The 72,089-nt window shown below is 37.1% G+C and overlaps 1 pseudogene; it reads right to left on the bottom strand.

The window, feature by feature from the left end:
• Positions 1-47,501: 47,501 nt before the first annotated feature.
• On the bottom strand, positions 47,502-57,165 carry LOC149226955 (DEAD-box ATP-dependent RNA helicase 41-like; annotated as a pseudogene).
• Positions 57,166-72,089: the final 14,924 nt, after the last annotated feature.

Genomic DNA, 72,089 nt, shown 5'->3' with positions numbered 1-72,089 from the left:
AAACATTTTGTAGATGTACTTTTGTTTTACATAGTGTGCACCACACTATCTCTCTTGCAATTTACTTTCCCTTCACTAATTATTGGATCTACTTAAAAAGATTTGTTAATGGATACTGAAATTGTGCTAATGTTAGAAATGAAGCTTCAATTGGTCCACTAAGTGACTCTACCTACATTGTGACTTAAATCTTCCCATCACATGGACAACTATTATTGCAATAACTATGTTTGTAGATGAAATAATGTTGTAGCATGTACACCAACCCTATATTATTTTTATATGAGCTCTTCATAAAGTAATGTAGACCCTTCTAAATTCTATTTGTTTTTTAATTTTAATGATTTTACTCAATTAGTTATGATTTTAACTTGTTTATATTTCATTTTGATTCTTTTAATTTTGTATGATTAGTTTTTAAGGTTTTATAAGTTTTTCATGGTAATGGTTTTTGCCTTATTAATTTAATCCAAATTGATCTCTAGTTCATAATTTTTGAATAGTTAAACCCATAAGGTAAAATCCTTTATTTTGAATTCAGACATGATTGACGACTTGTTGGATTAATTATTCTGGATGGCAAATAAATCGGATGAGGGTAATCCAAATCCAAATCAAACTTCAACAGTTACAATAGTTCAGATACTGAATATCGATACCATGTATCTGGATCTAGAGGGAAACCTATTGCATTATCATTTGAGTTTATTATTTTTTGGGGACTTCTTTCCTTATTTATTTATAATTCCTATTAACACATGATAATCAACGATTTGAACTTTTCAAGACATGATGTAAGTCATTGTTAAAGTGGAATATGACTTGTCATATGCCACATCATCCCACACGACATATATTTGGTTAGTCATAATGATGTGGTTGTTGATATGGATCAATGACTTGTTTTTTCATTTTGAGATTTTGTATATGTATCCAGAACCAACAGAACTAATATTTGTTCTCTCCAGATGTTGTATACCAGATAACTTAATCTCAAGCGATGTGTATTCAGATCTAGGATGCAACTTATTGTAACTTAGTTGATCATGTATTATCAATTGTATTCAAATTTGGAAGGATTACTCATGGGTTCTATTGCTACACCTCAAATGCTCCTAATTCTAGATATATTTTTCACAATTGATTTGTATTTAGATATCCAGGGCCATACAATACATTATTTTATTCAAATCATCCAGATATTTGGATACTTGAATATGTAAACAATTGTAATTTATCTAGATGCTTGTCTACTCTAGTTGCCAAACGTTCACCGTGTTATCTCTATATCAATCATGCCATGGTCAGATCTATGTGGCGTTATTGCTATCCTATGTGTTAATGTTGAGGTGTACATATAGACGTGGAGGGCAAAGTCATGGGTTTTTCATATGCAAAATATATATATGGTCAAGGTCAAAATAATAATAATTATACTATTAATTATCTCTTATGTTATGTTGCACATTAAATTCAATTATTTAAAACCTCTTGTTTTCATTTTACCCAACTAATGTGGTATAAACCTCCACAATGGTGCAAGCAAAAAATGATAAGTCACATATCAAACTAACAACACACTTTTCCTATAAACTATTAAGTTCAAGTCCTATTCATCTTAAGACTAATTAGGCCAAGTACAATTTTGAAAGGATAAATCATGGAAACAAATTGATTAATAATCATTTTAATTTTTATTGTTGTAAATAAAATTACTTGGATTGTGTATTTTGAAATAATTTTGGACAGTTTGTTCATTTTTTGCAGATTTATAGATAGGAGAAATAATCTTGAAGACCAGGAGTACAAGTAAAGTGAGAGAATAAACGAAAAATTGGACAAAATAAGGATGAAGGCATTTGTGTGTGGAGAAATAAAGGACAATATATGTACAACATCCTGAATCACACACAATCATGTGTGTAACAAATTTCAATTTGTTATATAATGAAAAATTCATTTATTAGAAAAAAGGAAAAGACTTGCAAAAGGAACAACTATGTGATTTTATAGACGATTCTCATTAAATTATTGTGGAATATGAGTTGGAAAATCAAGATTATTTCACGATTTTTTTTTATGAATTTGAATGATTGTAATGAGTAACAAATTAGTTTAAAATGAAACTCTTTCAACGGAGAAGGGGTTGGAAACTTTGTACTGTAAGCTATGTTTTATTATTAGCTATAACAATAAATTTGAAGACTATATTTATATTGTAGAAGTTGATTGTTGGAACTTGCAATTGCTCAATTTACATTCCTTTAAGTTGTTCAATTTCTATTTTTCATTTTGATGCATGGTATTCTTTTCATATTTTAACAATTTATTTAATAGATATTTATCATATATGAGAGTATGCATAATATTGTTTTTTAAATAACTATTTATTCAAAAAATAGTAGAAAATATACTTGTGTTTTGATATTTGTTGGATTCTGTGAATTATCTCCTAAGATTTAGTTATTAATATTTTGCTTCTGTTTAAAATATATAAACTTGTTCCTAGCTATCTAGGATACATACACACACACACACACACACTCACACACACACACACACACACACACACACATATATATATAGAGAGAGAGAGAGGCTAATAAGACTTAGATTTGATATATTTATGCTGATATTTGGGCCCACATACCAGTGGAGATCACTACATCAAACAAGAAAACAAGAGTGGGTCTAATTGGGACTTGCCAACGGATGATCCTAACTCATTGTTATTGGTTGAATATTTATAACCATCAATAAGTAACAATTTTCTGATAAACAATTCCTTGTGTTTGACCTCTTGGATGGTGTAACTCAACTAACTCATCAAATCTTAGAAACTTTGGTCATATTCCCACACTATTTCTTCCACCTTCCACTTAATCTCCTTTACTTTTGTAATGTTTTGATGCTCCAACTTTGACTTTTGGAATTCCCTCACAAAGTTTGCACATTAATGAACCAAAGTCACTCCATGCAAAGTGGGAGCACTTTGCTTTCACTTCACATGCTCTTTCGTATGGCATAATTTGGAACTCAAGTAAATAGATTGAATCTATGGTTCTTTATGCATTCCATATAACATTATAGGGTAATCAATGGCACTCCACATCTTCATTGTCGTTGTTGTGAAATGAAGGAATTTGCACAAATGATCATTTGACTTTGTTGTCTCCATTATTGCATGCTGGCTTTAAACCAATGCTACTCTTATGGTGGCACTCATAGAACTAGACAATACTAAAGACAAATTATGACTCCCTTTAGTGGTCAAAATTACATTGTGCAAAGCCATTGTAATGGTTATACTCACGTTTCTAATCAAACACACACTTGTGCTCTGTGAAACAATAGTCACAAGTTCACGACATTGAACCAATTGTGTGGTGGGTGGGATGTCATGGGAATTGCCTTCATAGTTAGTTTAGTCTACTTCCTAGGTAGGGTGGTTTGTTACATGATTAGAGTACCAGAATGTCACAAAATTGAAAGCATATTCAAACACTTCTTAATTATACTCTTCCATGACTTCTGTTAGCACCTGGATTGAACCTCAGGCTGAAGGAAGGCAATGCCAGGGTAACCACAAACCACGCTTAGCCAAATAGCTAGCCCTATTAGGCCAGGAGAGGGCTCTCTTTGTGAGGATCTCAACCAAGATGACTGGATCAGGAAAATGATATTAGGCTAGGTATACTAGCACAAGGTTTGATTTGATTTGAAGGGGTTCTGCTGGATCAGGAGGAGCCGGACAGTTTGGGCAAGGAAACTAGGTCAAAATTGCAGGGTGTTCAATGGGAAAAGGTAGGTATGAAGCTTAGCACTCTAGGGTTTGATTGGGTGAGGTGATTTAAGACCGGTGAGAAGCTAAGAAGAGCATGTGATCATCATGGATCCTTCCTAAACTGCATAAACTGGTGAATATTTTCCCAAAGCAGAGCATTAATGTTATGGATTTTGCCTATCAACTTGAAAACATCCACTTAGAAGCAATGAAATGATTAATGAAGTACACAAAACATTTAAACATATGATCACAAGAGAGGAAACCGAACTAAACACAATACCACATGGATCCCAAAGAAATAGCTGCAATTTCTATTTAATCTCCTGCTAAACTGATACAAAATGATGTCCTTTCAAAACCTAAGCATCCAGCTGAATCCAACCCTCTACAATGAGAAAGAAGAAGAATATATAGACATGAATTCAACCTCCTCCCATCCTCAGGGGTCAAATCCCTAAGATGAGGAGCTAATCTAACCAACACTTAACAAGAAACTAGAATCTAGGCATCCTAACAACTTGCCTCTAAAACTGAGGAAACCGATTTATTTGTGCTCAAAATGACTTTTAATCTAATGAATCTACCCTCTACTACTAATTATCCATCATATTTACAAGCCAATTTATCATTTACATTAGTAAAACATCCTCCATGAGAGAAAATCCATGATCACAGTCAAAACACAGTGAAATGGCAATCCTGTGGCAAATTTGTCATACGCGCAGCGCCAATTTCAGGTCCCTTTTGGAGGTTTTCCCGACATCCAAATTGAGCTCATAATAGCTCATTGGAAATCTCTTCAAGTCTACTTTCCAAAAATCTAGAATTTCTTCATTTGAAGCTCATTTGACCCCTAAAAAGTTGATTCTCCCAAGATTGCTTCTATGTGTTCAAAAAGTGGCAGAAAGGTCATTTTTGGGGTGTTTTTTGACCTTTTGGTAGAACAGTTCTGCTCCAAAAACTTAGCAAATGCATAAGGTGCATGTACTCATTGCTCTGAATCCAAAAATGCAAGCCATTTTTCCATTGAGTGTCCCTAGGAAAAGCTCAACACCACCAAGTTTTATGTGTTAAAATTTCCAAAATTTGCCAAAGGCAAAAATTCCTCCAAATTTGATCAAAATTGGTGAGCAGCACCTTCATCAAGCATCCTGATGAGCCAAGGAAGCTTTAGCAAGCAACCTAAGCCTATCCTCCTCTTTTTGCCTTTTAGAGCCCGTCTTAGCCTTGCTTTCATCTATTTGACCCTTATATTGCAAATTTTGTTTTGGGTCCTGTAGTGGTAGGCCATGTGCCTGATGATCTGGTTGTCCCTATTGGCCCTTTGCAACAACTTTTCTAAGTGCAAATTGACTCTTTCAAGCCAAATTTCTCTATCACCCTCAATTTCCTTCTCAATTGGAGTCAAAGTGACTGGTGCTTCTTCCTCTTGCATTGCTGATTTACCCTTGTCACCTTGTCTTTTTATCCTGAGAAGTTCCAGCTCCATGAGGACCTGCTTATCACTCAGTTGCTTGTTCTCTTGTTCCAGATATGTGATGACATACTTGGCTCTCTCCAAGTTGTCCATCAATGCTTGGATTTGAGCCTTTTTCTCCTGTATGATGATGTTTTATTTTGTTGCTTCATCCAAAGCCTCGAAATCAATTGTCTCTATGCCATGATGAATATGATGTTGTTCTGTCTCATCATGCTCCATCAAATCAAAATTTCTCTCCTCCTCATCATCTTTGTCTCCTCTGTCCATGTTTTCCAAGCTTTGAGGTTATGTACTCCTAGAAAAGGGATGGAGGGGGTGAGCAAGGGTGATTAGGAATAAGGGAAGGGGAAGTGATCTTGTGGGGTATTTGGTGGACTAGGTAAACATGAAAATGAGTGGGAGGGTATGAACAATGAAAATGAGGGAGATGAGCTAGGATTTTAGGGTATTGCTTTGGGGATGAAGGAAAAAGGGATATGGAGTGTTATGTAGGAGGGGTTTAGGGTTTTAGGGATAAGTGATGGGAGGAATAGTAAGGGTTAGGGTTTTAAGGCATAAATAGAGGAGATTATAGGGTTTCACATTTAGCATATCAAATTATCCTCAAATAAATTAATTGAAAGCCAAGGATGAAATTTCAGAGGCAACACTTACTTGTTTGAGGGGTAAAGAAGACAAATTTTGTGTTTTTGGGTGACAGGAGGTCGTTTCGGCCCTTGTTGGCCCCACGCGCAGTGCCACCTACAAGTGCACAATGCCTTTCTCTACACGCGGTGCTGTTGATTTGTGCATTGAGCAAACTGGCCTACGCACAACGCTCTGTCCCTACGTGTAGCACTCCGGCCTCTACGCACAGTGCCACTTCAAGACGAATTTTGACTACCTTCCCGGTGTCCAAATTAGGCATGGGATAGCTCGTTGGAAATCTTGTCGAGTCTACTTTCCATATCTGCCTTTAGGTTTCAATTTGGAGCTCATTTCACCTGTCAAAAACTCAACCTCCCAAAACTGGTCAAAAAATGCAGAATGAGGGTGAAAAAATGCAGAGTGTTGTTGTAGGAAACTTTTGGAGGTCTTCATCAACTCCAAATTGAGTGCATGATAGCTCATTGGAAAGATATGTTTGTCTAGTTATCATTTGACTCATCAAGCAAGTCATTTGGACACTCCAGCTAGGAGAAATCTTGATTTTCCCAAGGTCACTCCAGAAGTGCAGCAACTCTCCTGTGGCAAATGATTGTTTGGAATTCTCCCAAACCATGAGACCTATGTAAAAACTAAAGGAGGTTTTTCTTCTTGGGTCTATGACGGACAAAAATGTCTCTCACTTTTGTCAAATTCATATTTTCTTTCTCAAAAACATCATTTGAATAAAACCTATCTCGATGTGTGGAACAAGGGATTTGTATAAATGAAGGGAAATTAAGGGGATGAGGGGCTTCTAAATTCTTAAGAAAAATTTGGGACGTAGGGAGGGATGTTAGGTAGTAGGGGAAAGTGGAATTTCAAGGATTGAGTGAGGGGAAGGGGTCCAAAAGGGAAAAACACAGGCCTAACCTAGAAAAGTGTCAAATTGTAGCAATAGGCTAGGGTTTGTGGGAAAATGATGAATTTGAGGGATATAAGTGATGGTAAGTGTTTAAGAAGGTATATTAAAGATAGGGGAAGGTGTATGAACATCATGATACAAGTTATGTTGATGATTTGACCATACAAGAAAAATTACCTTCAAAACCCTAGGAGAGGGAAATGAGCCTTACCTAAGCACAACTGAAGCACAAACAAGGTGTAAAATGACCCATTGGAACCTGAAATAATGATGACAATTATTTGAATGATGGTACACTCAGTCGAATGGTGACATGGACCAATACTTGGAAAACTTTGGAAGGAGTGAAAACAATCCTAGAGCTAATACCTAGTGACCAAATTTTACTTGAAGACTCACTGAAATGATAAAAATTTGACTTTGACACCCCAAGGCCACTTTATAAGAGCATATTTGATCATTGGTGGAAGGCTGCAAAGATTGATACTAACAAATTCCACAATGATGTTCAAGTTAGTAGGATTAGGTAGCATCTCTGCCTACAATTTGATTACCTGTGTCCCTCGTAATTCCATGCATTTTCATTTTCCACCCTTTAAAAGTTCTTTCCCCTTCTACAAACTCTTAACTTCTTTACATCACCAAACGTGCTTGCTCTTCTCTTTTATGGCCAACTAAAGGTTTTTCTTGCGCTTCTATCATTCTTTGCATCATCCCATACTCTTAATGCATCTTCTCCTTAAAGACTCTTACATGGCATAGACCTTTTAGATTTATTTTTGCATCAACTCTCTATTATCTTTGTGTACCTTTATTGTTTAATCTATCATTCTCTTTCAAAAACCATTGCCTTTACCATCATTGAACCTTCAAGAAGTTCATGACACTAACTCTGCCATCAGGTCCTCCTACTATTATGACATCCCTGGCATGTAGGCCTTAAGCTTCCATCTCAATGGGGCCCAACAACATCCCCCATTCCACCATTAACACTTTTATCCACAACACTATTTCCTCAATTAGTCTACCATGTACTCCCTTGTTAAAGGATTATGGCAATTGTTTAACAACTGATGACATTATACTACAAAGTACAAAGAATAACCTTCCACTACACCTTTATCAGGAAAACCAATTGCTCGAGTCAACTTATGGTCACCTCATTGGATCTTTGGCAAGTTCTTGTGATACACTCAATGCTTTGGTTGTGGAAACCAATGTCAACACTTCTTTACAAGTCTTTCCATTGATCAGTGCAATTATTCCCTGCAATGGAAGTTGCATCGTCCTAGTCCTAGTCCTAGCTAGGGATCACCTTTTCTATTCAAATGTATAGTTTACAAGAAGGATATTAAGCAATAGGTACAATTTAACTATTTACTTACATATATAGATGCAACTCGAGATGGAGAACCCATTGTTCACCCATAGGTGGGTAGTTCTTTCTTCCCATGTGGTGGTTGTTCTCCTAGGTGGGTTTCCATCCATTCTAAGGTTAGCAAGTAATGTTTCTTCTCGTGATTAGCTCTTGGTTTAGTAAGCTAATGTTTTGCCCTTAGTTATTGTTTTAGTGAGACCGCGTATTGGAAATTCCACGCATTAGTTCTCATGTAGACAATCAAACATGTACTTATCTTTAAATCTTGGAACATCCTCGTCTACATATGCACTTTCTTAACAAGTTAACTAATGAATTATTTCTTCTAGACAACCTTGAAGTTCAACGCTTCTCAATTTACATGACATCTATGGTACTCTATGTTGGTTGATGTCTTGACAATGGAACAATGTTGTTGACTCTATGACAGATGCTTAGTCCAAAGAAGGTGTCCAATGTAGGTCTAATGTAGTTGACTATATTAATATATTCAACATTTTGAAGGAATGAGGTCTTCCCTAAGGTGTGTATGATATTTAATTAGTGTGTAAAGTATTGAAGATTTTAACGAGGATTCATTAGCTATCCTTTAATCATATTCATTCAACCTAATACTCTAAATCAATCATATTGAAGATAACAATTCACACATCATTTAGACAAACCATAAGCACATACAGACGAGTAAAACAATCTTCCGTTATATTCATACATCAATCATTATACAATAAGTCACGAATAGAACTCATTACATGACATCAAGCAACCAACTCTCAAGAGTCTTATACAACTAGAATCTCCCCCATTATATTAAAAAACTCTTATATAGGACATAAAAACGGTTATAGAAGATTCTCAAATATACCAGAGAATCAACAAACGATTCTACACTTATACATAATGCATGTGCTTTTAGGAAAGTGCTTAGTGGGTTAGAGAGATTAGAAGTAAAGGATTCACAAGATGACTCCTTGCACTCCATGTACTTAGGATTTCACAATTTTGCAGATTGAAGCTTAATATGTGATGTTGTGTCTTTTGCGAATCATCTTTTGTTAAACATTACTCTACACGAATACTTAGACACCACTATGCTACAATAATAACGTATAGCAATGTTTTAAGAAATTAATATCACCATTACTCTTTAAAAAAAGACAAAATACATTATGCATTATGAATAGTTTACAAATAGTCTCGATTTAAATACACTCTCTCTCTCTCTCTCTCTCTCTCTCTCTCTCTCTCTCTCTCTCTCTCTCTATATATATATATATATATATATATATATTATATGTTTAAGAAATTAATATCATGATTTTTTCTTTTGTCAAGTTGTCTAAATTCTCCAAATATTACATTAGACTCGACCTGTAGCTTGAGTAACCATGACCCAGGGGCATCGAGGCCATCAAAATCACTCAAGGATCTCACCCGACTTGGGCCACACCAACCCTTAACATACCCACAGAGTTTCAAATTGGTGACATTCACCTCACAAAGTGACTTAATAATACACCCCATCGTTGTCTATTCTATGCCTCGTGGGCAATATCACGATAATCTTGAAAAAATATGGCAACATGCATTATTCATTATGAGTAGTTTTTAAATAGTCTCCATCTAAATAAATAATAATACTATATATATATATATATATATATATATGTATGTATTTCTTTTTTTTGAAAGGTGGTTCAAGGACAATGAGTGATTGCCACATCTACAAGAAAATCCAGGTAGATCAACCCGAAGGGATCTACTCGTCAGCCAAACTAGCAAGGCCTAACCCCAAGGGAATTGAGGAGATTTGACCTTGTGACCTCCCAATAAGCGAGGTACTTAGCAACATGAACTCCACCAATTGAGTTATCCCTTATAAGGGAGGTCACAGGTTCAATTCTCCTCAATGCCCTTGGGGTTAGGCAATGATTAGTTTGGTTAGGGGGTGTGCTCCCTTTAGGTGGAAAAAAAATATTAATCAGATAAAATTATATATAATAAATCAAAATTTTATATAATATTATAATATAAACTATTCACATTATCATTTATTTTAAATAATTATTGTGATATTAATTTTTTTAAACATTACACACACATATATATATTTAATTGAATTATATTAATTTTATATACATATATGTATATATCATTTAATTTTCTAACTCATAGGTAAGGGTAATATATTTTTCAAGGTTCAAGGTTGTTATCACTCAGCTGGAACAGGTTGGGTTGTATCAACCTTCAACCAAATGTAACTATTTCAAACCAACTTTAGACTGGAAGTTAGTCCTTCCAATTTGAGAGGGCTCTCTCAAAATGTTTATAAAATGACTTGTGATAAACTCAAAATTCAGATGACTAACTCTGATCTATTTTTGTGATTTTTGTAGGTGAAGAAAAATGTGATAACTGCCACCATTGGGTGTGGATTCAAATTAAAAAAAAAAAAAAAATGATCAATAATAGTGTTTAATGGAAGCTGAGGCATCTATGGCTTTAAAATTGATACAACTGAACACCCACAATGATACACAGTAAATGAAGGAAATTGGAGTTGTATGACAGATTTCCAAGTAATCAAGATACTATGTAAAACTAATAACGACAAAATAAAAACTCATAAAATCCATAATAAGAATGTGAGGTACAAAAATAAAGTGCCGCAGATTTTCTATTACAAGAAAAAAATATTACAAAAGGCTAGTTTCTCACATTCCCAATCAACCCCTTCTCAAAGTCAGAAATCTACTTATTTATAGAGAAAGATCTCTTTACATAATCTTGCCACATGGGTCTGATTCAATCGACAACTATGAGATCTAATGCTATTTGATTAATGAAACTTCGAGCCTTCATAGGAATTTCTGTTACAACAGAGTTTGAATACAAATGGGAGTTGTATGGGTTGTTACAATAATTTAAAGCGTGGTACTATATTGGTGGAAACTCGAACATCTGGCTCTTTGAATCTATTGTGTTGTTTGCTGTTAAAACATGTTGAAAATGCCATTACTATTCCACTATTTCTCTACCCTGTTTTCTTGTTGCCTCTTTAATGACCATGTCGTTGGATATTTTTTGAAAAACACATATGATGTTTCACGGAGCGGAAGTGTTCGTTGATCTAGGCCATTGATCAATCTAGAAATCCCATGGTGGTCTGCATTTATGAAGGAAAGCAGGAAAGCCACTTCTCTCAGAACTGTTTATGCAGGATGGGCCACATGGCAGTCGAGGATTGGAGGAAATGAGCACACTATCATGACAATAGAGGCAAGAGGTGACATGGAGGTGAGTGATAATGTGGAGACATATGGTTGGAGGAAAATATTAGGGGAGGAGGATGCATGGAAAAATAACAGTGGAGGAGGAGGAGTAGGGACGTGGCAGGTGAACGTTGGTGCGGGAGTAGGTGGTCAACAGGGACTACTCGACAGTAGGGGAGTGGAGGTGGAGTGGGAGTATGGGTGATGTAAGCGGGAGTGGAGAAAACAACTTTCGGTGGGGTGGGGCGAAGCAATATGTGGTATTCGGGGGGGTTGAAATCACAAGGGAAGGACACGTAGCGGCAGAGAAAACCGTTTTTTGGACCCCCTACCTCGTCGTTAAAGAGAAACACAGCGGGGGGGTTCAAAAAGGCCTTAGAGCCACTGGATGAAAACAAGATCGTGATTGGGAGTGGGAACTTGTGCAAGGTTTAGCCATGGTGGACCCGACATCTTATAAGATGCTTTTTATGTCATTTCACATCCGGGAGTGGGTTCTGGTTTATTTCATCGGGGGTAGTGTAGGTTTTATGTTTGGGATTTTTAAATAAACAGTTGGAAAATGGATTTAAAGCTAGAGTTATAAAAACAAAGGGTTATCATAGTCCAATGGGGATGTTGCACCCATGTGGTGCAGCAAAGAACTAGTAGACTAGTTGCCTTATTGAAACTGAAAATGACGACATAATATCCAAGTTTTTATGGCCTTCACTTTAGGCTCAAACTTGTCAAATATATCATCCACACCTGCAAATGAGGAAAACAGAGAAAAAACAAATGGAATATATAAAATGGTATTTCTTTCAACTAGATCAAGAGATATAATGTTTGAGAAACCTGCCATTAACAGGTCCTCCTGTATATAGTTGACCATCCATCTGTTGCAATATAAATTCATTATTTCCATGATAATATGGAATTTTATACGGCCCCTTCTAGAGATTCTCGAACTTGCCATGTTTTCCTTTATCTTCAATCTTAGCTTCCCACTTCAAAACTACATCTTGAGGACTGAAATTTTCTTCTTTGGTCTTTTTGTCAAAAGTCTTTTTAATTATGTTGTGAGATTGTTGTAGAATTCTTCTCTTTTTCATGAAGAGCAATTAGTTGGTTGATCCTCCTTTGGATAACATTCGGTTCTTCTTTTAGTCCCTGCAATAGTTTCATGACCGGAACTCCAAGAGAACTAGCAAAAGCAACTTTAGTTCCATAGACTGACTCATAAGGAGAAACTCCTATAGATATTTTAGTACAAAATTTGTTAGCCCATAGAGAAAATTTGAGCTTTAAATGCCATGATCTTTTATTTTCCTGCAAAATCTTATTAATGATTCTTACTAGACTTTTGTTTGATGATTCAACTAAGCCATTACCTTGGGGGTAATAAGCTGTAGAATGGCCCAGAGTAATATTATACTAGTTACAAAATCTTACCAGCCTCTTTGATTTGAAATCTTGAGCATTATCAGTGATGATATTCATTGGGCAACCAAATCTTGACATGATGTTATTTTCTAGAAATTGAATAATGACTGCATCTGTAGGTTGCCTTGTGGGAATAGCTTCAATCCACTTTTTGAAGTAATCAATGGTTGTTAGGATCCAACGATGTTGGATTAAAGATGTAGGATGTATTTCGCCAATAAAATCTAACCCCCATTACTGGAAAGGGACTTCAACAAAAAGGGCTTCAAAGGCAATGCGAGTAACTTCCTTTTTCCTTCAAATATTTGACATTCATGATAAGCAACAACTTTTCTGTATAAATCTATGAACATTGAAGACCAATAAAATCATTCTTTGAGTATCTTATTCACAGTTGCTCTCCAGTAAGGATGTCCCCCACAATCACCTTTATGAAAGTCTTCGATCATTTTTTCAACTTCATCTTCCAATAAACAATTAAGAAGTATTCCACATGAATCTTTCCAATACAAATATTTATTCAAAATACAATATCTTACTAATTTCAACTTGACAAATTTGGATTTTGACTTTGTTAGTTCAAGAGGAGATCTATGATTTTGTAGTACAAAGATAACATCTTTATACCAATCTGACATTGTAAACTTTTCTTCAACAGGGATCAACTCTTCATCTTCAATTGTATCTGAATTTTCTGCTACAAAATTAATATCTAGACAGTCAAAATTTGATTGAGTCATCAACTTTGCCAACCCTTGTCCTTTTACCAATTTTGTAGGCCTGATTTCCAAATCATACTCTAGCAGAGTAGCAATCCATTTACTCCTTTTACCATATGGATTAGCTTGAGTTAATATGTCCTTTATTACAACATTAGGTACATAGGCAATAATGTGTGAATGAATGACATACACTCTAAAATCTTTAAGAGCTTTCACTAAAGCATAAGCTTGCTTCTCCATGATGTTATATTTCAATTTAGAATTTCCAAGTGTTCTACTGAAAAATGAAATAGGTTGTTCATAACCTTGTTGTCCTTTCTGCAACAATACTCTAAAAATGGTGTGTTCCGAAGCAAAAGTAAAAACTAGAAATTGCTTTGAAAAATCAGGATTTATAAGGAGTGGAGCCTCAGTAAGAGGCTTTTTGATTTCTTCAAATGAATGTTTAGCCTTTGCTATCCATTTAACATCACAATCTTTCATAAGCATCTTTGTGACATGTTTCACAATTTCTGCAAAGTTAGGAACAAATCTTCTCACAAAATTCACTTTGCCTAAAAATATTGAATTTCTTCTATTTTTGGGCTGACCAATTTTATAGATAGCAGAAGCCCTGCTTAGATCAATCTTAATTCCTTCCGTTGATATAATATGACCCAACAACTTTCCCTTTGTCAAAGCAAAAATACTCTTAGTAGGATTTAGAGAAATACCGAATTTTCTGCATTTTTGAAAGACTCTCTCCAAGTGTTTGAGATGTTCTTCTTCTTTTTTAGAAAACACAGTGATATAATCGAATTATACCACTACAAACCTGTTTATCTCATGCACATGCAATATCCATACCTCTCCGAAAATTTGTTTTTGCATTCATAAGTCCAAAAGGCATCTTTGCATACATAAATGTTCCCTAGGGTGTGGTAAAAGTTGTCTTCTCTTGATCATCATGATGTACCAATATTTGATTATAGCCTGAGAAACCATCTAGCATTGACATCCTTTGTGATCCTACAATGCTTTGCAAAATATGATCCATTTTGGGAAGTGGATAATTATCTTTTAATAAGTTCCTGAAATCAATGCATATCATAATTTCCCCATTCTTCTTTCTCACAGGCACGAGGTTATCCAGCCACTTGGAAAATATCAATGGTACTATGATATTTTCTTCAAACAACTTTTTAATCTCCTTTTCAATCAATGGCAAGAGCAATGGATTGATCCTTCTCAAAATTTTATATAATATTATAATATAAACTATTCACATTATCATTTATTTTAAATAATTATTGTGATATTAATTTTTTTAAACATTACACACACGCACACATATATTTATTTGAATTATATTAATTTTATATACATATATGTATATATCATTTAATTTTTCTAACTCCTAGGTAAGGGTAATATATTTTTCAAGGTTCAAGGTTGTTATCACTCAGCTGGAACAGGTTGGGTTGTATCAACCTTCAACCAAATGTAACTATTTCAAACCAACTTTAGACCGGAAGTTAGTCCTTCCAATCCGAGAGGGCTCTCTCAAAATGTTTATAAAATGACTTGTGATAAACTCAAAATTCAGATGACTAACTCTGATCTATTTTTGTGATTTTTGTAGGTGAAGAAAAATGTGATAACTACCACCATTGGGTATGGAGTCAAATTAAAACAAAAAATGATCAACAATAGTGTTTAATGGAAGCTGAGGCATCTATGGCTTTAAAATTGATACAACTGAACACCCACAATGATACATAGTAAATGAAGGAAATTGGAGTTGTATGACAGATTTCCAAGTAATCAAGATACTATGTAAAACTAATAACAACAAAATAAAAACTCATAAAATCCATAATAAGAATCTCAGGTACAAAAACAAAGTGCTGCAGATTTTCTATTACAAGAAAAAAATATTACAGAAGGCTAGTTTCTCACATTCCCAATCAACCCCTTCTCAAAGTCAGAAATCTACTTATTTATAGAGAAAGATCTCTTTACATAATCTTGCCACATGGGCCTGATTCAATCGACAACTATGAGATCTAATGCTATTTGATTAATGAAACTTCGAGCCTTCATAGGAATTTTTGTTACAACAGAGTTTGAAGTGTTCGTTGATCTGGGCCATTGATCAATCTAGAAATCCCATGGTGGTCTGCATTTATGAAGGAAAGCAGGAAAGCCACTTCTCTCAGAGCTGTTTATGCAGGATGGGCCACATGGCATCAGAGGATTGGAGGAAATGAGCAAACTATCGTGACAGTAGAGGCAAGAGGTGAAATGGAGGTGAGTGATAATGTGGAGACACATGGTTGGAGGAAAATATTAGGGGACAAGGATGCATGGAAAAATAGCAGTGGAGGAGGAGGAGCAGGGACATGGCGGGTGAACGTTGGTGCGGGAGTAGGTGGTCAACAGGGACTATGTGGCAGTAGGGGAGTGGAGGTGGAGTGGGAGTATGGGTGACATAAGCGCAAATGCAGGTTGTAGCGGGAGTGGAGAAAACAACTTTCGGAGAGAATGGGGGAAGAAATATGTAGTATTGGGGGGGGGGGGGGGGGGGTGTGGTGTCCAAAATCACAAGGGAAGGACATGTAGCGGTAGAGAAAACTGCTTTTTGGAACCCCCCCCCCCCTCCCCCCACCTCGTTGTTAAAGAGAAACACAACGGGGGGTCCGAAAAGGCCTTAGAGCCGCTGGATGAAAACAAGATCATGATTGGGAGTGGGAACTTGTGCAAGGTTTAGCCATGGTGGACCCGACATCTTATAGGATGCTTTTTATGTCATTTCACGTCCGGGAGTGGGTTCCGATTTATTTCATCAGGGGTAGTGTAGGTTTTATGTTTGGGATTTTTAAACAAACAATTGGAAAATGGATTTAAAGCTAGAGTTATAAAAACAAAGGGTTATCAAAGATAACAATGGATCCAATGGGGATGCTGCACCCATGTGGTGCAGCAAAGAACTAGTAGACCAGTTGCCTTATTGAAAACTGAAAATGACGACATAATATCCAAGTTTTTATGGCCTTCACTTTAGGCTCAAACTTGTCAAATATATCATCCACACCTGCAAATGAGAAAAACAAAGAAAAACAAATGGAATATATACAATGGTATTTCTTTCAACTGGATCAAGAGATATAATGTTTGAGAAACCTGCCATTAACAGGTCCTCCTGCATATAGTTGACCATCCATCTCTTGCAATATAAATGCATTATTCCCATGGTAAGATGAAATTTTATACGACCCCTTCCAGAGATTCTCGAACTTGCCATGTTTTCCTTTATCTTCAATCTTAGCTTCCCACTTCAAAACTACGTCTTGAGGACTGAAATTTTCTTCTTTGGTCTTTTTGTCAAAAATCTTTTTAATTATGTTCTGAGAATGTTATAGACTTCTTCTCTTTTTTCATGCAAAGGAATTAGTTGGTTGATCTTGCTTTGGATAACATTCGGTTCTTCTTTTAGTCCTTGCAACAGTTTCATGATCGGAACTCCAAGAGAACTAGGAAAAACAGCTTCAGTTCCATAAACTAACTCATAAGGAGAAACTCCTATAGATATTTTAGTACAAATTTTGTTAGCCCATAGAGAAAATTTGAGCTTTAAATGCCATGATCTTTTATTTTCTTGCAAAATCTTCTTAATGACTCTTACTAGATTTTTGTTTGATGATTCAACTAAGCCATCACCTTGGGGGTAATAAGCTGTAGAATGGCCAAGAGTAATATTATACTGGTTACAAAAGCTTACCAACCTCTTTGATTTGAAACCTTGGGCATTATCAGTGATGATCTTCATTGGGAAGCCAAATCTTGACATGATGTTATTTTCTAGAAATTGAATAATGACTGCATCTGTAGCTTGCCTTGTGGGAATAGCTTCAATCCACTTTGTGAAGTAATCAGTGGCTATTAGGATCCACTGATGTTGGCCTAAATATGTAGGATGTATTTCGCCAATAAAATCTAGCCCCCACTGCTGGAAAGGGGCTTCAACAAAAATGGGCTTCAAAGGCAATGAGAGTAACTTCCTTTTTCCTTCAAATATTTGACATTCATGACAAGCAACAACCTTTCTGTATACATCTCTGAACATTGAAGGCCAATAAAATCCTTCTCTGAGTATCTTATTCACTGTTGCTCTCCAGTAATGATTTCCTCCACAATCACCTTTATGAAACTCTTCGATCATCTTTTCAGCTTCATCTTCCAATAGGCAATTAAGAAGTATTCCACATGAATCTTTCCAATACAAATATTTATTCAAAATACAATAACTTACTAATTTCAACTTGACAACTTTGGATTTTGACTTTGTTAGTTCAGGAAAATATCTATGATTTTGTAGTACAAAGATAACATATTTATACCAATCTAACATTGTAAACTTTTCTTCAACAGGGATCAACTCTTCATCTTCAATTATATCTGAATTTTCTGCTACAAAATTAATATCTAGACAATCAAAATTTGATTGAGTCATAAACTTTGCCAACCCTTGTCCTTTTACCAATTTTGTAGGCCTGATTTCCAAATCATACTCTAGCAGAGTAGCAATCCATTTACTCCTTTTACCATCTGGATCAACTTGAGTTAATATGTCCTTTATTACAACATTAGGTACATAGGCAATAATGTGTGAATGAATGACATACACTCTGAAATATTTAAGAGCTTTCACTAAAGCATAAGCTTGTTTCTCCATGATATTATATTTCAATTCAGAATTTCCAAGTGTTCTACTGAAAAATGAAATAGGTTGTTCATAACCTTGTTGTCCTTTCTACAACAATACTCTAACAATTGTGTGTTCTGAAGCAAAAGTAAAAACTAGAAATTGCTTTGAAAAATTAGGATTTATAAGGACTGGAGCTTGAGTAAGAGCCTTTTTTATTTCTTCAAATGAATGTTTAGCCTTTGTTGTCCATTTAATATCACAATCTTTCATAAGCATCTTTGTGACATGTTTCACAATTTCTGCAAAGTTAGGAACAAATCTTCTCACAAAATTCACTTTGCCTAAAAATATTGAATTTCTTCTATTTTTGGGCTGACCAATTTTATAGATAGCAGAAGCCCTACTTAGATCAATCTTAATTCCTTTCGTTGATATAATATGACCCAACAACTTTCCCTTTGTCAAAGCAAAAATACTCTTAGTAGGATTTAGAGAAACACCGAATTTTCTGCATTTTTGAAAGACTCTCTCCAAGTGTTTGAGATGTTCTTCTTCTTTTTTAGAAAACACAGTGATATAATCGAATTATACCACTACAAACCTGTTTATCTCATGCACATGCAATATCCATACCTCTCCGAAAATTTGTTTTTGCATTCATAAGTCCAAAAGGCATCTTTGCATACATAAATGTTCCCTAGGGTGTGGTAAAAGTTGTCTTCTCTTGATCATCATGATGTACCAATATTTGATTATAGCCTGAAAAACCATCTAGCATTGACATCTTTTGTGATCCTACAACGCTTTGCAAAATATGATCCATTTTGGGAAGTGGATAATTATCTTTTAATAAGTTCCTGAAATCAATGCATATCATAATTTCCCCATTCTTCTTTCTCACAGGCACGAGGTTATCCAGCCACTTGGAAAATATCAATGGTACTATGATATTTTCTTCAAACAACTTTTTAATCTCCTTTTCAATCAATGGCAAGAGCAATGGATTTATCCTTCTCAATTTTTGCTTGAAAGGTTTTTCATTTTCTTTTATTCGTATGGTATGTTGAATAACATTTGGATCATAGCTTTTCAAATCAGTATAACTACATGCAAAAATATCTACATATTTCTTCATCAAAACTAGATATTTTTGTTTTTCCTCAAGAGAAATAAATTTGGACAACTTGACATTCTTTGGATTTTTTGCAGTACCAAGATTATAAGTCTCAACCTCCTCATCATCAGATTTCATCTTTGGATTTTGGGCCACATCATTTTGGTCAAATAACTTCTCAAGAGGAATCAATCCCTTTGGAATACAATTGTTTTTGAGTTGAACAACTTCGGTATTGAATTTTGTTTCAACAAATGTGTTTTGCTGGTCAACTTGAATAGATTCAAATTCTTCTTTCAATTCCAAGAAATTTCTGACTTGTTGATCATTATCAAACACTTTCCAATTTATTATGTTATCAAGTATAGCAGGTCTATGCCTAATTTCAACTTCATATTTATTGCTGGAATGAATTGGAATTGAAAATAAACTTGCTGAAACAACCAAAGAATCTGCAACATTGTTATGTTCTCTAGGCTTGATGGTGAAATTATACTCTTCAAAATTTTCCAGTAATTCAAGAATCAGATTTCTGTATGCTCTCATCCTAACATCCTTGGTTTGATAGGTGTTGTTAACTTGTTTGATGATCAATTCAGAATCACCAAAAACAAAGATTTTCTTTGCACCTAAATTCTTCAAGACTTCTAAACCCAAAACCAATGCTTCATATTCTGCCATATTATTTGTGCAATCAAAATTGAGTTTATAAGAGAAAAACTTACTTTCATCTCCCGGGCTAATTATCCATATGCCTGCACCAGCTCCATCTCTTCCTACAACACCATCAAATCTCATGTGCCACCACCCTTTCCTATCAATTTCTTCAACTTGCTGCTCCTTTTCTGCATGCTGATTTTCTATGTTGTTGGTGATTTCATTGAAGAGTATAGATGAGCCCAATTCAGTCTCCATTGCATATAATGGAAATTTTTGAGGTTTGTCTTTGCTTCTAACCATATATGCCATCCTAGAATCTTTGTATAATCTCCTTTGTTCACCAAAAATTGGGATAGTAGCATAGGACATATCCATCTAAATGGTTCCTTTGACTTTGACAAACCATGATCTTGATAGCAACATGCCAAACTTTGGTGGAATATCAGCCACAATAATATCCATCAATATAGTCTTAGCAGGAATTTGACTTAAAGCAACAACCACATCTTTAATTAGACCTATACATTTCACCCTTTTTGAATCAAATGAAAATAAGTCTTTGTATGGCCTGGTTATGTCTAAACCCAATCTTTCCATGATGACCTTAGGCATTAAATTGTGTGATGCCCCTGAATCTAACATAGCATTATGTACTGTCATGTCATGGATGTTTAAACTCACATAGAAAGGTGGTACCTCTTCATTATGCTCATCTTCTACTCTAGGCCTTGGGAACATAGTAGGATTATCTTCAAGCAAATTCAAAATATTAGATGATCCAGCTTCAACATCAATCATTCTAACAATTTGCTTTCTATAATTTGTAACTTTTATTATTTATCCAAAGGGGACAACAATATTTATCTTTGAGATTTCATTCTCCAAGTTGAAAATTGGTTGTCTTCTCAACTTCCTTTGCAGGGGTTTCTTTCTTTTGTTCTGTAACCTTTGGAGCATCTTTCTTAGGCTGATTTTTATTTTCAACTACAGGAACATTTCTATTTCTCAAATTATACTGATTTTGCATCTCTAGAATAACATGTTGATAGCCTTCTAAGTATTTTGATTGTGGCTCAGTTTCATCACCATGAAAGTCATTATAAGACTCATCATGTTCTTCTTTTGTTAAAAACATTCCTTTCTCATCTTCATCCAAATAATTAATGGTATCTTCTCGAACTTCTGGTGGCATTTCCTCATCATCTACTAGGTTTTGATCGAAAGGAGGCCTAACTTGTTGGCCAGGTTGATTTATTTGTTCTCTTTGCCTTTGTTGGATTTGAACCCTTCTAAAATTTGGATTTCTAACTTGTGTCTTAGGTTGTGCAGCAGGAGGATTATTTCCGAGGGCTAATCTATCCATGAGTCTTTCCATTGTTCTCATCATGGTATGAAACTTAACATCAAAAGAGGTGGATTATTGTTCTTCCTCCCTTAACTTTCCTTTAGCCACTTTAGATCTTTTTGCTTGAGCCATATTAACTTCCAATTTCACAACATCATTCTGCATGTCAGCTAAGGCAATAGATTCTCTCTCTCTTAGTAGGATGGAAAACTCATAATCAAATGCTTCAACATAGTGTAACTAAGCAACTTCTGGGGGACACTTAATGTGAACAAGAACGTAATTGTAGACTTTATTGAATGTTTTGGAAAAATCTTGCACTAATTCATGGACGGCCTTCTTCAAATTATTATATCCAGTTAAGGCTTGTACAATATTAACTTTACTTCCCCATTTCCTTAAGAAGACATCTTCTAATTCATTCCAATCATGTAAACTCCCAAGGGTTAAATCTTTGAACCATTTTTTCACCTCACCAATGAAACTCTATACAAACAATCTCATTTTAACATCTTCATAATCTACCTCTTCTAGGTCTATAAAGTCATTGAACTGGTCAACATGTTGTTCTGCAGTTATCCCCTCTTCACTTCCAAAAGTTTTTATTCTAGTGGAGTACCCTTGAGGTAAGTCATGAAGTACGGCTGGTAAAACAAGAGGAGCATATCTAGCAAGGGCTTCCATAGCATAAATTCCAACAGGAGGGGTAAAAATGAAACTAGTAGGGGTAGTGATGAAAGCAGATGTACTCGAAGGGGCTTGAGTGACAGAGACTTTTGTTTTCGAAGTAAAGGTACTTCTTTCAGGTAAAGGGAAACCAATTTCTTTTCTTGACAAAAGTTCAAAAGGATCAAATTCTTTTAGTTTCTCTAAAGACTCTTGTTCAAGTGACAATTTTGATGTAGCAATTTCCCAAAACCTATCTTTAACTTCTTTTGGAACCTCAAAAGTAGAATCTAAACCTAGTTTTGGTAAATCATTCTCTGATTTAGATCTAAGCAATATAGGCTTATACTCTTCATCAAATCTAATACCTTCAATATCTTGAATATCTCTAGAGGGTAATGAGGTAGATCTTAAGAGAAATGAAGTACCTGATTTTGATGAGCTAGCATCTTTTCTGAGAATTTTTTCTGGATCATCAACTATTTCTGGTGGATTAGGGTCTAGATTTCTCCTCTTAAGAATCTTCTTAGAAGCCACATTTAAGTTGAAACCAGCTCAAGAAAAGATAGAAAAGATAGATCAACACCTTAGAATTTAGCCTCTTCGAGGGGGCAACCTCCTTTACATTACATAAATGAACAATTCTTGGATGATTCAAATGACAAAACCTCCTTTCTATATATAGGAGTCTAAGGAGTCACAATATAATCCAGCCGACCTAACAATAATAATATAAAGCCACAAAAATAACAATAGAGGGATTCTATGGGGTACAATAGTAACAATATGGGGGCAATAGGGGCACAAAAATATTAATAAGGGGTATAACTACAATAGTAATGGGGTAATCACTGGTATTATAGGGACCCAACATGCCCCTCTCTTCAAAAAAGTGTTGTCCTCAACGCTTGAGTAGTTCTGGATACTTCTACATAAAATTCTCATCCTCCCATGTGGAATCTTCAGCGGATAGGTTCTTCCACTTGATAAGATACTCTGAAATTGAACGATTCCGTAGTTGTCGAGTTCTTGTTTCTGTGACTGCTTCCGGTTCCAATATAATCTTTCCTTCCTCGTCAAGTTCTGGCAATATTGTTTGAACTAGGAGCTTGTCGCCTATAACCTTCTTTAAACATGAAACATGGAAAACTGGGTGCAATCGAGAAGCTGCAAGAAGCTCCAATTTGTATGCCATAGTACCAATCTTTTGCAACACCTTGTATGGACCATAATACTTTGGTGATAATTTATTATCCTTCTTAGCTTGCTTGAGGGACATTTGCTTATATGGTTGTAGCCGTAGGAATACCCAATCACCTACATCAAAACTTCTTTCACTGCGATGTTGATCTGCCTGTTGTTTCATTCTATTCTGTGCCAACACGAGGTTATCCTTTAAGAGTTGGAGGACTTGTTGTTGATGTTCGATGTGATGTTCCACTGCCTGAACCTTAGAATTTTCTCTTAAATATGATGTGATGGATGGTGGTTGATACCCATAAAGTGCCATAAATGGGGTCATTTTTGTTGCTGTATGGAAGGAAGTGTTATACGACCATTCAGCCAGAGGCAACCATTTGACCCATTGTGTCTGTTTATTAGATACAAAGCAACGAAGATATCCTTCCAAACATTTGTTTACTATCTCAGTTTGCCCATCAGATTGAGGATGATAAGATGAGCTATGAGCTAACTGAGTACCAAGACAAGAAAATAATTCTGTCCAAAAATTTCCAGTGAAAATGGGATCTCAGTCACTTACAATAATCTTTGGGTTTCCATGTAGCTTTTGAATTGTTTCCATAAATGCAGTGGAATCTGTACTGGCTTTAAATGGATGTGATAATGCACAAAAGTGTGCACACTTGGTAAGTCTGTCAACTACCACCATGATGACACTTTTTCCCTCAGACTTGGGTAAACCTGTGATAAAATCCATTGAAACCTCCTCCCAATGTTGGATTGGAATGGATAAAGGTTGTAATAGACCCGGTGTCTTAATTGTTTCCACTTTATTTTGTTGGCAAACCAAACATTCCGCCACAAACTTTTGAATATCTGATTTAAGGCCATCCCAAAAAAATTCCTTCTTAACCCTGTGGTAAGTTTTTAGAAATCCTGAGTGCCCTCCTAAGGGAGAAGTGTGCAATTCCATAAGAATCTTTTGTTTTAGCTGGGAATTCTTACAGAGGTATAAGTGATCTTTGTACCATAACGAATCATTTTGCCAGATAAATGTATCAGACGTACTGGAACCTTATTGTAGCTTTCGAATAAGTGCCCACACTTCTTCGTCATTCTTCCATTCCTCCCTTGCTTCGTTTATCCAATCTGGTTGGATAATAGAAATGGCCCACAACAATGCTTCCACATCCTCATCCTTTCTTGAGAGTGCATCTGCCACCACATTTTGCTTTCCTTTTTTGTAGATGATTTCAAAGTCATAACCCAACATCTTTGTGACCCATTTTTGTTGCTCTTCAGAGGATAATCTTTGTTCTAAAAAGTATTTAAGGCTATCATGATCCGTTTTTACCTTGAAGTGTCTTCCCATTAGGTAGGGTCGCCATTTCTTAAGTGCATGGAGTATTGCCAACATTTCCTTCTCATAAATAGCTTTGCTTAAAAACTTTCCCTTGATTGGACGACTTTCAAAAGCAATGGGTCTTTCATCTTGCATTAGAACAACACCAATTCCATTTCCTGAAGCATCACATTCCACAATAAAGGTTTTTGTGAAGTCTGGTGTAGCTAAGACCGGTGCTTGGCACATTGCCTCTTTAAGATGTTCAAAGGCCTTTGTTGCTTCCGGAGTCCATGAAAATGCATCTTTCTTCAATAATGTTGTTAGAGGTGCTGCTATTCTCCCATAATTCTTAACAAACTTGCGATAATACCCTGTCAACCCAGAAATCCTCGCAGATGCTTTATGGGGATTGGGGATCTTCCATTCCTTAATGGCTTTAATTTTGCTAGGGTCTACCTTAACTCCTTCATGAGATACAATATGACCCAAATATTCCACCTCCTGGACTCCAAAGAAACATTTGGATCTTTTTGCATATAATTGTTTCTCCTCCAATAGTTGTAGCACCCTGTCAACATGTTCAACATGATCCTTCCAAGACTTGTTGTAGATTAGTATATCATCAAAAAATACTAACACAAATTTTCTAAGGAATGGTTCAAAAATTGAATTCATCAAACCTTGAAATGTTGAAGGTGACCCTCATGAGTTCTAAATGCTGTTTTTGGAATGTCTTCAATCTTCATTCTGATTTGATGATATCCTGAACGAAGATCCAACTTGGTGAAGTAAATTGATCCATGCAATTCATCCAGTAATTCATCAATGACAGGAATGGGGAACTTGTCTTTAATAGTGAGCTTGTTGAGCTCCCTATAATCCAGACATATGCGCCATGATCCATCCTTCTTGTGCACCAATACTACTAGAGCAGAGAAAGAACTTTGACTCGGTTGAATTATACCAGCCTCTAGCATTTTTGCAACCATACGTTCAATTTCACTCTTTTGGACATAGGGATATCTGTACGGCCTGATGTTTGGAGGAACACTTCCTGGAATCATATGAATAGCATGATCATGATCACGCATAGGTGGGAGACCTTTGGGGGTCTCAAATACCTTGGAATGATTATCCAGGACTTTTTGGAGATCTGGAGAAATAGATGATTCCGATGTGGAAACATCTAGCGAACATAATTGTGCAATTACACCTCTTTGCTACTTTTTTAGAAGCTTTGTCATACCATTAGAGCTGATTATCTTTCCTGGTTTCCCTGCAATACCCCTCAATTCAACTTCCTTTCCTTCCGCGGAAAATTTGATGAAAAGTTCTTGAAAATTAAAAGCTATTGTACCCAAGGATTGTAGCCATTGGACTCCTAGTACAACATCAGCACCTCCCATTGGAATGGAAAGCATTGGGCTAGTCAATACATATTCTCCCATGGATAGCTTGATATTATGGCACTTTCCAGAGCAATTTATTGTTCCTCCATTTGCAATCATCACTTGGCACTCTGGTGCTGGATATAGGAAGCAATTCAATTCTTTTGCTACCCTACAATGAATAAAATTGTGGGTGCTTCCTGAATAAATCAACACTATTACCTTTTTCTTCTTGATTTGTCCTTCTATCTTGATGGTTTGAGGAGTGGTAATTCCCGCCAATGCATTACAAGATATGGTTGGATTTATTTGTTTTTCATCTAGGCTTTGTTCTTGGAGTATATCCTCTTCCTTTGACCTTTCTTGCTACTTTTCTTCTTCCTCTTCACAATCTATGTAGAATAATTTCTTCTCAGCACACTTATGACCTTTAGTGTATTTGCTATCACAACTGTAACAAAGCCCTTTTTCTCTTTTTTCTTCCAATTGTTGTGGTGTCAACCTTATAGGTTGTGGAAGACTAGGGGCAACAACACTTCCGTCTTTATAGTTGTGAGTGGTATGCTTCCTGGTTGCCATAATTTTGCTTTCCATTTTTCTTGCTAACCTGAATGCCTTCTCTAATGAATCAGGTTCCCAAAGGCGAACATCATATTGGATATTATCCTTTAAAGACCCTATGAACACATCAATCCTATGCTCTTCTGGAATATCTTTTACCCTTATGTTCAATTTTTTGAACTCCTCAATGTGCTCCATTATTGAACCCTTTTGTTTGAGACTTATCAATTGGCTAAAAAAAGTGTTGCTTTTTGTATCCTCATAATGTGCTATCAATTCTTTCGTAAAAATTGCCCAAGTGATAAATGGTTTACGAGAGCAAAGCCATTGATACCATACAAACTGATTTGGTTCCAAATATAAAGTTGCCATACGTACCTTTTGTGTGTTTTGCACATTATTGAGATCGAAGAATTGCTCCATCTGTAATATCCATGTGGCAGGATCCTTGCCATCAAACTTCCTCATATCGATTTTTGGAATATGGTGAGTCTTCGATCCAACATTAGCATCTATGGAGTCATGATTAACATTTCTTTTGTTCTCATCATGAGTTTCCTTTAGTACCCTTTCACCCTTAGGGAACATTTCTTGTAGCAACTTATTCATATTTATCTTCAATTCGTCCATGTCTGTCTTCAAATCTATCTTCAAATCGGCCATCTTAACTTCCATGTCAATCATCTTAGCTTCTACGCCTTTCTTTAAACAATCCATCTTAGCTTCTACACCTTTCTTTAAACCATCCATCTTAGCTTCTACATCTTTCTTTAAACCATCCATCTTAGATTCTGTTATTTTTTGTGCAAGGGACAGTTGTTGCACTTGGTCTTGTAATTTTGATATATCATGTTGCATTTCTTCCTCTTCTTCATGAGTCATGCTAGAGCTTTCAGGTTCCTTACTAGGTGTTTGCATTTTCTTTCCTCGGGGCATCAGTTACTGATAATAATTCTCTACTATGCCCTTTGAATTCCTTCAAAATAAATTTTCAAACCAAGCTTAAGCAAAAATTTAAGAAAATATACACACCTTTTTTCACTTTGTAGGAGCTCGATATTGCCTCTGATGTATATCTGTACTTTCCAATCATCTAGTTCTAAATTTTTGAGCTGTAGTAGCCCTCTGTGTCCTCTTTCCAATGCCACAAGTCTGACCCAAATTGGATTCTCCAAGGAAGAGTTATGTGAAATCTCCCACAGTGACTTGCTTATAGACTAGTTCAGTAGAGCGAACTTGTACGACGTGCCACGTGTCACTTTTTCGACCTTTGGATCTGAAACATGCATAAAAGAAACTACAGTCTGTCCTCTTTTTGTACCTTTTTACGAAATTTCAATCCGATCCCCAGAGAGAAGGTTATGACGATTTTCCCCAGGTCACCTGTTTTGAATGTAATTCAGGAGTCTGCAAAATGACCAACTTCCTCAGATCATATCTCCGCAAATATCGCGCAAAAAGCTCTTAAATTCGGACCCAAGGTTTAGCGCGATTTCTTCTCAAATGGGTTTTTTTTGCGACTTCTGAAACGTCATAGAAAAAAAGTTATAGCGAAAATGCCACGATGACCTGTTTGGAGCAGCGAAACCCTAGAATCCAAAGCTCTGATACCAAATGTTATGAAACCAGCTCAAGAAAAGATAGATCAACGCCTTAGAATTTAGCCTCTTCGAGGGGGCAACCTTCTTTACATTACATAAATGAACAATTCTTGGATGATTCAAATGACAAAACCTCCTTTCTATATATAGGAGTCTAAGGAGTCACAATATAATCCAGCCGACCTAACAATAATAATATAAAGCCACAAAAATAACAATAGAGGGATTCTATGGGGCACAATAGTAACAATATGGGGGAAATAGGGGCACAACAATATTAATAAGGGGTATAAATACAATATTAATGGGGTAATCACTGGTATTATAGGGACCCAACAAAGTACCAGTGGAGTCGCCAAGGTAGAAATGTAGCCTCGAACAATCCAATCTCCTGCTACCTTCAAGAGCTTAGCTTTTGAAATGAAACATCTAGGATGATATAACTTTCGGACTCCCGGAAAGCGCACCAAAATGTTATCACTCAGCTGGAATAGGTTGGGATGTATCAAGCCTCAACCAAATGTAACTATTTCAAACCAAATTTAGACTGGAAGTTAATCCTTCCAATCTGAGAGGGTTGTCTCAAAATGTTTATAAAATGATTTGTGATAAACTCAAAATTCAGATGACTAACTCTCACCTCTTTTTGTGATTTTTGTAGGTGAAGAAAAATGTGATAACTGCCACCATTGGGTATGGAGTCAAATTAAAACAAAAAATGATCAACAACAGTGTTTAATGGAAGCTGAGGCATTTATGGCTTTAAAACTGATACAACTGAATGCCCACAACAATACACAGTAAAAGAAGGAAATTGGAGTTGTATTACATATTTCCAAGTAATAAAGATATTATGTAAAACTAATAGCAATAGAAAAAAACTCATAAAATCCATAATAAGAATCTCAAGCACAAAAACAAAGTGCTGCAAATTTTCTATTACAAGAACAAAATATTACAGAAGGCTAGTTTCTCACATTCCCGATCAACCCCTTCTCAAAGTTGGAAATCTACTTATCTGTAGAGAAAGATCTCTTTACTTAATCTTGCCACCTGGGCCTGATTCATTCGACAACTATGAGATCTAATCCTATCTGATTAATGAAACTTCGAGCCTTCATAGGAATTTATGTTACAACAGAGTTTGAATACAAATGGGAGTCGTATGGACTGTTACAATAATTTAAAGCGTGGCACTGTATTGGTGTAAACTCGAACATTTGTCTCTTTGAATATGTTGTGTTGTTTGTTGTTAAAACATGTTGAAAATACCATTATCGTTACACTGTGTCTCTGCCCTATTTTCTTGCTGCTTCTTTAATGACCATGCCGTTGAATATTTGTCGAAAAACACTAGTGCTGTCTCACGGAGCGGAAGTGTTCGTTGATTTGGGCCACTGATCAATCTGGAAATCCCATGGTGGTTTGCATTTATGAAGGAAAGCAAGAAAACCACTTCTCTCATAATTGTTTATGCAGGATGGGCCACATGGCAGCCGAGGATTGGAGGAAATGAACACACTATCAGGATAGTGGAGGCGTGAGGTGACATGGAGGTGAGTGATAATGAGAAGGCGCATGGTTGGAGGAAAATATTAAGGGAGGAGGATGCGTGGCGAAATAACAGTGGAGGAGGAGGAGCAGGAACGTGGTGGGTGAACATTGGCGCGGGAGTAGGTGGTCAACAGGGACTACGTGGCGGTATGGGAGTGGAGGTGGAGCGGCAATATGGGTGACGTAAGCGGGACTGTGGGTTGTGGTGGGAGCGGAGAAAACAACTTTCGTAGGGGGGAAGCAGTATGTGGTATTAGAGGTGGGAGTCCCAAATCATAAGGGAAGGACACATAGTGGCAGGGAAAATCACTTTTCGGACCCCCCTCCACTGTTAAAGAGAAACATAGCAGGGGGGGCCGAAAAGGCCTTAGGGTTGTTGGATGAAAACATGATTGCGTTTGGGAGTGGGAACTTGTGCGAGGTTTAACCATGGTGGACCCGACATCTTATAAGATGTGTTTTATGTCGTTTTCGCATCCGGGAGTGGGTTCCGGTTTATGTTTTGGATTTTTAAATAAACAACAAGAAAATGGATTTAAAGCTAGAGTTAGAAAAAAAAGGGGTTATCATAGACAACAAAGGTCATACAACTACAAAGTCAAAAACCATCATAATAATATACTCGATATTGATTCAACATGTCACTTATAAGAATTAAACCTAGGAGGGAAGGATAACAATAATTTTTTGCAACCATTTAAAATAAATCCAATTGAAAATTTATATATATATATATATATATATATATATATATATATATTATTGTCCTTGTCGATATTTATGGTATTAAATTCTAACAAACAAATATGTCTATACTTAGAAGTTAATTTTTGCAACCTTGATTTTTTTTGTAAATTGATTTGTATTACCTTAGAATAGTAAATTATAACATTCTATCCAACACAAATAAGCATAATGGATGACAATTCATTTATGACCATCCTAGTCTTAGGACCCATGATTATTCATGGATTTTTCCTTTCTTCCTTTTTTCTTATGGACGTCCATCCATTCCAAAGAGTTATCAGGAACAAATGTGGATAAGACAATGACACCATTTCCTTGAGACAATTCCATTGACAGACGTTCTACAATATTTGTTGTCTCCTTCTCGCTATCTGAGTGATATGATTCATGGATGCTCTTGTCCTCACTCACTGAAGGAGCCAAAATTATCATTGAGGCTCTTGCATTTTCAGTGGAAGGATGACCTTCCTTTACTGAGGAGGAGATGGCTCAACATATGCTGAGTTGAACCTTAAGGAGTTGACGTGTTAGTGGGTGCCTTTTGTTGTTGTGTGTTTTCGTGATTGGGGTCCAAAGTAGTTTTGGATCCTTTTGTTCCTTTTAATATTGCCACCCATGACTATTTTTCTTAGTATTAGGGTGTAGATAGGTCCCTTGTGAAAAAGGGAAAGCATTCTGAAGATGACCGAGTTGTTGATAAATCTTGCATCGAAAGAAAATATTTTCATAATCCACCAATTGCAAATAAACCCTACCCCTCCAATTGAGAATGATTTTATCAGACAACCCTTTGCTGAGGTCCACTTCGACACATATGTGAACAAATCTGACAATTCCTTTCACACTCCTTTTAATGTCTATTTTTATGAAGTGACCTAATAAGTTTCCCACATTAGCTAAGATATTTGGATGTGTCAAATGAATGGGCCAGCTAGGTAGCCTTACCTAGCATGGAGTTGTTATAGTTGTCATAGAAAGAGGATTAAAATTAGGAAACCATGGTCGAAACGAGAGACCAAACTGACCCCAAAATTAGGGTCCCTGATAAAAAACCTTTTGTTGATCCTCTAGATTTCTAAAAATCATAATCAATAACCCTTTTAAACAAAAATGCACGTTCATATTCTGAGACTACTTCTATTGCACCCATTCTTGTAGATAAAATGTCGATGGCCCCAATCCATTAAAATGAGAAACAATCACGTCATTCATAATCTTCTACCAATAAGCGGGATATAATGTTATCCACTTCAAGGGATGGGATTCCACTACCTGATATGCAATAAATGTAGGTCCTCATAGGCTTTTTAGGGTTTGAAGGTGAAAGACCTAGCTTTAGGGCATCCTTAAAGGATTTGGGTTGGGAGGAGGAGGATGCACCTGAGCCTTTGGCTCCACCTCTTAATCTAGATACTAGATAAATTGTGGCATCCTTGGCTATGCTATACTCTCTGAGGGGTTTCAGATCCTATAGCTACCTACCTTTGTGTAGGAGTCAAATATTGTCATACGGGATTCCCATCCACACCTCTATCCTGCATGTGAGTGAGGAGATGAGATATGTGGCTTTGAACTACATATAGAGGGAGCCTCGTGAGAATGGTCTCACAAAGATAGAGAAATTCTCCAAATATGGGGTAATAACCTCATCTTGAATGTAGGAAGATCCCTGTAATATAAAATATTGCCTTTGTTTTACCAAATCTTTAAGCAGGTATGGTTTCTGCATACCCTCTTCTGGAAGCATACTAGCACCCTCTAAAATGATTGAACCTGCTCGTGCCAGATCATGACCTAGGGAAAAAGGGTATTCAATAACCACATGATTTTCCGAGTTAGGGTTTTCCAAAATAGAAAACCCACCTGCCCTAAGAACCTTTTGCAAGCTCAGTGATTGACTTCTCGTACGGAACAAAGCTTATCATGTCCCTTCTTAACTTCCTCACAAAATTAGATTTATTGCTTCTCTTCCCTTTGGAGGTAGAGGGATGAAGAACTAGCTCATGCTTGGTAACTATATGCTTTCTTTGTGGGCCTATGAAAATCTTTGATTTCCACTAAGAATTTATGACCTCTTACATCACCCACCTGTTGTGATTAGCGTTGTCATCATTACCATAAAAAGAGGGTGGCCAATGCATCTGCAGAATGAGTTCCTTGACTAAAGGATTCAATTTAGAGAGCATATCTACCCACTCCTGCATATCACCATTGAATGCACCCTTCAGTTCATCTTGGGGGAGATCAGGATTTGATTCCCATAGCTCACCTCTATGCTGCTCATGCTGCTCACCACTAGAGCCATCATGCATTGTTTCATGATATTTGAACATATAATTAAATATTTTTATTTGCAACCTTATAATTGATTTTTTTTTTTTTTTTTTTTAATATTGAACTACAAAAATAAAATGTGTCGATATCCATGGTTTAATATTTTCTCTAACCTAAAGTTTGAGCATTGCTTGGAATTATTTTGGTTTTTCTTTAAAAATGTTTTCTTTATACTTGTTGGTTTTAGATATGTCACATGATGTGATGGGAGGCTCTAAGGGGCATTGATAGTGTGATGTTTATGTATTTATGTGGAGATCTTGAGTATCTTTTCTCATTTATGAATTAGCATACCCTCGAATAGGGGAAGAAGACGTTGAAGTGAATATAGGATGGACATAATGTAAAATGAAAGAAGAGTGTAGTTTTTATTATAATGTGTTAATGTGTCTCATGAAAACTATAGTGCTTGTTAAATACAATAAGAAAAATACTTATGTGAAATTAACAATGTGGCATCAATTATAAGAAATATGGTTAAATACATCTTATTAAGTTGTCAAAACAATGAAATTGATATGTGATGGGTGCTTCCAAATTCTAACACATTAACACTTACCAACTTTATTTCCTATTGAATATACCATTGGATCACATTATCTAATAGTGAAAGGGATATATTTGGGTGGGGCGAACTTTTCCCTTTTACAAGAATTATATAGTTGAGTCACATGGAGATGAATATAGAATAATGCATGAAAACCAATCTCATTGACACAAAGGGTGTTTTTGAGAAGAAACACATGGATACCAACATTCTAGTGGAGTTTGAAGTGGTCAAAATAGGAATTATAATCACCCGCTTTTTTCACTCTTGATTTCCTTGCCAATTTATAATACTACATGGGGAGGAGAGATGCATTGAATTCAAATTAGTGAAATGAAAATGGTTGATTCTAGCATGTTGCAAGTGACATATTGTCATGCCAAAAATGCCAATTGTAAAAGAGAATAACATTTATGTCAATTCCATATGCTTATGTAGCACATTATCACACCACCAATGCCAATTTCATAATGCTTATGTAAAATATTGTCACACCACCAATGCTAGTTCTAAAAGAAAATAGTATTTGTGTAGATGCCATAATAGATCTCAAAAGAACCATAGTACCATAGATTTCAAAAGGGATTTCCAACATTTTCTTGTAATAGAACGAGAAGTTCTTAGTGCAAACACAAATCTTAGTTGAAGATTTAAAACATTATAGAGAAATTCCATAACTTTTATTTTTTCTTTCATTAAGATATATTTCGCTAAATTACTTTTTATTTTGGATGATTTTAACTTATATCAAGTCTTGTATAGGTTATTCGGACTTTGGCCAAATACAATTTGTTTAGTTTTGTTTTTGTTGAAAATGCTAATTTAGAGGTTAGAGACATGTGACAAAGGCCAAAGCATGCATGTGCCACATGAAGTTGAGACATTATAATTGATATAACTAGCTGGCAATCCTAATCGTCTCTAATTCCAAGATGGAGTCATTCATATCATCTCTTAATGATCCCACATATTTATAATGGTTGACCATAAGATGTATATTTAACATGTCTCCACATGTGCTAACACGAATGGAAATTTGTAGAATTTTCTTTGTCATTCAATGTTTGTTGTTATTTTGTTTACTAGTTAATAGGTTGAGCACTTTCACCCATGTTAACATGTTTTAAAACTTAGCTAAAAATAAACTTAGTAGCTAAAAATAATTTGCTCAAAATCTGAAACAAAGGAAAGTTATTAAGCTTTAGGTTTACCCTCATGGAAAAATAAATTTGAATATTAGTAACTTAAAAGCCGCACTCACAAAATTTTAATAGTAACATCAAAAGAAAAAACAGTGGGATGGAGGACTACTTTTAAATGAGATGAAAATGAAATGTATCTGTTATGTAATGTTAAATATATCATTTTAGTATGCAAAAGGGAAGTGTAATTTCTATTTAATCTTGGAATAAAAATGGCACTTCTTTTTTGAACAATAAAACATCAACTTTTGAAAAAATCAATACATTGAAGTACTTTTTAAACAAAATGTAATAATGATAATGTAATATACATATCCTAAATCATCTACGTCACTTTCGTTTTATTTGAAATAAGCATGAATGGTTCGTATATATGACCTTACTCAAATATTTATAGAATTTCTACATTATATAATTTTGATATAGTATTTAATCTTCATTCATAAAGGTAATGTTTAAGTGTACATGCACATAAATAGTATCTATCTTTTACATAACTACCTAGTATTTTTGTTGCATTATCTTCTCCCATTTAAGATATGTTAGTTATTATTATTCATGTAATATTGACTAACAATTATGGCATGGCATAGAAGTATTGATTAAATTTAAATTTTCCTAGTGCCTTTTATCAAATTTTTTGGTGTATTTTAAAATAATATTTTGAGAAATTCAAAATATGTAATCTCAGCTGTTCAAAAATATGATTTAGAAATTCTTGATGTCTCCAAATCACTTCAAAATAATTTTTTTTTATAACACAATAATAAATTATTCATAAATCATTTTTCTTTAGTCTATGCAAGGGTGTGGCATTTTAAGTACTTATACAACACACCATTACAATGGATTGTTTATCTTATTATTTCCTACCTAGTGAGGAATATAGTAGGTAACGAGGTAACATGTATATAAGCTTAAATATTCTGGCTTCTCTAACGAGGGAAAATTCTACTTGCTCTATTCATTGTTTCAAAATTGGAACAATTTGGATTGTCTTAAAATGGACTAAAACCTCTAGGAGAAAAGGTTCATATTCAAAGTTCTCATCAATTAGAAGAAACAACGATTTCCAACAAAACTTATCCTATTTAAGAGAAAATTCCCACCTAAAAGATGAGTTTATTCACTTAATATCCCATATACATTGGCATGCAAGTCTATAGTCCAAAATTGAATAATTATTCTCTCAAATGTATGTTTTCATAATTCATAGCATAAGCTCATCATCATAATGTAGAAGACATTCTAGTAAAGACATATTGACATATCTAATTAGAAAATGTCAAGCTATTAAGCGAAATTGTCACAATAGGTGGCTCCTAGTGTCCTCCTATAATACCTTTGTTATCCACATTTCTATTGTTCTTACACTCCTTTACAAGATTGTATTTATGTAAACACACAAGGTTTTTGAGGAGTTCCAATTCACAATCTCAATACGTATATCACCTCATCTTTCAACATAGGCAGGTGGCTCAAACTCCCCTTTCAGGACACCAATCCATTGCAATTTCATGAAGTTTTAGGAGAGTCTTGGCTGGTTACTCCCAACTTCCTCTTAGGGTTTCACAATTTGGCCCTCTTAGGTCCATTCTCTCCTTGAAGACATAATTGGACAATGTCTTAACTATTTATCTGTTGTCAATGGTTAGACAAGGGCATTCTCTCTTCCTCATCTACTCCCACATGCAACCTCAATATTTGATAAATTGATATTGATGTAGGGGCTTCCTCCTCCCCCAAATATTCTGCATCTATTTTTTATGTTGTGTAGCCATTATCATGTTATATCTCGGGGTTAGATCTTTGTTATTTTTCTCATAAAATGGCTTAGCTTCTTTATATTCCCTCATTTTATGCTTTACCTTTAAGCTTTTAGGAAGTGATGTGGTACTCCTTCATTATGTCACTGTTGGATTGTACTTTTTATTCCCACTGGCCTATTTTTCATCCATTCATGCACATTAATAAACATATCTTTATCTATATAATCATTATCACCTACTTCAGATATAGATATGTTCATGAGGCTCTATATAACCAAACTCAAGGGGTTATCTAGTTCACCAGGTTCCATATGATCAAATTCAAAGGATGATCTACCTTGTAGGGCACCAAATTATGGATGAATAATGCATCTACTTCTTGAAAGTATTTGGTGGAATAAAAAAATGCCTTTCACTATTCTTGGTTTCACTATACCTATAACAATAACTTGCTTCAATATCATAGGTGAGAACATCAACTCTCTTTGATTGCTATCTTTGACATCCTTGTTACACATCATTTTGTCACTGTCCCTGTACTCCCCGCCCATGATCCTGGAGGACCTCTATAGTGAACCTGACATGCTTTCCCATCATGAATAAACTCCTAGTATGTCCCTCTTCATGAGCATAATAATTCCCTTTTGCATCATTTCCCAAGACTCTTCCTTTTATCCCAATTTACAAGACCGGTGCTACTGACCAGTTTCCTCCTTACGCTGATTTGTAGAGATTAAAACTAGTCCTCACGCCATACGGAGCCACTGAGCCCTTTTCTAGTTGTGTCGATCCTCTTTTGGAAGGTTTTCTAAATATGGAGTTGAAGCTTCCATGTCTAGAAGCTTCTTAATGGAAGTTTGGTAGATGGTTGGGTTGGATGGAGCTGAGGAAGTTAGTTTGGGTTCCTTTCCCCTATTAGGATGGAACAAACTCAAGAGATAAGACCTTCTCCCATGATGAGAGGAACCATCTCCCATCCATCCAAGCTATATAAACCTCTCTTTTTCCCAAGCAAAATTTATTGGAGTTTTTAGTTTTGGAGTGAGTTTGAATGATCAACAAGTCATTTATAGCTTGTAGATTTCTAGTGTATGTTTGAGGGAGCATAGTGTGTTTTTGGTGTGGTTTGAGACTAGAGGGAAATAGGCCTTAAAACTTCCAATTGTTGGGGCTATCCATGAAGTGCTAGCAGAAGTGTGGGAACTCGGATATGTCAAAGGAGACCAGCAACATCAAGGCACTGGTTGTAATCACTTTCTGATTTATATAAATGCAACTATCGATTGATTTCCTACATGAAGTGTCATTTTACATCTTTATGGATTAATGTTCCTTGACCTATTAAGTAGGCTGAATACAATATTGTATGCTATTACATTTGTTGTTGTTGTTGTTTGCTTGTTTCAGGTATTGGAAGGAAGGAAACAGAAGATAGCTGGAGTGAGGAAGCAGGATCATCACCAAGCATAATAGCATTCTAAGAGGTAGGCCCTCTTAATTAATTCTAGATTAAGGATATTTTCCATTGATTGTTTGTTTGTGGCTAGACCCGCTCTCTCGGGCTAGAGGAATTGCTTGTGTCCACATTGAGAATTTACCTGCACCACAAATTGGCGACTCCACTGGGGAGCCAATCCTTCTATTTGATTGATTGTCATTTTATGGTTTTGTGTGAAATTTTCTAGTATCACCACTTCCCTTTAGTGTTCTCTGCTTTGCCTGGTTTACTACTTTGGGCCTAAAATTTACAGTGGCAAGTCTGGTCTGAGCCTTTGAATTTTTTTATTTTTTTTTCCCTTAAATCCTTAGTTAGTGCGTTTATTTTTCTGACAATCACGTTGATAAACACGAGTTTCTCAAAAACAATTGCGTTGACCCCCTTTTGGCACTTGTTGTTAATTAGGCAGTCGGGCCGATTCATGTAGGTGAAGATCAGGGTTTACCCTAGATCATAGCCAGTGTGTCTTGCCCTTCTAATTTTTGTCTCTCAGCTTGTTTTGACTATGTTCTCCCTCACTGGAAAGCTCTTTTGGTTTGGTTTGTATGCTTGTTCGATTTGCATTTTCTTCACTTTTTTTCTTGAGTTCTTCGATGGTGTATAACCCTAAGGCATCTAGGTCGTCACCCATTCACTTGTTTGCGTGCTCAGAAAGTCAAGTCAATAGTCGAAGTTGTTCCTTGCATTTCGTTTGGTTAGTCCTTCTGTTGCTTTGATTTCCATTTAACAAGTTTGAAAAGTTTCGTTTATCGTTTGAGCGTCTCTTTTTGGGCATAGATCACATTGCTCATCTTGTTATTGGTTGGATTTTTGCTTCACTGGTTTGAAAGGAATCCTCTTTTGTGCTTTATGTTTGCTTGTGATTGATTGTATTGGAAATGTTTCATTGAAGTGAGAAGTGTTTGTGAAAGATTCATTCCATCATTCCATTGAAAAATACATAATTCTAGTTTGCTGAATCAATATGTTACATTAGCTAGCATCATTGAAGAATAGAGTCGCATCATCATTTGTATTCGAAAAAGAAATGAATTCTCTTTACTGTTAAAAGGACTAGTTGAAGTGCATTCGATAGGAAGATCCAATGCATTTTGGAGATTTATTAGTAAAAGATTCCATTCTTCGATTGTTGCATTAATTTTGTGTTCTCTATCTCTCAATTAGTGTTAACTTTCATCGAAGATAAAAATTTCTTTTCTCATATAGTTGCATATAGGAGTTTTCAGATGATATCTGTAGGGCCTTGGAATTGAAACCTAATTCAAGATCAACCATTAAAATTTATCGAATTAACCTAAGGAAGCATTGAAACTTAACGCTTACATTTAGAGGTTTAGGCTAGAGACGTGTTCCATCGTCTTTAAACCTAGTAGCTGTCGTTCCTTCGGCACTAGGCAATGCTAGTACGAACTTGTGATCCCCGTACTGTCGTGTATATAAAGGGAGACCCCACTAGGTTTGCAATCCTTTATCTATAGGAAGCTGAGAATGCCGCCTTGTAAACGTGATATACCGAACATAACATTCGGGGAGATTGCCTGCTCGTACTTTTCGGTTTGTCAGGAGGTACTTTGCAGTTCACGATTACCTGGTAATCCCTTTTGCCTAGATTATCCTGAGTAGTCGTTTTGGTATTTTTGACTCTTTAAATTTAAAATATCATCGAGTGCTTGTCCTTTCGAGCTCGTTTTAAATATGAAAGCAACTAGAGTCGCATTTCATCCTTTTCTCGACTCTTAAAATATGAAAAGGCAAAGTGTTGTTTTAGTGTCTTAAAATTAACTACCCACAAAATATTCCTAGTTAAAGTTATCTTCCTTAGTGATTCTTTAGGGTCGTTTCGAATGGAAACATTTTCAGAGTCTACTAGCCAAGGATTCCCCTCAGATGGGAATCCTGGTCCTTTTCCTTCTTTTGGAAATGTTGACACTCCTTATATGGCAACGTTGTCCCTCCTTGGGTTAACCATTGGTTTACCTATCTGGTTATTTTCAACCTTGGTGGTCCCGAGTGTCCCAACTCTTGTCTAACCATCTCCTTCATCTGAACCAAATCACATTGATTCTAATGTTGACCCCTCACCTTCTTCCCCTGTTTCTTCATCTTCCCCTTCTACTTCTTCTGGTGAAAATTTGAAATCCAGTAACTAGGAGGCTAAGAAGAAGAAGACAAAGAAGAAGAAGTTAGATAAGCGAGAGGCCAACTGTGCAGCTATTGCTCTAAATGAACTTCCTGTTGACAAACCTTTTGATCCTCCACGGAAGGTCAAATTCCCTTGCAAGCTGTGTAAGGGTGACCATCTCCTTCGAGACTATCCTGGCATTCCCAGAGTCTTAGAGGTATGGTCTCAAGACTTGAATCGACCATCCTCGTCGACCTCTAGAGATCATGTTGATGCTACACCTTCAACTAACGATGGTAAGAAGAAGGGAAAAAATAGATTCCCCTGTAGGTTATGTGAAGAAGATCATCTTATTCACCTTTGTCCTCTTATGGATAAAGCATCCAAAGCTTTAGAAAACCTTACAGCTCCTCAAGCCCAACTCCCTATTGGTTATAAGAGGCTTTCTTCTAACCCTCTCCCGGTTGGTAAAGAGATAGACTTGGATTCATCTATTTCCCATCCTACTCTTCCTGAGCAAGACTCTCTTATGTCTGTTCCCGACCAACCATTGGTCAAAAAGAGTGTCGACCTGTCTCTGCCTTCAGTTGATCACTCCGTTCCTGAAGAGAGTGGTGATCATACTGCTCATGTTCTTCTCATCTCCTCAGATTGTCATGAATCAAAGAGTGACCCTCCCATCTCGGTTGTTCAAGAGAGTCTTTCTTCTATCCAACAGAGCATGGGGGCAATCATATGATACCCCCACCAAGTAGTTCCGTCGTCTCTTTTGATTGGAGTTAATTGACTGCTTTCCACCTCCCATCTTATGTGCCTTTCCAGATCACAGTACAAGCCTATAATATGGTAGTACATGACAGTATATTAGATGAAGGCACATCTGTTAGCATCATGTCTCCTACTACTTGGCAAGCGTTGGGCTCCCCGTAGCTTGTGCTTGTCACTTAGAATCTATCGGATTTCAAGAGAGGAACCAGTCAACCCTTGGGGGTCCTTCTGAAGTTCCCTATTACTTTGGGAGTAAAGACTGTCTATATAGACGTGATGGTAGTCCAAGGTCCATTAGATTTCAATCTTCTCCTTGGACGTGACTATGTTTATGTCATGGGAGCTCTTCTTTCTTCACTTTTCCGTGTGGTTTGTTTTCTGCATGAAGGGAGAATTGTGACCATTGATCAACTATCGTTCATTGGTCACCAAGCGCCTCCTTTGCAACCATCGTCCCCTATCAGCTCTTGTTTGCAAGTATTACCTTCCCCACCATAGGTCAACTATGTGGCTACCCATTCCGTCTTTACATCTGTTGATGATCACATAGATGGTATTGCACATTATGTATTGGGTGCATTGGAACTCGATCTGTCTTTGGTACGAAATGACATGTATTTCTCCCAGAGCATGGTTCTTCCGTCTAGTGAAGACCTCTTGAGAGCCATGTTCTCTTATGGGTCATAAACAGACGTCGTGAGGATAGTTCCTGGTCTTGTATCAACCTCGTTAAAAAATGAAACAAGGAGTCATGAGGATAGTTCCTGGCCTTGTGTCAACCTCGTTAAAAAATGAAACAAGGAGTCATGAGGATGGTTCCTTGTCTTGTGACAACCTCGTTAAAAAATGGATCAAGGAGTGTGAGCATAGTTCCTTGTCTTGTGACAAGCTCATCAAAAAATGAAACAAGGAATGTGAGCATAGTTCCTTGTCTTGTATCAAGCTCTTTAAAAAATGAATCAAGGAGACCGAGGATAGTTTGTTCTTGTATCAACCTCATTAAAAAATGAAACAAATGTCCAAGGATAGTTCTTTTACTGTTTCAACCTCATTAAAGAATGAAGCACCTCCATTTTCCAAATCGAGCCTTTGATTAAGATCTCGTAAAATCCCAGTCGAGTCTTTCCTAGATCTTGAAAGTGAACCTTCATTCCATTCACCTAGTTGAATGAAATGAAGCTTGGGGGGCATGTAACTTGAATTGAGTCATTATGCCGGAGGCATGCAAACTTATCTCAAGCATATTTTTTTCGTTTCAAGCTTGTGTAAACATGCAACCAAATTCAAGCAGAGTTCCCCATGGTTCAAGCTTGTGTAAAAGTGAACCCATGCTCGATTTACATCTCGTGACTGCCGTTTTTATCAGCTAATTTCTACAAGATGACCCTTGGTTGTTTCATTCCATCACCACCATCTCTTTGGCCGATCATATGCTTTCACTTAGTTGTGTTTTCCTTTCCTGAGGAACCGTGGTGATGAGTGGTCTTACTAGCCAGCCTCTTGACCTTTCAGCGTTTCGAGCAGTTCCTCGCTTAACCGGAACCTGTTGCTACCCTTTATACGACTTGTTCCTCCAGGAAGAGTCACCTTTAAGATCTTTTCTGACTCGTAAAAAATTGAAAAGATCGCCGAGTATTTTTTCCCTTTTAGACTCGTTAAAGTAAATAAAAGTAGGGAGTCTATTTTGAGCTCTTTTCTGACTCTCAAAATATGAAAAGATTGTTGATCTCTTGTTGCTTTTGAACTTGTAAAAGGCAGTGAAACGTCGTTTACCCAGTATATGTTTACCCCTTTTTCGGGCTAGGATGAACTATTTACGAAAAAGGTACTCCTTGACTGAAATGGTCAAGCAATTCTCTCAAGTATCGTTTTCTACCTTTTCGGGCTTGAGAGACACAAATGTACGAAAAGGGACCATGTGGAGTTTTCTTTTTCGTGTCTTTTTCAAACTCTCTAAACATGAAAAAGATATCGAGTTACACCTTTGTTGAACTCTTTAAAACATTAAACGACACTGGATTCATCACCATGTCGAACGTGAGATTCTCCTTCCTAGGGCTCATTAAACTTACTAGGTTAGATTTGTTCAAAGGATGAAATTATAGTGCAAGAACATGCCATCTCCTTCAAGCTTGTGATAAAAAATAATTGGGTTACCTGCCAGAAATGGTGGGGGGAAATTCGGAAATTCTATCAATCGTGTCGGCAGCTCACTCTTGAACATGACACTTTATGCTTCGTGTCGGGTTGGGATATCCTCCTTTTCGTCATTGGCCTTCCTGGGTTGGGCCATTCATTTTTTCCTTCCATTTGATCTCTGCCATGTCATTATGACCACTGATCCTATGGATCCAAAAGCTGCCAAACTCCGGAATCGTGCCGCTGATATGTTCAAGAGTCAATCCTTCTGTAGTTACACTTACTCCTAAATCTTTGTATCATCTGAAATCATTTTCATCCCTTTGTCTCATGTCGATGATGTGGGATACATCATGGCCCTCCTTCGACACGGTCGCTTTCTATCGAATTTAGCTCATTATCCAGAAAGCTGACCGAGAGACTCCCTTCCAGTACCTTCGAGCTTGCATGCCCTAATGGCAAGTTCTTTGCACTCTATGACAAGCCCACATCATTGGCTTTCAATCAGGTGATTTCATGGGTGTTCGACATCAGTTCCTTTATTCACATTTCGTGAACTGTGCTACTGGTACCTTGAGAGCCATTGTCATTATTGGTGGTTTCTGTCGCGCTTGTTAACGGTTCACATCATTAACTGGTAATCAAGTGACTTTCTAGCATGTTCGGCTTCAACATATTCATTCACATGTTAGGATTTGTACTTTGATTGGGTCGTTTGGAGCGCAAGACCTTGGGCTAAGATTACACAAGTCCAGGTTGTGAGGCGATGTGACATGATCATGTTGATATACATGTCTCTTTCAGATGGATGGCTGCGACCATACCATGAGTTATTATATGTGATCCTTATCATTATTGGATGGTTGTGACCATACATTGGTTTCCTTATGATCCTTTCTATTCGATGGTTGTGCCCATGCCTTGGATCCATTTACACGATCATTCTATGGATGGTTGCGTCCATACCACGATTCATGTATCATTATTCAGAGTCTTTTAGTGATGTATATGTATCTATGCTTGCTTGCAGGTTTTCCGATGATGGACTCCGGTTCCCCACTTCCACTTGTAAAGCATTTCACCCCTCACTCTAATTCGGCCTTCACATTTTATGAGACATCTGTTACACAACATTTTGTCACTGTCCCTGTACTCCCCATCCACGATCCTAGAGGACCTCTACAGTGAACCCGACATGCTTTCCCATCATGAAGAAACTCCCAGTATGTCCCTCTTCATGAGCAGAATAATTCCCCTTTGCATCATTTCCCAAGAATCTTCCTTTTATCCCAGTTTACAAGACCGACGCTACTGACCAGTTTCCTCCTCGTGCCGATTTTTAGAGATTAAAACTAGCCCTCGCACCGTATGGAGTGACTGAGCCCTTTTCCAGTTGCGCCGATCCTCTTTTGGAAGGTTTTTTAAATATGGAGCTGAAGCTTCCATGTCTAGAAGCTTTGTAACGGAAGTCTGGTAGATGGTTGGGCCGGATGGAGCCGAGGAAGTCAGTTTGGGCTCCTTTCCCCTATTAGGATGGAACAAACTCAAGAGATAAGACCTTCTCCCATGATGAGAGGAACCATCTCCCATCCATCCAAGCTATATAAACCTCTCTTTTTCCCAAGCAAAAGTTGTTGGAGTTTTTAGTTCTGGAGTGAGTTTGAATGATCAACAAGTCATCTATAGCTTGTAGCTTTCTAGTGTATGTTTGAGGGAGAATAGTGTGTTTTTGGTTTGGTTTGAGACTAGAGGGAAAGAGGCCTTAAAACTTCCATTGTTGGGGCTATCCATGAAGTGCTAGCAGAAGTGTGGGAACCTAGATACATCGAAGGAGACTAGCAACGTTAAGGCACCGGTTGTAATCTCTTTCTTATTTATATAAATGCACCTATCAATTGATTTCCTACATGAAGTGTCATTTTACATCTTTATGGCTTAATGTTCCTTGACCTATTAAGTAGGTTGAATACAATATTGTATGCTATTATGTTTGTTGTTGTTGTTGTTTGCTTGTTTCAAGTATTCGAAGGAAGGAAACAGAAGATAGCTGGAGTGAGGAAGTAGGATCATCACCAAGCGGAATAGTGTTCTAAGAGGTAGACCCTCTTAATTGATTCTAGCTTAAGGAAAGTTTCCATAGATTGTTTGTTTGTGGCTAGACCCGCTCTCTCGGGCTAGAGGAATTGTTTGTCTGCACTGAGAATTTACCTGCACCACAATCCTAAACTTCTGCAAATTGTTTCAACGAACGACCTTCCTTTACCCTTAAATCTGGTTTGTCAAACTAGAATTGAGCCAACTCGAGTCAAACAAGTAATATTTGACCCTTTTTGGTAGCCTAAAAAAGAATCTATATACTATCCATAATAAATTAAAATTCTAGAAGACCATAAAACTTCCATACAACCATTGACCCTTGCAACAAAAAAAACCCTATAAATCTGATCACTTACTTGCACTCTTGGAATCAGTGAAAAGGAATAGAACATATAAAAAAAATCGCCTCACAAGATAAGATAGAATACATCTCCACATTGTGAGTGGGATAAACAACTTTCATGTTACATCTTTTTAGAAGACCCTAAAACTTCCATACAACGACTAACTCTTGTAAATGAAAAATATATCTAAAAATATAACTACTTCATTACGATCTTAGAATTGGTGAGAAGAAATAGAAATTGCCTACAAGTTAAGATAGAATACATCTCCCCGCTATTAGTGGGATAAACTGCTTTTGGGTTTGATCTCTGACTAGTGACAACTCTAAATCTACTGGCATTTTTCATTTATAGTCGGGAAATTATTTATGAACTTGATTAAAATGGAACTCCCAATCTTTCCTTTGCTAGGTTAGGAAAAAACATTCCAGATATCTTTTCCGGAACCTGGAAAAATAATTAGGCAAAATGTGTAGTTTCAACATCATGAAAATAAAATTACTTCTCTCACACCCATAACAAATATTGAATAGTTCTGTACATAGCATAATTTCTATTGTTCCCACAATAAAAAGTGAATGCCAATACACACGTAGATAAATCACCTTCACGTTGGTTGTAATAAAGATTCCCACAATCATAACCTCCAAGAGCTCACATTATGTGTCAATCATATCACAACAACTATGCAAACTAAATAGTAAATACACTGCAATGAAATCACATAAAACATAAAGAATTAGCATCAAAAAGTTTTGCTAAAACTAACCACAAGAGAATTACTGACCATTACTTTTCTAGCTAGTTAATACAATTAAAACAACAAAAGCATATATCATCAACTTAAACAGAAAATGCTATAAAATAAGATCCAAAACCCACTTAATGTGCATATGCATAACCCTAATGTCAACCAACCATTAGAATAAACTGAGAAGCTAAGTACATTAAAGAACGATATAAACTTTAAATCCAGAAAACTCAAAGGTTTTACAATGTTCTTAGTTCCCTAGTAATTTTTTAACTAAATATCATCAAGTTCACTAAATGAATGGTATATTTGAGTAAATAACATATATATATCATAGAGGGTATAAGGCTTTTTTCATTTGTCTACATTTCATTGACTCCTCACTTGCTCACCTCATAAGCATTGACATCATAGGAACCAAAAAACATTTCAAATGTGATTCTTTGTTCAAAACTATTGTCTGTTGAACAATGTAACTAGTATCAATATTCATAATTGTATTGTCAAAAGAAAGAAAAATATTATTTTATTAACTTATTAAAGCATGGGTTTCATGCATGGGTCATTGGTCAATAGGTCAAAGCACCCATTGTGTTCTCTAGGATTTTTGTATTGAGTCAGAATCAAAATTATTATGTAAAAGACCCTTTTTGCGATTCTTATGTCAAAGAAGAAAAAATATTTTTTGAGTCAAAGTGTATAAACATACCTCTATCCTTCACGTCAGCTCCAGCTACATATTCTATAAGTCGACCTGCCTACTGTTCATGTCGGCATAAAAGTACAGTGACAAACCACTGTATGAACCCTAGCATTCGACCTAGTTTGGAGCAACAAAAAACAAGTTATTCAACCTGCAACTTTTTAATAAAGAAGAGGATGTGAGATAACATAAAGGAATAAGAAGGTACATAGAAGAAAAATAGGCTATTATTTAAAGGGAATCTGAAAACCTTAGGATTGCAGAGAGAACCAAAAATTTCAAGATTGCAAAAAGAACCGAAAATATCAGGATTGCAGAAGAACTCATCTTTATTGAATTGAATATTTGACGTCAGTTTGGTTTGTCTACAAAGGAAGATGACTTGAAGGATTGGAGGGTGTCAATATTTTGATCAAAGGTCTTGGATTGTCTCATCATGATTTGAATCTACTAAAGGAAGAGTTTGATTGGGCTTTACCCTTCATAGGGGTTTTTCCCTGGCTGAGTGACTACATCTGGTGTCCATTTGTCTTTGATGATCTTCATGTCTTGGTAGTTGTTTGATTATATAGAACACAATAGTAACAATAATAATAAAGTTTCTAAAATAATATCACAAGAATATATCAAGTTACAAGAGAAATCAATTAATATAACCTTATCTATGCTGCCCTAGATTTATCAACATTGTCATGTCAAACTAGCCAATGAATTGGAATGTCATATTTTCACTTCATAGGGTTCAATTTGTGTTGATAGGGAATTTAGACCAAATCAATATTAGTTCTAAGACTATTGTTTCCTCTTCTTTTAACTTTTTATTTATACATTGTGGCATATGAAGAGAGTGAAAAAGAAGAATTAGAAAGCTCTTGAGGAACTGGAGCTCCAACCATATTTAGCAATGGAATAGAATCCTTGAAAACAACTTTGTCCACGTTATTAATAACAATGATTTCTAAGCCTAACATTTCCAGCCTTAATGCTCGCCCCACCTAATGAACATACTATTGTAATGAATTTGGCATATCAAAGTAATAACCTGACTAACTTTTAAAAGATCAAGTCCCTTTCCAAGAACACCAGTGGCCATCACTATGTAAGGCTTGCCTATCAAGAAAGATTTTAAAATTTGCTTCCTCTCTGGCATTGGTTTCTCCTCATGTATTGATGGTACTTCCAATTAGTCATGCATTTTATAGCATTTGACAAAATATCAACACCCAGTCACGAATTCACAAACATAACAACATGTGGCCTAAAATGGTGGTTGTTTTTCAAGATGTAAAGTAACCATTGCTCCTTATTCTTGGGTTCAACCCAGATGTTTTTATGCTTTACTACTCCATTAAGAATGCTCGATTTGCCCGCAGATATAAAAAGAAGATTTTTAAGTATTTATGATGTGAGACTTTCTATGTCGCGTGGAATCGTTGCTGAGAATATCATGATTTGGGGATTTGATAAAGCACGAATTATCTGCATGAATTGGTTACGAAATCCTTGCTACGACATACAATCCACTTCATCCTAAACAAGCATACATACATAATCTAACTCAACATCATGCTTTAAAAGAAGATCAACGAGCCTTCATGGCGTGGCAATAATTAACTCAATCCCTTATTATCTATGCTGCAGGCAATAGATAATGCATTGGGTTTTTAGTCAGACCCATATTTGTTTGGGTTTGAGTAAAAACATTTGCAAAAATTCTATATTTGAACATTGCACATTGAAATTTATTATTTTTAAAAAATAATTTAAATTATTTCCAACCTGATTGACTATTAAATTGAACATATTATTGCTCATTGTATTGATTTGCTAACCTTGCAATGATGGTGATGTACATGTTGTCGATTCATAAAATATTATTCTATTACAACATGCATATCTTATTAAAAATAAATAATTTTTAAATACCAAAAAGTGATGAGCATATATGGTGTAACTCTATGAAACTTATGGCTCCCATGCCACTCCTTTTTTAGTTTTATTTTGAGCTTAAATCAAATACTTTATTTTCATTTATACTCACCCACGTGGCTTCCTTTTAATCATATTGATCCTTCTCTTAAAGGCACTGAGTATACCAATCTTGCTCCTCGAAAGCATTGACTATATCATTGAGGCCAATTTGTATCACTCTTCAACACGTTGCCTTTATCTCTCATGCTTGCATATGAAATGCTATTCAATGTATATAAATTCATCGTACAAGTTTCAAAGATTTATGACATAACTATGATTGACATAAAATAAATTCGCTTCATACAAGTTTCAACCATCCATATAAAGACATTTACGTGTAATTTCATTACACAAATTTACTTTAGGTTGACCATTCACATATATAAATAAAAATAATAATAAAAACTAAAAAATTAAAAACAGGTTAGTGCATAGATTGTGTTTTAAAAAATAAATTAAAATAAGTTGTTATCAATGTAAATAAAGATGTTATTCACATATAAATAAATTGATTTATATATAAATAATTTAAATGTATAAAAGTTAATAATGTAAAAAAATGGTATCATTAAATTAGATAGAAACATATTACTAATTTTAGCTATTACAATTTGATTTTGATTTTTTTTGTTTTGTTTAAATTAACATTTTAAATATAAAATAATTATATTCTTACTTTAGATATATATATATTTGTTATCTTTTAAAATTGATACATTACATATACTTTAAAACATAAAATAAATACAAACACAAATAATTTAAAAATATTAAGATGAATATTATAAAAAATAAGTTATGTAAACTATATCTTCCAAAAATATGGATATAGTTATATTAGAGCCAAAATCCAATCCATGTTAATATAGATAGCAATGTCTATCATAGATTTAATTATTGACTTGGATATCAACATTCCTAGGTCAATGTAGACATTTTATTAATCCTTCACAACTAGCATGTTTTTCTTTTGGATAGTTGTCTAACATTTGACAACTTGCATATTTGTTCACTATGAATATATTTGTTGGGACATATTGACTTGCATATTTTTCTAATAGACTACCTTCAAACAGGATTTAATTCATGTATCTTGACAACGTGAGTTTGAACATCTAATTATTTATTACATATAATTTAGCTATATTTAAACTAAGCAACAAAGACTAGCTATTATGTAGCACTTGTTTAATCCTTGTAAACCTGACAGGGCATTGCATCTCCATCTATGATGAGAGTTTCCTTGAAGGCAACTCTTTCCCAGTGAATTGGCTTCTCTTTTACCCATGCACAAAGTTCCCTAGTGGGAGCCAAGACCATGGCTAATGATCTCGATTGTTTAGAAAGTTGTTGCATATGAATCATTGAACAACGCGATATAATAGGGATAAGAAAATAAGCAATTTTAGTAGAACCAGTGTCCCCTGAGACAAATATATCCCTCCATTTCAATGGAGTTGGGATTGTCTACATTTTCACGGGCGTTGGGATATCATATCAACCAAATTTCAAGATTTTTGTTAAGTTTTGAGTCAAATCTATAGTTAGAGAAATCTAGGATGGGAGGTGGCCAACCCTCTCCATGTGACCACTGTCACTGGTTCACTAGTGAAACATACATGATATAGGTTAGCGAACACATGGTTTTTTTCTCTTTGCTATGTACAGACGACGAAGGGCTATCACATAACATCCCCTTAAAGAATGCCTTTAGTGTAATGATGAAGATGGAAGAGTTGAGAGATGAATGCACTGGTCATATTGTGGTTTGCTTAAGTTGCTTTATTCTTTTAGGGGTTGATTAGGATGAAGGGATTGACTCATTGATCCATCTTGGCTTTGGTTTTGTATATTTATATGTGCCTATTATAATTAACATCAAGATAGAGAAGTTTATCTTTACATTTTTTGTGGACTTGGTCTTTGGTTTTTGAATGTTGTCTTTCATCTTTTATGGGTCGTTGTAGTTGTTAGCATTCATATAGAAGGTTTGAGATTTAGATTTTTTTTTTTGGTGTGTTTCACTTGTATTTTTATGATTCTTTAGGATGTTTTATTTGTTGATGAGTTTATTTTTATCTCAATACTTACAATTAGTATAAGAGTGCAAGTCAATTATTGGGTTTTTTGGCAAGAGTTTGGAAATATAATGATGGTTGTAGGGGGACTTGGTTCGTAGAATGGTAAACAAAATCTAGCTCGATTTATGCAAGTTTGAATGAAACATAAATCTTGATAACTTGAGGGCAAATGAGGCACAACATAAATTTATTCTTTGATGCACTACTGAAGTTGCTCTATTGATGCATAATCGAGTTTTTTCAATTGGTATATACATTGAGAAGTTGATTGAGGTTGTGGATATGGGGCTTTCATTCTTTGATGTTAAGTTTGCACTTCATTCTTTTTTCTTCTTATAATTTGTTTATAATTCTTGAAGGGTATGACACTTGTTGGATTTCTATTCAAGTTCCCTTCTTTTATATATATCGAAGGAGATAGAAAAATCAAACTCTTTCTTATGTAACCATAAATATATTAGAAGTGTTGAAGAAAGTGTAACTAGGTTCGGTCTTCATAAATGTAATTTTGATCTTTGTACTAGTAAAAGAAGATAAATATTATTTTTGTAAATTATAAAAATGAGTTTCTTGCTCATTACATAAGTCTAGCACGTGTTGAAGTGTTATAGGAAAGTCAAAGAGTCAAAGAAAATACTGACGATCTCTTCTTGAGCATATATAAAATGTATATGAGTCAACCTAGTGTCTAGATTAGCCCTCTAAGACAAGCACAAGAAAAATTCAGCCAATAAAACGGTGTAAAAGCAGTCATGTCAGCTCAAATAAAAGACACAACGATTCCCACACTCATGCCGGATTATTATGGAGACGTAACCACTATAAATACCCAGCTGCGGTCATCACAGAAAACACATAAAAACTCAGACTCTCTATAATTTCATATGGGTGTAGAAAGCTCTAAAACTTCAGACAAGTACAATAGTTCAGGATTTTCGGACGATTACAATGGCTCAAGAATTTCGATCAGTGTAGTAGCTCAGTTTCGGATAAGCATCTCTGTGCTTTCAGATGGGTTCCACAGAAGTTCAATCTTGAGTGAGTCTTGACATATTTGTGATAATAAAGATCTTTGTGTAGGAATAAAACACAGCCAAGTTCTCAGATAATTGTAATGATAAGTATCTCGGTGATCCCTCACTAACACACACTATCTCGACATTCATTCTAACGCAGTCATCATCTCGGCATAATGATAATCATGATCTCAGTCATGATATTGATAAGGACGCAGTTGCAAGATCTTAGTACAATGCTCATATGTATATATACATATCTTGTTGTTATAGTGAAGGGGTAGCAAGTTTCATATGAAGATGCAATAATGATATCGGTGGTGCAATAATGATGGCCTCAATGGTGCGAAAATGATGATGATCTCAGCAGTGACAAAGAATAGGATTGGTGTCTTGGTCTTGGAGTGGCCTAATAGGTCAAGGGTCATGGTCTTGGCATTCATCAGTTGGAATCTATATAGGAAGAATTTTGTGCGGGTTTTTCTCTCAAAGAGTGAGAGGTTTTGGCTCTGACAGAAAGCCAACATCTTGTGTCCTTGTCTCTTTTGTTTTGGTAGCTATTTGATGAACTAAAGTAGACACACTCTAATAATAATAAGTGAAGATTGTGCTAAGAAGAAAAATTGAAAACCCCTCACAAATAGTTATCATGACTAGAAGAATCTCATTAACTATAATTTCTCTAGATTCTTCAACATGGTATCAGAGCTAAGGTGTTGAAGTCAAAGGAAGGGAAACAAAGAGACACTTAAGGATCAAGCTTCAAGAAATACCAAGCAAGTTGAAGGATATCAAAGAAAAAGGACCAAGAGCTACATTGAAGGATAAATCCCTATATCAAAGAAGTAATCTACAACATCAAGAGCTTTTGTTTCCACAAGTCATCATTAAAAGGCCGCCAAGGTCCTCATCAAGATGTCTAAAAAGCAAGGTAGCTCAAAGGACCTCAAAATCGCATATCACATCATCTTGGCAAAGGTTGAAACCCTAGAAGCATTCCTAATCTACACTACAAAAGACGGCAAATCATATTGAAGGCAAGAAGGCATTGTCATCTTCAAGGTTCGAAAACCAAGCAAGGATCATTTCCTTGCCCTAGAAGAAGATCATCCGAAGAAGAAAAAAGTCATCCTCATCCAAAGAAGCAACATTTTCTATTGAGGAAAGGCTTTCTCATTTGAAAGAAGGTCATCCAAGAAGAATCCCTCATACATCTTCTTCAACCATCATCAACATGATCAAGGTGAAGATTTTGTCTTCACAAATCAAGTAAGTATTTTTTCATTAATCAATTTGGTAACATGACTTCATGATTGCAAGGATATCTATAGGTTGGATGGGTCATCAAAGGTCCTTGCATGGAATAAGGAGAATTGTGATTGTCATAATCCTCATAGAAAAGAGAAGTTGACAAACATATCAAGGTCTCCTTTGAATTCATGAGAGGTAACTCTTAAGGTCCTCTCATCCCTATGTAGCAAGAAATGAGATATAAAAGAGATATATGAAATTTTGAAAGATTACTCTCTGAAATAAAGTGAAGAAGGTCATATCAATTAGACCTGATTGAAAGTATCAAAAGAATGAAGGAATGTGTTCATGAGATCTCAATTGGAAGATCTGGTAAATATGATAATAAGAAAATCATCATTGTTCTAACTAATAGGAAAGGTAACAAATGTCCATGAACAACAAGGTTACCTCATTCAACAATTAGTGGTCTCTATGCTAGCTAGAGAAAGACAAGTTGATGGGAAAAGTATTGAAGGATAAAGGACTAAAACATGTGAAGAAAGGAAAGAGAAGTTTGGTCCTCAAACAAGACAAAATAATATAGCTAACATTATGGAAGCTCATATCACTGGATAGATGAAGGAAGTTGAAGAAAAGGGCCAAGGAAAGAGGGAGTAACAAATCTCTACTATGATTGAAATATGTATCCCTCACAAAAGGGTCATACCATAAGATTTTGTTATAGATATGACCATGATAATAAGATGCATCGTGGCATCATGGGAGCATTAGAAACAAGAGCTCGTAACATCACTATGGGAATCACAGAGGACAAAATCTATGGCAGTCAAACAGAAGGATATAGCTCTTGGGAACCTCATTAGACATTGAAAGAAATGATGAAGTCATTTGGGACAAAGCTCATCCACTAGTACAAAATGACTAATTAGTTACTAAAAAAACAACTAACATTTGCATATAAACGACCAATTTTCAGTCGGTGACCAATAGTAGCTAATTTACAATATCTTATAACGCGACCAATTTTTAATCATTTTTAGCTTAGTCATTAATTGGTTTCCTCAATTTTACCATATAGTAGTATATTTAGTCATTAATTTGGTCATTAATTTTTCATTGGTTTAGTCATTAATTGTCGCAATTAATGACCAAATATACAACAAATATATTACTATATGAATCCTCGATAAAACCAATTAATGACCAAAGAAATATAACTAAATCTTAGTCATGTTATAAGATACTGTAAATTAGCTACTAATAATCGTATATATGCAAAATTTAGTCATCATTTTAATAATTTTTTTATCATTTGCAGTAGTCATTTATCCTTTTTTGGTATTTTCATATTCATTATATAAATGACTGATTTAGTAGTTTCTATTCATTTCATTTAATTTCATTCATAATCATTATAAACGACTAATTTAGCCATATATTCATTTTATGTGTGTTTATCATTAATTAAATAAAGTACTAATTTAGTAGTTTTAGATTGATTTTATGTATTTATTATTAATCAACAAAAATTAATTAGTATGATTTTGTGACTAAATTTAAAAAAAAATGTCATATAATGTGCATGTTTATCTAATATGATAACACAAAGTTACATAGGTTAATTACAAGGCTAAATAATATCAAGTGCAAATAAAAATAATTTCAACCATATAAATTTTATTATATAAATATCAAGTATTACAATATGAATTTCCAACTTAATATCGATCGGATTACAATTTACATATGACATATTGTTTCATCATTTCAAAACATTGTCACTGTGTTGCCAAAGCATTGCAAGTGAATTCACCAACTCTGAAGGTTTGACCATCAGTCTCTATGAGTGTGTCTTATGTGAGATATTGGCTCTAAGGGTATCACTAGATAGATTCTCTTCTCTCTCTCATTTTGCATTTGTCACTCCAGTATTATTGTTCTCCTCTTTCTTCAATTTTTTCTTCTTACCATCAATATTGAATTCCTCTCCTGAAAATGAAAGAAGATACAATGTAGAGTATAAGACATGAAATAAAATGAATACATGAATATAAAAAAAGTTGTTGGCTTGTTAGTGCCTAACCCAGGTTCGGAGTTAATTAGCCAAACAAATCCTTGTACTACTGGCCCTTTCGGCAACAGTCCATGGAGCGCGGACTGAGGTCTCACCCGAAGTAGTATGGGAGGGTGCTAGAACCAGGTTTTCACACCCTTGAGATGTCTGAGAGGTTCGACTGGTCCACTGGTTGTTCCTGCGAGCAGGTTGCTTCGTGCACTTTCTCGTTCCTCGCGGCCTGATACACTGCCTTCACGCAACCCTAACAAGGGGTTGTGGAGCTGCGTTCTATGCTATTACCCGAGATCTTAATTATCTTCCAGTACTGGTTAATTACCTTCACCTACTTGAATGTATTAAGTTATAATTCGTTATACAAAACATTCATACAGTTTCGCACAGTAAATAAATAGTATACTTGCAAATTATATCTAATCATGAATTAAACCAGGAAAACATACACAGAAATATAGTAAAACTTCTCTGTATTGATTCTCCCAATGGTTACAGACTCGACCTGACCTACGCACTCAGCTGTGGACTACTAGGCCTCTGCGCACTCAACTGCAGAGCCTTCTCCTACTCTATGACCCACAGACACACTTTTCACTTCAACTCAATCACTTAGACTTCTCATCTTCTTCTATTCCATCTTCTATTAGTTCTCTTATACACTTAGAGCCTCACTCTATTTATACAATCTCATGGTCCACAGACCATGGGTAGGTCTATATAGCCAACATGACATTACAGAACTAGGGTGGACAACCCTGTGACTCTATTATAATTTCGCGCCCCACGCCCATAATTCGCGAAGCTTTTACAAGAAGACTCGGTCAAAACTTGGGCTTTAAGCCCAAAAACCTACCTTGGGGGGGATTCCATGCCCAACAAGCCCATAACACAAACATCGTGACTCGCCCTCAAGTCACTCTGTCAGCACAAAGACCTTTGCGTGGAGTCCCTCCAATTATGCTTGAGCTACCGCAAGGTCAGCAACGCACTGAGCTGTTGCCTACTGAATCTGTTGCATGCGTTGTTCCAAGACCGCTGTGTCGGAAGTGCTTCTCTGCATCAGTGCGTGTATCCCTTGCATGTGTGCGAGCTTGCCTTCAATTTCTGCTGTGATGGTGAAGGCCTCATCGATCCAAGGCTGAACACGCGCCTTCAGGACTGCTTCCTTGTGTCGTGCCGTGTCCACCTATTCTTTCAGTGCTTTGGCCTGTTGCATCCGCGCGAGCCTCTGAGTGAGGGCCACTGTCTACGTAGTTCCTTTGATGTTGTCATACTACTGTTGGAGTTCTCACGCCTCTGTCTCTAAGCGCTGGATGTTGGGGTCCTCCTGCAGATTTGTGAGGACCTCAAATGATTCTTCCAACATGTTGGTGCAGTATCGTACTACACTGCCAATTTCATCCAGTCTCGTTGTGATAGCGCTAATGCGTTGTTCTCTGAATTCTGGAGGGGTGGACGACTGCACCTTTAACCGCAGCTCGACGATCTGAAGGTTCATCTCCAATTGAACCTTTGTCATTTCCTCCAACGCCTCACGCACCCCTGCTAACCTGTGGATGCGTGCCTCTACTGGTATGTCTGTTGGGATGGCCAGCTCCGGGACGCTTTGGAAAGCTTCGTCTATTACCTGAACTAGATATCGATTTTACGACACCACTTCGTCATGCTGCAAGCTCAATTGTTCCATATTGATTTTTTGCTCGCTGAGGACTTGCAGTGTGCGACTCTCCCTAGCTCGCAGCTCTGCAGTTATCCCATCCTGCAAAACATATAAGGTCTCTCGTGGGAGTGCAGCCATATTGATACCGAGACCCTTCAGCGCGCTAACTGTAGGCCTGTCGGCCTCATTTGTTGTCACTAGTGCCCCTTCTGGCAGTACTATGGTATTCGTCATCTAAGCGTGCAACATCTTTTCTATTGTCGTTGTTCCGACTGCAAGGATAGTTCAAAGGGTACCAGCCTGAGGAGGGCACACCTGCAAATCCCGCAGCTGTGCTCTGATGGCTCCCAACACAATCTGGTTCGCCAGCATTAAATTTTGGAGGGCATTAGAGGTGACATTGCACACTATCTCGCTGATGTCGTGTAGATCACCCTCGGTTAGAGTGATCGGGTCAAAAGACAACTTCGATGCCTTGACCTTCTTGCACGACCCTGCCCGCTCGGTTGGGTGCGGGCACTTCAACTATGTTAACGTGGTTTGTGGATCCGCGCCTCCCTCTTCTTCCTCTGCTTCCTGCCCATGCGAAGGCAAAATTTTGCCCTCATGCGCCTTCATGGCTGCCTCCTGTGCGGCTGATGCTGCCTTTTCCTGCTCAGTTGCTATCTGTGCAGTGTCCCGCGCCGCCCGCACTTTTGCTGCCATTACTTCCTTCCTTCTCTTTTTTTCTAACTATGCGGTGCGCAACTTGGCCTCGTCTTTCTTCCTCTGTGCTGCCGACCTATTTATCTCCGCGATGTCTGGAGCGCGCCACTCCGGCGGCCATGTCTCCCGGACGTTAAATATGACATCGTCTCTGGTTATAAAGGGTAGCTTCCTCCATTGTTTGGTCGGGTCCTTGGGCGCTCTAATGTAAATTATAATATGGATGTTCGCTTTAAATTCTGAAAAACTTTGAATGTTTTTGTAGACAGTGGGCGAAAATTGTGGCTTATGGTTGATCCACATTCTAAGGTTCATCTCCATAAACACCCATAATATTTTACTGTCGCGGATCCTAGTGGCATCATTTGTGGCCAAGAGTGAAGCGTACTTCGCGGCCTCCGACAGATCCCTGTCAATTGTGGGGAATTGACTATCCTCCAGTGATTCCCTGTCACGAGCACTATGGATAGTAGAAGCCATGCATAGTGGAACATTTTTCCCTATTCCTAAGCTTCGCGGCAATTCTCCAAAAACTCCTTGTAGAGGAACTTGGACCAGTTAAACTAGACCCCCTCTGTGCACTGCTCAACTAGTGTGACCACCAGTGCGGGTACCAAATCTGCGCGGCACTTCTCATAACTTTACCGGCCAATATTTGGGTTGCCACTTTCACTGCTTTGTCATTGATGCTAGATATGGCGTAGCCCCTTTTCTTCTTTGCCAGCTTGTACTTATTCTTCATGGCCTACGCCATGGCCAAGTCACTGCTCTTACCTTCTGAGATGTTCGCGGGGTCCTCTCCTTTACATGGAAGCTGGGAAATGCGGTGAATCAAGTCTGTTGTGATGGGGATGGGCTCCTCCAGCCACAAACACCCATCATGCACCAGGCAAAGCAGCTGCCTAATGATGAAAATGGTTATTGGGGCGCAGTGGAAATGCAACACCTACAGCAGGTTAAGTAGCCCAGCCTTTTCCACTCTGCGCAACCACTTTCACGGCTCTAATTCTGTAACCCCCGCTATGGTGTTCTGCTTGGGCTTCATGAGGTGCGAGGTCTCAAGGTGAGGGAACTTCTCGTGGTCAGCGAGGTCCCAATCTTCGAATTTTAAGCTTGGCACCCGTCCCAGGTGCGTGCCCTAAAAAATAATATTGTCTGGGAGGAGCGGGATCTGGAGCGAGTTCTTGGTCTCGTCAAGGTCCTTGGGAACTTTAGCCTTCCCTTTCCGTGGGGGGACATAGGCGGGCAACTTTGTTGGGGGGTGCGCAGGATCAGTTTCCTCCTACATGCCTTCGTCCTCGTCTTCTACGCTGATTAGGTCCTCCAGGTCTTCTTCTTCTTCATTGATCTCTATGGTGACGGCTTTCCCCTTCTCCTCCATTGGCAACTTGGTGCGCAACAAGTTCCGCGGGGACACATGTATGGGAACCATCGCTTTTTTGTCCTTCTTGGGTCTTGGCGTGCGCGGTGATTTCGGGATTTCTGCCACAATCCCGGCACCTTTCGAAGCATCCCCCACAGTCAGGGCCTGCGCAACCTCTTCGACAGTCATTTCTGTTATCTCCATAACTTCCTCAGCTGTTGCCATCGTGTCCGTCCAGAAATCTAGCACTCGTGAACTCAAGGGCTCAATCAACACTCAACACACAACAATCAGGGCTCTGCTCAATAGCTCAATTCTAAAATGACTAAGTGTTGTTTGTTGGGCATCCCCTTGTAATTTATAGTGCTTTTTGAATTTGAAATCGACCGTTCCCTCCAAATTCAGTTCCTTAATGCTCCCTTGGCGACAGATTTTCCCAAATCTTGCCCATAAATCGTGTCTTAAATGCCTATCGTCCGCTCCATTTGGTTTTAGGTCGAGCATCCCATCCTGAATAGTGACTTCAACAGACACTTTCTAGCCAACCCGCGCGGCAGCGCAGCCCCCCATGTGTGGGCGCGGACCTTGTGACTCTTTGCTTCTGTGTGCAGCTCCAACATCACGCAATTCCTGGGAAGAATAGTTTATAGTCCTGCACTTCCTTCCAACTGTCTGGAGTGCTAAGACTGTACTTCCTTCAACTAGTCAAGTGGTCGCACCACCCGTGTAAAGTTTCATCCTGTCATCCATCATGTTTCCTGGAAAATACCCACCTTTTATTGTTACGGTCGGCATTGCGCACTTTACCATCTGCAACGCGCTACCCTGGTCAATTCGCTTAGTAATGTGCAGTCCAAGCCAAGGCATCAGACTGATCAATTTGCAGCAATAGGCCTTAAACCTGTCATCATGATTGTATGCATCCTACCTTATCACCCTGGTCTTTTTGTCGAGAAAATCTTCCTTTATCTCATCCTCCAGCTTCTTGACTTCTGCGTCCACCATAGCGCTTTTCTTCCCTAATCGTACCCTTTCTTCTTCAAGTTCTTAAAGTCTAAAATTTCCCAGTTGGATTTCTACTTCCAAGGTTCCGTGAACCGTCGTATCTACTAGCGCTATCATGCGTGGTTTAAGCTCTCCAGGTACTATAGGGCTTATAGCGGTTGCTTCATACTCCAGCCTTGGTGGTGCCCGCGCAGTCAGGTTCTTGCACGCAGTCCTATAAGCCCATAGAACCACTGGTACATGCAGGTCCCAGTCAGTCCGCTTCGCATTGTGGACCTTGTTCAGTGCTTTGCATACTTTGTTAAAAGCTTTTGCGTGGATATTCTTCTGTGCACTTGGTCTTTCCATACTTCGTGGTCCTAACCAGAGGGATCGTTCACGCCATTGCCTTACCCACACCTGCTTACTGATCGTGTCTCCTACCGCGAGGACGATGTGCATTTGTGCATGTTTCACACCATATGCTTGTATCCACCAAGATAGGTGGGTGCGTGGGTCGGTTCGTTCGACAATTTTGTCTGTTAATCGCATCGGAGGCTTCCCAAACAACATGTGCATCATCCTCTACATTCGTGCCAGTCCTCAAAACTTCTCTGGTGCATCCCCCACCATCTTGCGGGCATAGCTTGCAATAGCCATTTCAGAGCATCGAAACGATGTTGTTCCGGTACTTCTCTTTCAAATTTGTTCAGGAAGTCATCCACCTCGCTTAACCCATCATACGTAGGCAAATCTCTTACCTCTGTTACTATGCAACGCATCGACCTTATCATCATGTTATAGTTGAGCGTGGTTTCCTCGTGTAACCGGTTCTACCATTGTTCTATCTCCTCGTCAGAATTTGATGTGTAGGAGCTTTCACGCTCCCATGAGATTCGACCATCCGTGGTTGGATTTACCCAGTCTTGCTCCCGCGTGGTTATCTTGTAGATGCAGTCCAGATCGTTGTCGCTGTCATAGTCGCGCACTGGCTCCCTGTAGCGCGATCCTTTGGCAGGGTCTAAAGGCATCACTGCACGCAAAGACTTTTTCTCAAAGATCATCTTGAACTTCTTTAGATTTATCACTCCATTCATGTCAGTGGCCCAATCTATTCCCAATAGTGCGGGGTATGGATTGTTGTCATCAACAATCTCTATTACTTGAAAATTTGCTAGCATGCTTTCTCCTTCGATATATACCGTGATTCCCTGCAATCTCCCCATATGTAGGATATTTTGTTGGTTCGCCATTCACAGTTGGATAGGAGACCATTGCAACGCAAGCCTGCCCATGCGCTCCCATGTCTGTTTTGGCAGGACGTTCGCATCCGACCCTAGATCCAGAATCACTTGGTCCATCTCATATTCCCCAATCTGTGCGGTCAATCTCATTTCCCTTCCTGTTCGCGTCGTGTGCTTCCCGAGCTTCTGGACTACGTGCAGTTCTCCTGGCGTGGTCCCAGCGCATCTAGTTATGAGTTCTTGTAGCCCCTTTATAGCCTTTCTATCGCGCAACAGCTTCATGCATGTCTCCAAGAACGCAGTGAGCATCGATGGGTCCATTTCCGGCTTTAGTCTGTCTTTACTTCCTGAAGTGGAGGCATCAGCGAAGCTTCTCTTAGCTTCCATGAAGGTCTCCTTAGCGCGCTCCAAATCAAATTTTGGTTCCTTCGTTGGAGCCTTGCGAACCCAAGTACTTTCATCAAGTTGCTTGCCTTTGTCATCTCTTGTCGTAATTCCAATACGGAGCACGATATTTACATTAGGGTCTTCCTCGCGCGGCTAAAACGTCATCATTTGTAGGTTCTGAGTCGGGGGAGGTTGGAGTGCTCCTTTATCGCGCAACCTCGCTATCAGTGTGGGACAATCCTCCATCTCATGATCAAACAACATACAATACAAGCATGATGGTCGCGTTGGATTCGTACAATCACAGCATAATGCCCTGGCCCTCCGCAATTGTAACATATCAGTTGTCTATGACCTCTTCCTGGTCCCCCTCCACCTCGGCCTTGTCTGCGCCCCTGAAATCTGGTGCACGCCATTCCTGTGTTTTGATCGAGGGCCCATGTTTCGGCCTGAACTCTGTAGGTAGGAGTTCGATCCATCATCAATTCATAACTTCTACAGGTGCGTTCATCATGTCCTACCGACCTATAGAAATTATAGAACAACTGCTGTGAATTCTATGTATACTTCTATAATAGATGGCAGTTATCTGTAGCGTGCTTTCCTCCTATCTGACAAATCACACACCACAATGCAGGCATCGCGCTTGGTCCTGCTTGTGCATTCGGTCTTAGTGGTATTGTCCCTCCTCCTGTAAGGTAATTCGCGAACACCGGGAAGTGGTCCTTGTCGTGCCCCTGACCCTTGCATTTTACGCACCATACTTCACCGTGCATCTCTGGGTGGGTTATCCTGTCTTGTTTTAAACTCTGCATCTCCAGGCACAAGTTTTTCAACTACACGTGAATCTGTTAAACTCCCAAGTTAGGATCTTGTATCGGAGTCTCATGCAATCTCATCGTGATCTCCAAAGCCTCAGCCTGAGTGGTTAGCCTTTGTTGCGACAGTGTGTTCCGTAGATGCGGCATTAACGATGCTACAAACCACTCGTGGTGTTGCCCATCTGTTAATGTTATTTTCGATTCGTGAATTGTGCATTTCAGTCTTTGATCTAACTCCCACGAGGTCTCGCCTGGTAGCTTGTGATTTCCTTGAATCCAATGATCGACTGCGCCTCTGACTTTGGCCTGTCGTCTGTGGCACCCTATGCTTCCCATACAACTTTTATCACGAACCAAAATTGGTCCAGATTTTCGTTCCCTACTCCCTTGAACATTGGTAGCTTTATCACGCTTTCCATACTGCTTCACAGTGGTGGAGGTGGTATGGGGGAGGACGAGGGTGAAGACGGTGAAACTGGTGGTGGTGTGGGTGGGGGTGGTATGCACATAATTCTTTGGCTTATTAGATTGATCGCAGTTCTTGGTGAGACCTTCGTGAGCTCTTCTTCGCCCTCTCCCGAAGGTGAAATCAAGGGGCTAGTTTCTAGTTCTATGCTACCTTCATTTCTGTAGATTCTCCCACTCCGCGTAGCCCCAAACATCAATTTATTTGCATAACCCGCTTTTCACATAATAACATTTTAATCCAAGTGTTCAAAGATTTAACATACTTACCTCGCGGTTCCTTGAGGAAGCGTCGTTCTGCCTCGCTATAGCTAACTGAAGTATCTATTGCGAATTCGGTCATGAATCCTCCTATGATTCGATCGAGCCAGTGGTCAACAACGCGCACGATCTTATCTTCTGATGCTTCCAGTCTATGCACCAGTTCTGGAGTCCACACAATAGGTTTGTCAAGTTTACACCTTCCTTGGCTATCTGTTGGCTTCGCAATCCACTCGTACAACCCAGTGGGGAAGGATGCAAAGAAAATTTCATGGATCTCTGTATATAAGTAGTAGTGTAACCACTCTTCCTTTTATAGTCGAGGATTCCTGTTTTCCTGCGCCACGAACTCGTGAATATTTCTGTCCAACCAATCTTCAATTCCTTTCTTTGTCGGATTCCAGTGATACGACATCAGACATCTCTGTGCAAATCCCGGTCCCAGCAACGGAACCATTTGTTGGCTTGTTGGGGCCTGACCCAGGTTTGGAGTTAATTAGCTAAACAAATCTGTGCACTACTGGCCCTTTTGGCAACAGTCTGCAAAGCGCAGATTGAGGTCTCACCCGAAGTAGTATGGGGGGGTGCTAGAACCAGGTTTCCGCACCCTTGAGATATCTGAGAGGTTTGACTGGTCCACTGGTTGTTCCTGCGCGTAGGTTGCTTCGCGCACTTTCCCGTTCCTCGCGGCCTAATACACTACCTTCGCTTAGCCCTAATGAGGGGTTATGGAGCTGCGCTCTGCGCTATTACCCGAGATCTTACTTATCTTCCAGTACTGGTTAATTACCTTCACCTACTTGAATGTCTTAAGTTATAATTCGTTATACAAAACATTCATACAGGTTTGCGCAGTAAATAAACAACACACTTGCAAATTATATCCAATCATGCATTAAGCCAGGAAAAGATACACAAAAATATAGTAAAACTTCTCTTTATTGATTCTCCCAATGGTTACAGACTCGACCCGCCCTGTGCACTCAGCTGCAGGGGTCCGCGCACTCAGCTGCGGACTACTAGGCCTCTACGCACTTAGCTGTAGGGGTCCGCGCACTTAGCTGCAGACTACTAGGCCTCTATGCACTCAGCTGCAGAGCCTTCTCCTACTCTATGACCCACAGACACACTTTTCACTTCGACGCAATCACTTAGACTTCTCATCTTCTTCAATTCCATCTTCTATTAGTTCTCTTATACACTGAGAGCCTCGCTCTATTTATATAATCACATGGTCTGCGACCATGGGTAGGTCTATCCAGCCGACATTACATTACAAAAACTAAGGTGGACAACCCTGTGACTCTATTATAATTTCGCGCCCCGACCCACAATTCGCGGAGCTTTTACAAGAAGACTCAGTGAAAACTTGGGCTTTAAGCCCCAAACCCTGCCTTGGGGGGGGATTCCATGCCCAAAAAAAGTAGACTATAAAATATTTATAGACACATACCTCAACATTCAATAGTGGCCACTATGCGGCTAGATGACCTATATAAACAAAGGAAATAAAATGTCATGATAGAAAATAACACCTTAGGAACTTATTATTCAACCTTCAACAAAACCTTAGGCACAATCATACCAACTAAGTTACATGTTAAAAATATAAGGCAATACATAACCTATGAAAACAAATGGAAAAAAAAAAAAAAAAAATCAGTGTAAAAAATATCCTTATTGCTTGCTCTAAAAGGGTCATTTTCCTTAAATTTGGATATTCTTTTGCCCACAATAAAGTTCCTCGCTATTATGACCTATGTTTTTAGGATCATGAGATTGATCCAACATCATATTAGATTGTGGAGACAAAATGATTCAACTTTACAAGATGGGTACCTCACTTAGTTGAATGAAGGTGCTAGCTATGAGTAGTGTCAAAACCTTAGGGAAGCAAAACACTAAGGCCTAAGAAAATATATCATCACCTGTCCACTGAAAGAAAAAATTTCAATCCCACAATGGCCTCTGGGAGTACATTTCATTGGATGGATATCACACTCTGAGAGATGATTGTCTAATACAATGAGAAGTGTACATATATTCTCACAATGCCCCTCACAGTCAGACCCTATAGTTGTGTCCTATAATATTAATCATATTATACTATTTAATTATAGATCATGACCATTAGATAATTATTAGTTTGAATAATTAATCTGAATTTGCGCTTTTAGTATTTATGTATTTTGTGACTAGTTAATTTCGAGCGAATCTAAATACATAAGAAATTATGGTGCCTTGGTGTTTCTCTAGCAGTTATCTGCTCATTATACCAATTTCTCCCATGTCCTCTACTGCTTTTGGTGAATTCCTCTTTAGTGATGTTCAATGCCAATGCAATGGACATTTATCCTTAATGTTTTTCTGAGCCAAAGGGAAGCTATGCAAGTAACAACCAAAAAGTAGCCTCAAATATATTATTGGGGGCCAAAATTTAGTAATTATATGAGAAGCCAAGAAACAATGCGCATTAATCATCTTCCCTTTAATATTGATTAATAATTTCTTTGCATGATCATGTAATACTAAAGTGTCAAGTAGGGACATTTAAAGTCAGTTATCCATCAATATCACCTTTGAGAGTGCTTAGTAGTTAATACTTCCTATTACACAGACATTTAGATCACCAACTTCAAGGATAACAATATAAACACAACAATATGAAATTAAAAGAAATGTTAGGAAGTCAAATGTGACTAATCTTGAGTCAAGAAAATACCAAGCCCTTCACATTAGCAAGGAATTCTTAGGCACTAAAACAGTAGATCCTTCCATTGCATCATTTTCACCTTTTCTTTAATTTCTTTAATTGAGAACATAACTTTCAAAAGAAAAAGAAAAAGAAAAAAATCATTGAAAAAGGTCTCCAAATCCTAACAAATGCTCGAGTGATTGTCGTATCAATTAAATAGAAAGGAAATTGTTCGATATGCTTTTAAGTTGTGGAACATATTGAAGAATATGAAGCTTTCTCATCCCTCACTCCTAATCAAATTGTAATCTGTGGGTTCCAATCAAGTAATAAATTTCCCTCCAAGATAGTTAAGAGTTCACTTTGGAAAAGGACTTCAAGAAGCATTGGGATAGTAGAAATGGAATTAACTAGGAGGAAAATGAAGCACTTTAGTGGGTGCTCCAAAATATTTGAATGCAACTGAAAATGATTTTATACTCCCTCCACACATTTTAAAACAAAAACCATTCAATTGCATCTCATTTATTTTCCACCTTTCTATAATATGTAATTCTTTGAGCAAGAATAGAGCATTCATAAATATTGTCATGAAAGAGGACTCTTCATAATCCTAATAAGTTGGGCTCTAACAAATAAACAATTTCATGTAGTGAATAAATAGATTTTAGTGTTTAAAATGACAACTTTATTCTTAATTTCATTACAACAAAAATAAATTCAACCCTAACTAGTTCGGATCTAACAAATCAAGAATTCCATGTAGTAAAGTAAACTTACATGGTAGATCCCAATTATTTGCAATGACAACTTTATTCTTGATCTTATTACAACATAGATAAATTCAAGAGTACATACATATTTCCTTATCTGAGACAAAATTTGAACACATTCCAAGATTTCATAGAAATATAATGATACGAGTTCCCTATAGTACATGAGAAAGCTATCTACATCTAGCACCCATCACTGGACAATAGTGTTATTGGTGTCTCATGGAATTAGAATCATGTAGATATATAGTTTTGTAGAGATATATTGAAACACCTATTCAACACTACCTTCAAGCTTCAAATTCATCAATTGATTTACTTAGTAGCAAATTCTAGTGGGATTTCACTAAATACAACCCGACAAAAGCCATTTATAATAGCTGCATGTTGTTTCCTTCTCTAGATCTATCCCGCTCTGGAAATAGAATAACTGATATTCCCCAATTTTTTAGGTACTTGCTTCATGTTCAACATGGGCTATTGGGTTATTCACGTGGAAAAGGTTGCAAATATTAGATGTATAATGGAAACAAGCATGCAATTCAAGGTTCTCCTAAAGTTTCTTTGGTGAATTATAAAACACCATCTACTTAAGACATGATATATGGTAGTAACAAAAAGTTACCCAAGATCCCACTTAAGAATTCAAAATGTTGGAAATAGGAGATGTCTTAAACAATATCAACTATTTAATTGCATAATCACACTAAAATAGACAAATCTTTAAAATGTTGAAAAGTGTGAAAAAAATGGAGTTGGAATATTATAGTTATGTCAGGGTAGATATAGCTATGTAAAATGTAACTTCTATCTAAAACATGTAAATGTAACTTCTATAGCTACATGAAATGTAACTTCTATATAAAAAAATGGAGTTGGAATATTATAGTTACGTCAGGGTAGATATAGCTACGTGAAATGTAACTTATATATAACATTCTAAATATCCCTTTTCAGTCATTTAAGAGACTATCTGCGGTTAATAACTTAATGCTCCACCAAAAATAGCATTAAATTGGTTCTTCACCAACCAAGGGGAAATTTTAAAACAGTGTGAAAATGCTTACTCATTCCCCTGCCATATTTATAATATTTTATTTGTGTGCAATTTAAGCTAGTGTAATGTAACTTCTACATATTTGACAATTTAAATGTAAAAAATTACCCATATTGAAGCTATACAATTAAAATATGCACAATAAGATACAATATGCATGAGCTATAAGTAATATGATGTTTATACGTTATATCAAGATAAACGTTTTCTCATCTCATTAATTCTTATCTTATAGTTGGTGATGGATATAGCCTTTAAATTTATGAGCCATCCTTGTCATATCTTATATTTAATGATGGATAAAGCTTTTAAAAGCATTAACCTTGTTTGTTATTTTATGTAGGGTTAATTTAAATGGAACTGCTCATAATTTTATTCAATATTATCTTGTACAACTGGAAATAAAATGATGTGGAGGTGGTGTTTCTAGTGATTTTCAAACTTGTTTAAATCACCTAAATTTAGCCTATTTAAAGTAAATAGTTGCACTAGCCATCTAATCTTCAAGTCAGTAACTTTGCTTGAGTGCATCTTCATGACATCCACCATCTCTGAAAACTATGAAATATTAGTAGTATCTTGCACTAAATAGACAACGTTGGCATAGAATATTTTATTATGTTTTTTACTCCATGTCACAAATGTATTGATATTTTATGGTTCTTGGTTTTGATTTCCATGCTAAGACTGGATTTGTCATGCTTGCTAGGATTTCTAGTTGTGCACACATAATATTGCTCACTTCTAATTGTATAAAAAATGACATGTAGTAACATGTGGGTGTTTATTTTACTCAATGATATGCTTGATTTTTTAACCCATTCCAATCCTACTACAATGAAATTAAGAGAGACAAGGACATAAAAAGGACTATCAATAAATGAAATTAGAGACTTTAGAATGCAACTCAATTGTACCTGAATGTAACGATAAGTATTTGTAGTTGCCTAGTCATCAATGAGCAACGAATCACATTGTGAAAAAATCCTTGCATTATGAGAATTTGGTTGCACATGAATTAATCCTCTGTAGTAGTTCCTTGACTTGCATATATATAATTTTAGAAACAATCCTACTCCTGCAATTCTTCCCTATATGGATCATATTTCTCCCCCTATTGATAGTTATTTTTGAAGGCAACATAATAGAACTCTCCAATTGCACCATCGCCTTTCAAAACAATGCTTGAGTATTTCCAGGTGATTATCAAATCAGTCTCTACTCAAGTCCACAAAATCCTTGATTTGTCTCCATCGCACAAGCCTCCTTTCATAATAAGATTATAAAGCCCACATCTACATTCCTCGTGCCCAACATACCAATTCTTTATAGTGGAATACTTTATTGTTGCTCCCTTGGTGGAATAGAGATCCACTACTATGGCATGGAGATAATTGGTGTCATAAAATGGTGCAGTGCATCCTTCAATATATGTCACATAACTCCTCTCACCTCACAGAAATCCTCTCATCTACAATAATAAGAGTCCTCTCAAATGGCCTGGCCTCCATCTCATTCATCCTGAAATAAGTTGATATTTCCATGGGTGACAAATTGTGTTTAGGGATTTAATAGAAGGAGCTATCATTAAAAAAAAATACAATGCAACATAATAGTTATTAGCAGGAGGTACAACCCTTCCAAGCTACTTGCTAACTAGATAAAGATACTCCTGAATTACCTCTTATAATGAACAAAAGATAACCTCAACTAACTATAGAGTCTACCTATGCATGGTAGCAATGAAAACACTGTAAAAAACAACATCTACAACAATGTTGGTCAATCTCTTCTTCTGGTCAAGGGCATGCCCAGCTTTTGAAAAGTACCAAGCAGGTCAGGGTCCACCTCATTCAAGCTCCTCTTCTTCTTTTACTCTCTCTATTTAGGTTAAAAATAATAGCAAAGGTCTTGAAAATTGACGGGTGGGCAAAAGTTATCAGATCATTTGCGTTCTTCCACTTTTAATCATTATCTATAAGCAATGAATCTAAATTGCAAAAGCCATTCAGGTTCCTTCCTTTTAGCTGAAATTAACCTAAGCATTGGAGAGTTGTAAGGTTTAATGGATTTAAGTATATTCTACTTAAAATATAGTAGCATGGTTTAAAACTGTAGTCATTGAGATCAGAATCTAAGGATGAAACATAAAATACTTTATGTTCATGAATACAAGAAATTTTAATTTCATGTAACAAAGTTTGAGGAAGGTCTAGCATTTGCATCCTACCAAAAAATTTCTTGCAGCACTCGAGCCCTTTGAATTTTGGCATGGTTGATCAGGAGCTCTGGACCAAGTGTCCTAAAATGGTCAAACATTAAAGTGCTCATAACTGGTTTGAACCTAAACGACCAGATAGAGCTCGTCTTCGTGATTTCGGCACCACGAACGGTTCGGAAAACGGTCGTCGTATGAGAAAGTTATGCCAAAAAGAAGAATGGTCCAATAACATTGAAATTTTGAATTTTTTTCAAAAAAAAAATAAAATATAATATTCTTTGGAATATTTCGTTTTGGGCAGCGAATGGCAAGCCACCACGTGGCAGGCTCGGAGGCCGCCATGTGGCTCGGATGACGTCAGCAAGTATGTTGGGGCGCATGTTTAAAATTTTTGGGAGTTCAAAGTATTGAACCCTCGACCTGACTTATAACACTTCCACGCTTTACCGTTGAACCATGAGCACCGTGCTTGTTTAAGGTGCGGAACAAACTTTTGTTAAAGTTTGAATTTGGTTAAGGGCAGGGCCCAAGGGACCCAACCCCCATGCATATGACCACAGTGCGTAGAACTGGGGCCTAACTCCTAACCGTGCGCCCAAAAAACTAAACGGTCGCCGTGTATTGTGGTCACATTGTAGGTTTAGCGGGTTTGTATTAAATCAAACGGCCAGTTAACCCAAATGTTCTGGCGCTAACTCCTATGTAAAACTGCCGGCCCATAAACCATTCACATGCGCCATAAAACCAATAGCAGTTAAGGCAGTTAGACTGGAGGGATTTTTGGCGGACCGCCAAATTTGGGCGGTCCCGCCATATTTGGCGGCCCTAACTGACCCCAACTACAGTTAGTTGGAGTGATTTTAGGCCAAATTGGAGGAAATCTTCAATGAGCCATAACTTTGGCTAGGAAAGTCCTTTTTGGACGAATTTTTTTTTTTTTTTTTGGTCTCTTCGACCTTCGGAAGCCATTGGCATAGGTTTCACAGCCATCTGAGGTCGTTTGCAGGTGATTTTGCTTCGTGGAAGTTCCAGGAGCCACCAAGGCCAAATCAGTTTGGGAGTTGCATTGGGAATTGTGCAGCCAGTGAATGTGGAACGAAGGTCATTCCTGAAGTTTTTCAGCATTCTGAATCCTTTTCTACAACTCGTTTTGCCTGTTGAGGCATTCTTCTCACTGTTTAGCTTCAAGGAAGCTTTCAGGGCCACCAGGGCCATTTCAGTGCTTGAGCTATTTGGGGGCTATGTTCATCCATTTTTGGTATCAGATTTTGCCTGTTGAGGCATTCTTCTCACTGTTTAGCTTCAGGGAAGCTTTCAGGGCCACCAGGGCCATTTCAATGCTTGAGCTGTTTCGGGGCTATGTTCATCCATTTTTGGTGATTCAAAAGCCTATGTCTGCTATTTTCGACCTTTTGAGTCTAATGGCAGAGGTTTCAGAACTAATTGAGGTCATATTCACCTCGAAATTCTCCATGCAAGTTTAAAGGGCCACTAGGTCCAATTGGGGAAAGTACTGTATAAGGTACAATTTCACCGTTTAGTGTTTGGGAAAGAGCATGTTTAGCTAATTCCTATCTTCTGATTATGTATTTACAGTTAGATCTGTCTTTCGAGACACTCATATTCTTGTATTAGCCTTTGTATCATTTTTAATACAAGAGGACAAGCCTAGTTTGAGAGGTTTGGTCCAGCAGATGTAGCCCAGAGGGGGTGAACTGCTTTATCATTTTGATGTCTTTATTTGCTGAAGATGATATGCTAAACAAAACTGATATAAAGTGTTAAACAACAAATATACATAACTTTCATACACACATAATCACCTATTCAGCTGCAGAAATTTATTTGTCTTATTCCGCAAGACATCAAACTTCAAGTATGTGTATGTCAAAGACTTATAAGTGTTTACTTCGTTATTTCTTTAGGCAGAGCCTGTAGAGGGCCAGGTAGCCTCTGGAACTCATCCTCTCTTTAGAGGTGACATGTCCGGTGAATGCCCCTACAGTCTATCTCTGTATAAGAAATAAGAAGTTTTCACATTTTCGGAGGTCACTTGGAGTGTATAGCTCACATTTGCAATTATGGGAAATGGATACCTTGCACCCTTAAACAAGTACATTCCATTTTCATATCAGAATGGTATCAGAGCACTAGGTTTGCTTGACTGACATCACTAGCTTGATTATGTAGCTTGAAAGGTGTCTTAAGCAGTGTTGAAGATTGACTGCTTTATTATTCTGCAAACTACTTGTTGTTTGAGTTTGTTGAAGCTCTTTTGTTCATTTTTATAATGACAACTTCCATAAGTGAGTTCTCAAAA

The sequence above is a fragment of the Pinus tabuliformis genome, chromosome J (genome assembly GCF_031772625.1).
Source record: "Pinus tabuliformis cultivar Carrire ecotype Pingquan chromosome J, CPIR1, whole genome shotgun sequence".
In the NCBI taxonomy this organism is placed as follows: domain Eukaryota; kingdom Viridiplantae; phylum Streptophyta; class Pinopsida; order Pinales; family Pinaceae; genus Pinus; species Pinus tabuliformis.
Note: the sequence above shows the minus strand (reverse complement) of the source record. Positions and strands in the feature narration are given on the sequence as shown.